General features: G+C 47.3%; 1 protein-coding gene and 1 pseudogene across 2 annotated transcripts; both read left to right on the plus strand.

Moving 5' to 3' along the window:
* Nucleotides 1-8,833: 8,833 nt before the first annotated feature.
* On the plus strand, nt 8,834-17,455 carry LOC123411785 (exonuclease V, chloroplastic). Of its 2 annotated transcripts, none has more exons than XM_045104748.1 (7): nt 8,834-9,090; nt 9,217-9,321; nt 10,146-10,267; nt 10,447-10,596; nt 11,475-11,628; nt 16,671-16,747; nt 16,899-17,455. In XM_045104748.1, exons 1-7 carry the CDS (start codon nt 8,842-8,844, stop codon nt 17,104-17,106), a joined length of 1,065 nt encoding a protein of 354 aa, XP_044960683.1. In that variant the 5' UTR covers nt 8,834-8,841; the 3' UTR covers nt 17,107-17,455. The 2 variants fall into 2 exon arrangements, with proteins under 2 accessions (XP_044960683.1, XP_044960684.1); XM_045104749.1 differs by having other exon boundaries at nt 16,671-16,756; nt 16,899-16,991.
* Nucleotides 17,456-23,058: 5,603 nt separating this feature from the next.
* On the plus strand, nt 23,059-59,712 carry LOC123408265 (annotated as a pseudogene).
* Nucleotides 59,713-72,089: the final 12,377 nt, after the last annotated feature.

The raw sequence follows: 72,089 nt of genomic DNA on the forward strand, positions 1-72,089 counted from the left end.
CCTTTCACAACTTCACGCCGTTGAACCCGATGAGCACGTCATTCATGAAGACATGCGTGATAGTGATGATGATGATGCATTTATTGATGATGATTATTAGTTTGTAAGATTCACAACTTAAATTATATATATTTTAATCTTTATTATTCATGTACATATTATTATTCATGTCAGTCATTCAATTTTTTTATGTTGTACTAATTTCTTTTAATCTTTATCATGGCAGGTGTTGAAAGATGGTGGGCGCGGGTCCAGAGCGCTCGACGGGTTCTTCCCAGGCGCCCCGCACGAGGGGTGGTACTTCCCTTCCACCCCTATCTCTCCGTAGAGCCTTGGCAGACAGTCTTTCGACACCAGCCGGGGGTTCTTCTTCGTCGGCGGCATTGCCCACTGGGAGAGGTGTTGGTCGGGTAGGGAGGAAGGGGAAGGGTACAGGGAGAGGTGGTGGCCGCGGAAGATCCAGGAGGACTGTTGAGCTGTCCTCGCCACCACCACCAGCTCATTCACCCAAGCATCGGACTAGTATGGTCGACCCGTTTGCGGAGGAGGCTACGGGGACTCCGGTCCAGGAGCCTGGTGTTCACGGGCATTCGTCCCATGAGACTCCGGTCCAGGAGCAACCTCGGGTCAAGGTGCATTCGGCCCAAGAGGAGACTACGGTTCCGGAGGCTTCACCCGACGTGGAGAGGCCCGGATGGGAGCCTTGGCCGGATCGTACCGAGTTGCCGGATTGGACCGAGGGTCCGGGTGGCTCAGGGGGCGAGGATGGCGGGGATGAGCTTACGGATAGTGAGGGCGATGTGCAGGTGGACGGGGCCACCGTGTACAAGCGTGGTAGTACACGTCTCCCCGTCGCCCCGGCTACCCGCGAGCAGAGGCCGGTGATTAAACCTGAAGGAGATAGGTAAGTACATTTACCCTTTTTTTAGCTTTTGCCTTCAAGTTTGTTCAAATATCTAATGCATTGACCTTATCATACTGCAGGGGATGGGTACACCCTCTTTGAGTCCGCAGGCCGAACTCCATCCTTGGTGTGCTTTGCCGGACAAATTTCCCGGGGTTTGTCACGTTGCCTGGTGAGGGTCAGGTTCCTACACTAGGATTTACCTGGGAGCACTACCAGGCTGCGCAGGCCCCGCCGGAGGAGATTATTGATGGTGTCTTGTGCCACACGAGGGCCGAGATGGTGATCAAGAGCTTTTGGGTAAATTATCCTTTTACAGAATCTAAAATTAACAGTATATCTAATTATTGTACTAATTGGTGTTTTCACGTTTGATTGCAGACCTTCTATAGGTGTGAGGATGGATATGAGGAGGAGGCGGCCAGGGTTCTCGAGGTTGAGTGTAGGCGGTTACTACGGAACTTGCGCCACGAGGCTCGGCCGCAGGCTATTCGAGATTACTACGCCACGCGTGGTATTAAGAAGGAGAAGAAGGATTGCCGCGGAAAGTTTCTGAAGAAGGAGCAATACATGAAGGTAATTACCTATTCTTAAGTCCTTCTACGTAGTTTTCTTGATTTCATTCATAGGCGTAGCACTGAAAATTCTTTCTAATAACTTACAGGTGCCCCCGAGATGGTGTGCGGATAAGATGGATTGTTGGGAGGCGTTGGTTGATGAGTGGTGCACAGGCAGCTCGCGAGCCAACCACGAGAATGCGAAGGATCGGCGTAGCCAAATGGTTGGTGTGCCACACCATCAAGGCAGCGCCAACTTACTTCAGTTTGGACGAAACTGGGTATGTGATTTGCTTCATGATTCATGCAATTCATTCTTGATGCTAATATTTTGTTCCTCTCTTTTAGGCGCATCACAATAAGACTGAGATGCCACACTTGTACGAACTTTATGGCATGGTCCATACTGCCTCGTACAAGAAGGCGAAGGCATTCTTTGAGTCTGACCTGGATGATCCCAGTAACTTCACCAACATATCATCCCACCAGAAGCTCATGGCATACAGGGACGCGGGGAAGGCTACGAAAGGGGATGACTTTAACCCTAGCCAGGAACCTTTGGATCCAGAGCTGGTGATGATATCTGGTGGCGGGAGGCCCCATGGCTCGATAGCCATTGGAGATGGGATAATACGTTGTCCAGTCACTCTTCCGGAGATCAAGGCGCGGCAGTCGAGCAGATGTCCTGAGATAACGCCTCGTCCACGGCCAGTCGAACTTGCCATCGAGGTTAGTTGTGCGGACTAAGAACACTTTCATCCATTTCATTATGTGTGTCACCATAGATCATTACTGTGGTAACGAGGAATGGTTTTTCAGGCTGCTCTTCAGAAAGAGAGAGCGGCAAACCAGGCTGCTCTTGATAAAGAGAGATTGGCAAGCCAGGCTGCTCTTCAGGCTGCTCTTGATGAGAGGGACCAGACCACGGCATGATTGCTTGAGGAGGAGAGGGCACGGAATGAGGCGGGTCAACGGGCCCTGTACGAGCTTTTTGTGGTATGTTTTTTTCACATTAGCCAAATCATGTGTGTAATGTCTGTTTCAATACTAACTAATACGACCCACTCTTCAGGGTCTATGCGAGAAGAGCAGTCAAGTCCCTCCGCCGATGCCCGTCTTCTCTTCGATTGGCACGGTGAGTTTCATTATAAACTAGTATTAATAATTGAGTGTCATCCTGCTAACTGAGACATTGCAAAATATCTTTTCTGCAGAATAACTCCCGAGCGACATCGCACGACCCTTCTCCAGGGCAACCGTCTCCAAACGAAGCCGACGCGAGCAACCGTGGTGTTTCTCCTCCTTGATGACCACTACGGTAAGTTTCTCCTCCAAACTTAGCTTGTTTTCCTCTAAAATGAGATAATTAGCCCATTTAGCTCCAAGAAGACATAATTAGGTAATTTAGCTCCAACAAGAGGAGAATAAATAGGAAAAATGAAAAGAAAGAAGAAGAAGAAGAGAAGAAGGAGAAGGAGAAGGAGGAGAAGGAGGAGGAGGAGGAGAAGGCCAAGGACCTTCTAGTCCTTCTCCTCCTCCTCCTTCTCCTCCTTGATTTCTTCTTCTTCTCCTCCTCCTCCTCTTTCTTCTCCTCTTTCATATTATCCTTGCTTTAATTTCCCCAACAATGGCATAATTAGTCCATTTAGCTCCAAAATACCATAATAAGCTCAAAATGGCATAAGAACCTTGGTTAGCTCATTAATATTATATACTTAGCTTGTTTTCCTCTAAAATGGGATAATTAGCCCATTTAGCTCAAAAAAGACATAATTAGGTAATTTAGCTCCAACAAGAGGAGAAGAGGAGAAGAAATATGCAAAATGAAAAGAAAGAAGAAGAAGAAGAAGAAGAAGAAGAGAAGAAGGAGAAGGAGGAGGAGGAGGAGGAGGAGGAGGAGGGGAAGGCCAAGGACCTTCTATCCTTCTCCTCCTCCTCCTTCTCCTCGTCCTCCTCCTTCTTCTTGATTTCTTCTTCTTCTCCTCCTCCTCCTCTTTCTTCTCCTCTTTCATATTATCCTAGCTTTAATTAACCCAACAATGACATAATTAGCCCATTTAGCTCTAAAATACCATAATAAGCTCAAAATGGCACAAGAACCTTGGTTAGCTCATGAATATTATATACTTAGCTTGTTTTCCTCTAAAATGACATAATTGGAACATTTAGCTCAAAAAGACATAATTAGGTAATTTAGCTCCAACAAGAGGAGAAGAGGAGAAGAAATAGGCAAAATGAAAAGATAGAAGAAGAAGAAGAGAAGAAGAAGAAGAGAAGAATGAGAAGAGAAGAATGAGAAGGAGGAGGAGGAGGAGGAGAAGGAGGAGAAGGCCAAGGACCTTCTAGTCCTTCTCCTCCTCCTCCTCCTCCTCCTTCTCCTCCTTCTTGATTTCTTCTTCTTCTCCTCCTCCTCCTCTTTCTTCTCCTCTTTCATATTATCCTTGCTTTAATTAACCCAACAATGACATAATTAGTCCATTTAGCTCCAAAATACCATAATATGCTCAAAATGGCATAAGAACCTTGGTTAGCTCATTAATATTATATAACTAGCTTGTTTTCCTCTAAAATGACATAATTAGCCCATTTAGCTCAAAAAAGACATAATTAGGTAATTTAGCTCCAACAAGAGGAGAAGAGGAGAAGAAATATGCAAAATGAAAAGAAAGAAGAAGAAGAAGAAGAAGAAGAGAAGAAGGAGAAGGAGGAGGAGGAGGAGGAGGAGGAGAAGGCCAAGGACCTTCTATCCTTCTCCTCCTCCTCCTCCTTCTTCTTGATTTCTTCTTCTCCTCCTCCTCCTCCTCTTTCTTCTCCTCTTTCATATTATCCTTGCTTTAATTAACCCAACAATGACATAATTAGCCCATTTAGCTCCAGAATACCATAATAAACTAAAAATTACACAAGAACCTTGGTTAGCTCATGAATATTATATACTTAGCTTGTTTTCCTCTAAAATGACATAATTGGAACATTTAGCTCAAAAAAGACATAATTAGGTAATTTAGCTCCAACAAGAGGAGAAGAGGAGAAGAAATAGGCAAAATGAAAAGATAGAAGAAGAAGAGAAGAAGAAGAAGAGAAGAAGGAGAAGGAGGAGGAGGAGGAGGAGGAGAAGGCCAATGACCTTCTAGTCCTTCTCCTCCTCCTCCTCCTTCTTCTTGATTTCTTCTTCTTCTCCTCCTCCTCCTCCTTCTTCTCCTCTTTCATATTATCCTTGCTTTAATTAACCCAACAATGACATAATTAGCCCATTTAGCTCCAAAATACCATAATAAGCTCAAAATGGCATAAGAACCTTGGTTAGCTCATGAATATTATATACTTAGATTGTTTTCCTCTAAAATGACATAATTAGCCCATTTAGCTCAAAAAGAATGAGAAGGAAGAAGAAGAAGAGAAGAAGAAGAAGAGAAGGAGAAGGAGAATAAGAAGAAGGAGGAGGAGAAGAATAGAAGAAGAAGGAGAAGGAGGAGAAGAAGGAGAAGGAGCCCTCCTTCTTCTCCTTCTTCTTCTCTCCTTCTTCTCCTCCTTCTTCTCCTTCTTCTTCTCTTCTTTCTTCTTCTTCTCCTCCTCCTTATCCTTCCCCTTCCCCTCCTCCTCCTCCTCCTCCTCCTCCTCCTTCTTGTTTTTCTTCTCCTTGTTCTCTTCTTGCTTCTTCTCTTTCTTCTTCAATTTAGCTTATTTGTCATATATATGTTGTTGTTGTTCTTGTTCTGACTTTCTTATTCCCATTTTGCAGATTGGATGTACTACATGCATGGAAGCTGGCGTTGGAGTGCTTTAGTTTCCGTTTTTATTTGAGTTGATGAACAATGTGGAACTATATGTATATGTATATATGGATGAACAATATATGTGCAACTATATGTATGTATATATGGATGAAACTTTGTATGTGTTGGTTCTTTTGATATATGGGATGTACGTTGATGAACAAATGGCATTGATGAGCTTTATATGTATATCATATATGTGTTGTGACCTATTTATGATATATGTGCTATGAATTATATGTATATGTGCTGTGAAATAGAAAAAATAAATAAAAATGTGACAATATAGGTTCTTTGCCGTCTGCCAGCTGATGGCAAAGGCCTTTGCCGTCAGCTGACCGACGGCAAAGGTGCCACGTGGCGCCCAGCTGTGCAACCTGGGCAGTAGTAGCTGGCCATATAGTCTCTTTGTCGTCTGCTTCCTGGGGGGGCATACGACAAAGAAGTGGGCACAGAGGAGGAGGCAGACGGCAAAGAGTGGAGAGAGGGGGGAGGGGAGGACCCGGCAGACAGCAAAGATGGACGTGGAGGCAGACGACAAAGATGGAGGGGGAGGGGAGGGGAGGAGAAAGCAGACGGCAAAGATTGACGGGGAGGCAGACGGCAAAGGCTCCGTTAACCCCTAACGGAGGCAACGCGTGTCGGCTGCCGTCTCAAGAGCTTTGCCGACAGCCCCTGAGGAAAGCTGACGGCAAAGAGCTTTGTCGTCCGCCTTCCGCGGGCAGATGGCAAAGAAGGTCATATGCCGTCGTAGGCTGACGCAGAAATTTTGCCGGCCGTGACAATCTTTGCCGTCTGTGGTATTGTCTTTGCCGTCAGGGATATTGTCTTTGCCGTCTGTGATGGCAGACGACAAAGAAGGTGATTCCTGTAGTGTATCCCTTGTTGTAGTGGTGCCCATTAATCTCGTACACTACTACAAATACTAGCATTAACGACGGTGCCCAAAAACTCTTGGTCGTTGAACACCCGAGGGGAGTCCCGCGTGGTGGAAACTAGTATGCGTAATACTTTCAACAACCATCGGTTTGACCCGTCGCTAGCTGAGCGGTCGTTACTGTTATTGATGGGTATGCACACACGTACAACTCTAATAAACTCTCCTTCTCCTTGTGTTTAAAAAGAAGAAAAATCTCCTCTGTTTATCTCTCCCTCGCAGACCTCCCAACAAATATTGGTGGGTTCTCCAAATATTGGCGTTACATCCCTCCAATCCCAACAAATCTAATCTCTTCCTAATCTGATAAGTTAGTCCTCCTGATCCTCAGTTTTGCGAGGACCAACATTGAGTAAGGCTGAATTGGTTTATCAACTTCAAGCTTCACAACAAGAGAAACAAGTACTTGAAGAAAAGGTCAATGGCATGATGCAAGAAGTATAAATTAAGCGTCTTTTGGTTGGTAGATCTCCAAGTGATAGTTCTGATCTTGAACGCAAAGATGATCAAGTAAGCTGTTTTCATACATGTCATTAAACTTCGAGACCACTTAGTTACCTAGACTGACTTTCATAAACTACTCAACATTTTGTAGGAATGATGGTTCATCGTAATATATAGAGGCATAATGTGGCATTGCAATCGCTGATGAAGGATGATATCCATTCAAAGAACGATGGTGTCCCTCGATTGAAGATTAATAAATATTATCTTTCCTAGTTGTCTTTTTTCCAGATAGATATGATCAAGTACATTGGTGATACAATGAGGAGTGCTTTCGACTCAATTTTTTTACATGATATTTTAATGTCAGAATATTGGTATTTATATTAATAAATGATGATATGGTCCTTTTGATTCAGAATCTTTTGTTTATGTATTAATGTGGATGTTAATATTGAAATGTTGGTTCTGCATAAAGTGATTGTTCAATGTAATGTTATACTAAATATAACTGGTTTGGAAGGACACCAAAGTGTGAAGAGAGTGGTTGTTAATGATACTTTGGCCAGCATGATAACATTATTAACGACAACAAAAATTGGTCGTTAATACTACAATTGTGGTCGTTGTTGCCTTGGGATCAACGACGACACACCATGTCGTTGTTATAAGGATAACGATCACAAAAGGTATGTGGTCATAATACTTTTAACGGCGGAGCCTACTACGACCAACATATTGTGGTCGTTAATGACCTTTAACGACCACAATCTGACTTTTAGCGACCACATACACCGTCAACGGTAGTGGTAGTTAACCGAAGGAGCATGACCTTCACCAAGCTTGACAAAGATATTCGAGCACTGCAGTACGTTAATGTCATTGGGAGTTCCTGGCATACCAAAGAAGGAGTGCCAAATCCAGAGGTCATGTGTGGCCACTGCCTCAAGTACCACACTATAACCTCCTTTGGCGCCTTTGTACATCTTTGCCAAGCAAATGGACAGTTTTTTCATTTCCAATACATGTAGTCGACACTTTAAGCATCCTAGGAAATCCTCTTTCTGCATTCTGTGCTAGGATCTGAGCAGTGTCTTCAGCATTGGGTGATCACAAATATTGAGGTCCAAAAACTACCACCGCTACCCTCCGAAACTTGTAGAAACACTCAATGGTGGTGGACTCGGCCATGCGTCCACAATCTTCCACAATATCACCGGGAGCTTCATACGCAAACATCCTCATAGTTGTCGTGCACTTCTGGAACGAGGTGAATCCAAGTGTGTCGGTGCAATCCTTTTTGCATTTGAAATAGTTGTCGGACTTCCAGATGGAATTCACATTTCTGAGGAAGAGCTTCCGGCTCATACGATAATGGCGCCGGAATATTTTGTCGCCGTGCAGCGGAGCATCTACGAAGTAGTCGACGTAGAGCAAGCAATAGCCTTCCAATCGATGCCTCTGCTTTGCCTTCAGCCGGCCTCGCGCCAAGCCACCTCGTTGTGGCTCTGCATTGCTCGCGAATAGGCCGGCCAGAGAGACGAGGACCATGAGGTGTTCTTCATCCTAGGCGTCGACATCGGCTTCCTCCTTCAGCAGCGCCGCGAACGCCTACTCGTCGGCGGAGTCCATAGGCCAGGCAAATCACTGAACATCTGGCGGGTGTGGCGGCCGCGCGGCTGCGCACGTGCCCGAAACGCCGGGAAAACCTGCCGGGAAGCGGGGGAAGCGGGGGGAGGGGCAAATCGGCGTGGAGATACCCTTTGTAGCGGCGGTAGGCAGATGGGACGACGCCGGAATCGACACGGTGACGGAAAGTGTGGTGCGCGAGGGACGGTTCTGAAAAAAAAATGTATTTATTTTTGCTTGACACGGCCCAACGCGTTGTTTCCCTTCCGTCGACGCCCCCAACGCGCTGGGACGGTCATGATCAATTTCAGCTCGAACCGGTAAAAAACGGATTCATGAGATGCGACTAGGCCGCTTTCCTCGCTAGCGGGAAAAAAATGGCTGGGTCTCTTGGGGCGTGGCTGGAGATGCTCTTAGTGGCATGTATTCTCATGTCACGGAAGCGTTTGATCTAGCTCGGCATTCTCTACCTTTTGCTGACAGGGTGTCCCCACACGGCGTTGTAGGGACACTCTGTCAGTATGCCCAGTCGTGTGACGAGAAACCCGCGCGGGCCCCGCATCCGAGTTCCCCACTTCCATCCTTTGGGCCGCAATGCGCCCTGAGCTCGAGGTGGAGATCGTCAGCGACGAGGAGATGGCCATGATAGAGGCCGCGCTCGCCGCCGCCACCCCAGTCCGGCCCCTCCTCTCCTCCGCCGCCGTCCGCGGCGCCGCCACCCTCTCCTGCGCGGCCTTCCCGCCCGCCGGCGACATCGAGGACTCCGCGCCGCCGCCGCGGAGGTCGCTGCTGTCCCGGTTCCGGGAGCGCCGTGCCCTCGCCGTCACCGACATCACCGCCACGGTGAGCCTCCCTTTTAATCTTCGCCACCCCGGCAACAAATGTTCCATTCGTGCCTGATGCGTACGTACCCATTTGACTGATTCCCCTCCCCTCATTCATTTCGTGGGCGTTGTTCTTGTGTTACAGGAGTGGTGCGATAAGCAGATGGAGTTCGTGCTGGAGCACGGCAAGCCGGAGAGGACCGAGGCGATGAAGGCCGGCTCCGACCGCCACACCCAGCTCGAGCAAGAGGTCGGCTCTGCTGTTCTTCTCTGTCATTTTATAACAGATCCTTCCTGTCTTGGAAACTTGGAAGGAGGCCCAACGCTGAATGATAATGCCGGTTTCCATGGATAGCAATGCAGTATTTCTATGTGTTACCACTTTTCAGCATGACATTAGAATACAGTGCTAGTGCTTTACTAACAAATCACTTCAGGTTAAGAATGCAGGTATCTTATTAACAAATCACTCCATGTTATAAAATAAGACTGGTTTGATCTTGTCATTGGGCATTCAGTTCCGCTCGACTTGTCCTAAGAATCGTATTTTCCACATCTTTAGAATAGTCTTTTCTTCATAATAGATAACGAGGCTCATGGATGCTGAATCAAGTTGTTTCTTAGCTTCTTACAAACTTCATATGCTATCGCATAGGTCATTGCCAGTGCCGACTGCTAATCATGTCCTAATTGTATGCATATCCTAATCAAAGCTTGCATAAATGTTAGTAGTTACTAATTTCTCAAGGGGAGGTTGGGGAATGAAATCGATTTAAATCTTGAAAAAGGGCAGCCCGGTGCACATAGCTCCCGCTTGCGCATTGTCCAGGGAAGGGTCCAACCACTTTAGGTCTATAGTACGCAGTCTTTCCCTACATTTCTGCAAGAACCCGTGACCTGGAAACAGCCTCTTGCAGAAATGTAGGGAAAGGCTGCGTACTATAGACCTAAAGTGGTCGGACCCTTCCCCGGACCCTACGCAAGCGGGAGCTACGTGCACCGGGCTGCCCTTTTCCAAGATTTAAATCTTGAAAAGACGGAATAAAAAGACTCATTTATTTTATTTCGGAACAGGTTATTGAGAGAGTCGATATTGCTGTTAGATCTGCAGAAGAATCGTGGGCAGTCAAATTCATGAACTTTATCGTGGGATCAAACCAATTATTGTTCAACGGCATGACACGTGAACTCCCAGTGTATGTGATAATATGCTTTAAACTTGCAGCTGTAGAACATATTTTTTGTACCAACGAAAATGCTTTGGTGTAATATTGGTTTCTGGGAGGCAGTCTGGAATAGATAGAATGAAGCTTTTTTAGCTACAGGAGCAATATTTGTTAATTTTGTTGTGAATTATGCCACATTGTCCCTGTAGGATTGGGATTGTTGAAGGTTCATGGATGGTAGGAATTATTGATGAACTCCGAATGCCTATGGATGGAACTTCTTTTCATCCAGTTCTGGTGGATACAAAGACACGTTTCAAAGCAACAATTCCCTCGGAAGCACAGAAAAGAAATGGAAGGTTCGCCCTTTATCATTGCTTAACTAACCATTAAAAATGTGGAGGCTGGCAAATAATGGCATGTTGTGGCATTGGCAAGTAAGGCAAGTTTAGATTATGCCCCCTAGACTAGTGATTCGCTCCAAGTGAACTTCTGCCTTGGTCTGAATTGTGTGATGTTGGGTTACTACTCCATTAGTCTGTTGAGAGTGCCCATTGGTCAATCGTAAACTTCTTTGGATAGGAAAACGATGATTTTCTGCAAGACAGTACTTAAGAATATTCAAACTAAATTTATCTAGTACCAAGATATGTGGAGCTACTTAAGTATCAAGTTATGGTATCTCCTTCTAAGGAAACTACTCCAGGATTTATCTTTCAGTTATATAGTGGACTGATACTTAAAGGGTTAATTTGATAAATGACACTCGAATTCTAGTGATTCCGAGAAATGCCACTGCAATTTCCAAACTTTGAGAAATGCCATTTCCAGTGGTATTTTTCAAAGTCTGCAGTGGCGTTTTTCAAAGTTTGCAAAATTTGCAGTGGCATTTTTCAAAGTTTGCAAATTACAGTGGCGTTTCTCGGAATCGCCAGAATTCGAGTAGCATTTATCCAATTAACCCATACTTAAATATCATCTAGTTGTATTAAGATATTGCAATCATTAGGATAATTTGTCCCACACGTATTGCCTGTGTATTGCCTCGTTTAAAAGATGTATCTTATACTACTAATATGAAGCTATGGCTGAAATTGGTGAGCACTACTATTTGTAAACATTCCAGATTTTTTATTATCTGGAGCTTTCTACAACTTGTTTTATTTTTTCATGCACTATGATGATAGCAAGCTAACAGCTGCGAAAGTTGTATGATATATCGTAATATTTGTCACAGGCTTCAGCTGATGTGTTATAAGTACCTGTGGGACAGTTCTATTTCTGAGAAATTCCCAACAGATAATTTCTTCAGCTATTTTGACTTGAACCCCAACTTCTTGTTATCAGATGATGTCAAGCGGTACATAAGCTCAATTGGTTTCGATGCACAGGTTCTGTATCTCAACTTTGAACTTTCATTTCTGTTGCTGGTCAAACATTTTATAGAGATTTGAATAACCAGTTGTTTTTAGGAAGTGATTTCATCTCATTTTCTTAGTATACTGATGTTATGACCGGTACAACGTACCAACGGAGGAGGCCCAATGGGCAGGGTTAATTACGGGCTTAGCCCAAGTTATCTTACCTATCTTAGAAGTCCAAGTTATATTAGAGTCCAAGTTAGAGTCCAAGTTATCTAGGGTTTAGTGGAGGCTGTCCTCCTTTATAAACACATGTACCCCTTCGATATTAAGCAGACAATAAACAGTATATTCTGTTGTCGTCTCCCTCAGGAGACGAGAGCCCCAAACCCTAGCCGCCTCTCTCTCTCTCTCTCACGCCGCGCCGGCGCCCAACCGCCGGCGCCGGCGTCCCCAACCTCGCAGCCCGCACTTCCACCCCTACAACCTACGTCCGAGACCTGGTAGAACCCTAGCCTCTACCAATTTGGTATCAGGTAGCTTGGGTTCGATGAGTTTGTCGGACCTTCCCACCACCACCGCCGCCGCCACCGCCACCACCGCCTTCCCCGCCACCTCACAGCAGCAGCCGCCGCCGCACCACTCACCGCCGCCGGCCACCTCAGGCCCGGCCGCCTCCGGTCCCGCGGCCCTGGCGGCCGAACCCGCTCCCGTCCTCTCCCCGGCGGAGATGTCCTCGGCGATCCGCGACCTCAACCTGGCGGTCTCGAACCTCAGGACTCTCCTCCAGGCTCCGTACGCCACCCCGCCACCACCGCCTCCGCCGGCGGCGCCCTTCGCGCCACCGCCCCCGGCGATTGTCGTGCCCCAGGGCCTGCCGATCACCCAGGTCCGGTGGCCGCCGTCGCCGTCCCCGCTACCGACGTGGATGGACACGCCGACCTACACGACGGCGCCACTACAGCCGACGGTGTTGCAGCCACCCGCCCCCACCTTCGGGGGGTTTGGCGGGTACACTGATCCGTACGCCGGGAGCTCTGTGGTGCCGCAACACTCTCCTTCCGCCGCGCTGGGCCGTCACGCGGGCACCTACGCGGCCTCGCCACACGTGCAGCAGCCACCCCGCTTCACCAAGCTGGAGTTCGCCACCTACGACGGCACCGTCGACCCCCTGAACTGGCTCAATCAGTGCGACCAGTTTTTCAGGGGGCAGCGGACCATGGCGTCCGACCGCACGTGGATCGCCTCCTACCACCTCCGTGGCGCCGCCCAGACTTGGTACTACGCCCTCGAGCAGGACGAGGGCGGGATGCCTTCATGGGAGCGCTTTCGCGACCTGTGTCTCCTCCGGTTCGCCCCCCCCATACGTGGGAGCCGCTTGGCCGAGCTCGGTCGCCTTCCCTTCACCACCTCGGTGCAGGACTTCGCCGACCGCTTCCAGACGTTGGCCTGCCATGCGCCTGACGTCACGGCTCGCCAACGCGCCGAGCTCTTCGTCAGCGGCCTTCCCGACCACATCCGCATCGACGTCGAGATGCGCGACCCCCAGGACCTGCAGACGGCCATGTATTACGCACGCGCGTACGAGCAGCGCGCCAACGCCCTGCAGCAGGCGTTCCCGGGCCGCGGCACGCGTTCCCCGACCCGCCCCACCCCAGCGGCCGCCACCCCGACACGCCCCGCCCTGCCGGCCGCTACGGCGGCTGCCCCCGCGCCGACACGCACCTTCCGGCGCTTGACGTCGGCCGAGCAGCTCGAGCGGCGCCGCAAGGGCCTGTGCTTCAACTGCGACGAGCCGTATGCGCCGGGTCATACGTGCGCCCGCCTGTTCTACTTGGAGACCGTCGACGACGCGGAGGTGGAGGCCCTCACCGCGAAGCTCGACGCCACCACACTCTCCGAGGCCGGCGTCACGACCTACGGGCCGGTCGACGCGACCGCCTTCGTCGTCTCCCTTCATGCCATGGCTGGCATCAAGACGGCAAAGACGATGCTGCTTCCGGTGACGATCAACGGGGAGCATCTAACCGCGCTCGTGGACACGGGTTCGACGCACAACTTCCTGTCCGGGGACGCCATGCGCCGCCTCGCACTCCAACTGGCGGGCTCGGAGAAGTTCAGCGTCACCGTCGCCAACGGGGACCGCCTTGCTTGCCAGGGGGTGGCGCGGCAGGTTCCCGTCCTCATCGGCGACGAGCCGTTCTCCATCGACTGCGTCGGCATCGACCTGGGCTGCTACGACTTCATCCTCGGCATCGACTTCCTGTCCACTCTCGGCCCCATCCTTTGGGACCTCGATGTGCTGTCCCTCATCTTCTGGCGCAAGGGCGGCCGTCGCGTTTAGTGGACAGGCATCGGCGGCTCCGGCGCCGTGACTCCACAGCTCCAGTTGATGGCGTCCGCACTGGACGAGGCGCATCCCCTCCTGGCCGACCTCCTGCAGCAGCACAGCGACATCTTCGACGAGCCACAGGGCCTCCCTCCCGTGCGGCCCTGTGACCACCGCATCCACCTGCTGCCGGACACGGCACCTGTAGCCGTGCGTCCGTACCGGTACCCTCAGCTGCAGAAAGACGAGCTCGAGCGTCAGGTGGCGGTCATGCTCGCGCAGGGCATCATCCGGATTTCGACATCGCCGTTCTCCGCCCTGGTGCTCCTTGTGCGCAAGTCCGACGGCACATGGCGCTTCTGCATCGACTACCGCGCCCTCAACGCCCTGACGTCCAAGGACAAGTTCCCCATCCCCGTTGTGGATGAGCTCTTGGACGAGCTACACGGAGCGCGCTTCTTCACCAAGCTCGACCTTCGCTCGGGCTACCATCAGGTGCGCATGCACCCTGACGACATCGAGAAGACGGCGTTCCGCACTCACCATGGCCACTTCGAGTTCCTGGTGATGCCGTTCGGCCTCTCCAACGCGCGGGCGACCTTCCAGGCCCTGATGAACGACGTGCTCAGCCCATACTTGCGCCGCTTTGTGCTTGTTTTCTTTGATGACATTCTCATCTACAGTGCATCTTGGGCGGAGCATCTACATGTGGCCATCATCTTCACCGAGCTTCGAGCGCATCGTCTTCACCTCAAGCGCTCGAAGTGCTCGTTCGGCACGACCTCCGTCGCGTACCTGGGGCACGTCATCTCGGCGGACGGGGTAGCGATGGACGCGGACAAGGTCGCCGCCGTCGCCGCGTGGCCGATCCCGCGGTCACCGCGGGCGCTCCGCGGCTTCTTGGGCCTCGCCGGCTACTACCGGAAGTACATCCGGGACTTCGGCCTCATCGCCGCGCCACTGACGCGTCTCCTTCGACGCGACGCCTTCTCCTGGGACGAGGAGGCGACTACGGCATTCGAGGCTCTCCAGCAGGCGCTCACGACGGGACCCGTCCTCCAGATGCCGGACTTTGATATGCCGTTCATCGTGGACTGCGACGCCTCTGGCATCGGCTTCGGCGCCGTCCTTCACCAGGGCGAGGGACCGCTCGCCTTCTTCAGCCGCCCCTTCGCCGCTCGCCATCACAAGCTCGCGGCCTACGAGCGCGAGCTTATTGGGCTGGTTCAGGCGGTGCGCCACTGGCGGCCTTATCTTTGGGGCCGGTCATTCCGTGTGCGCACGGACCACTACAGCCTCAAGTTCTTGCTGGACCAGCGCCTCTCCACAGTTCCGCAACACCAGTGGATCAGCAAGCTCTTTGGCTTCGACTTCACTGTTGAGTACCGCCCCGGCCGTCTCAACACGGTCGCCGACGCCTTGTCCCGCCGCGACACTGAGGATGTCGCGGACGACGTCGCCATGGCTGGCACTATCATGTGCATTCGCTCCGGGCCATCTTTCGCCTTCATCAACGACATTCGCCGGGCAACTTCGACGGCCGTGGACGCCCAGGGCCTGCGCCAGCGCCTTGACGCCGGCGAGCTGGACGCGCCCTGGCGCTTGGACGAGGGGCTACTCCTACATGGCCGCCGCATCTTCGTGCCCGACCATGGCGACCTGCGCCACCAGGTCCTGACCTTGGCGCACTCTGCAGGGCACGAGGGCGTGCAGAAGACTCTCCATCGTCTCCGTGCTGATTTTTACATCCCCGATGATGGCGCGATGGTCCGCGACTGGGTGCGGTCGTGCGTGACGTGCCAGCGGAACAAGACGGAGACACTACGACCCGCGGGTCTACTGCAGCCGCTGGACGTACCCTCCCAGGTGTGGGCGGATATTTCCATGGACTTCATCGAGGGCCTTCCCAAGGTGGGCGGCAAATCCGTCATCCTCACGGTGGTTGACCGCTTCTCCAAGTACGCGCACTTCATCGCCCTGGGTCATCCATATACAGCCGCCTCCGTGGCGCGGGCCTTCTTCGACGGCATCGTCGGCCCTTCCTCCTACTTCGGATGGCCGCCTCCTTCCAACTTCCGCACAGGTGGCGAAGGTGCTATAGGCGCAGCAGCGTCGCGGCGTCTGGCATGTCTTGGTACAATGGACCGGCCTGCCAGAGGAGGAAGCGACTTGGGAGAAGCTCGACGATTTCCGCCAGCAGTTTCCAGATGTTCAGCTCGAGGACGAGCTGTTTGAGAAGGCGGGGAGAGATGTTATGACCGGTACAACGTACCAACGGAGGAGGCCCAATGGGCAGGGTTAATTACGGGCTTAGCCCAAGTTATCTTACCTATCTTAGAAGTCCAAGTTATATTAGAGTCCAAGTTAGAGTCCAAGTTATCTAGGGTTTAGTGGAGGCTGTCCTCCTTTATAAACACATGTATCCCTTCGATATTAAGCAGACAATAATCAGTATATTCTGTTGTCATCTCCCTCAGGAGACGAGAGCCCCAAACCCTAGCCGCCTCTCTCTCTCTCTCTCATGCCGCGACGGCGCCCAACCGCCGGCGCCGGCGTCCCCAACCTCGCAGCCCGCACTTCCACCCCTACAACCTACGACCGAGACCTGGTAGAACCCTAGCCTCTACCAACTGAATCCAACAAGTGGTTGCTAGAGTCGCTGTTTCTGTCTGCCATTGTGGTTATTCATGCCGAACTTATGTTCTAGTGTCTTCCTGAGTTGTGACAAGGTTCCTGTCTGCAGACTTTCGGGGATGTATTGAAATACTACAAGATTACTTGTCATACGCTGTCACGATCTCAAGAACAGCTGATCTTGAGGTAAATAAGGTGCAGCCTGAACATTACTGACCTGTAGTGATTACTGAACACCTAATATCTGAAAAGGGATTCCCTGTTCATACTGTCAGTTTGTTTGGATGTTAGGCAAATGAAAAACGTATAACCTACTTCCGTTTCTTATATATTGCAGATATGAACTGCAAGAAGATCATTCCCTGTTAGAAGAGTACCAGTTCTCTTATGATGCTCAGTGGTTCAAGGATCAAATCCAAGAAACCCTCAGCTTCTGGCTGGGGGCACGAGAACCTAAATATGTGACTGAAGAGGAGGGGTGGAAATGCAAATTCTGCAAATTCGCGCCAATTTGCCCGAAGCTGGCTTCCACCTCAAGGTGTTGACGTTCAAGGTTGCAAATGGACAGCTCCCTTTTGGGTCAGAGCTTAGGGATTTTTTTCTGACATTAGGCTGAAGAACCAACCAATTTGATCAACCATAACACTGGAAGTGGCTTCATCTGTTCTTTTCTTCTTTCCATGGCTAAAATTTAACTCAGAGTAAAATTTACCAAATGTAGCATTGTAACGTGGATGTTGGTGAATTTCATTCATGTTGTTTGTATGCCAATGAAGAAAATCACCTCCTGGAGCCCTTTTTATGTAGTGAATTGCTTGGCACCAACCATCTCTAATTGTTGGCTATAGCGCTGAATAATTCTCTAATAATATGTGTGAACTCTATTGTCTTTTTCATGTCTTATTTCTCACCCAGAGAGGTGCGAACTTTCTTTAGGTACTGACAATTTATTTATTTGCTGAATTTCATGTGTAGTACTCCTTCCGTTCCTAAATATAAGTTGCTTTTAGAGGTTTCATTAGCGGACTACATACGGATGTATATAGACATACTTTAGAGTGTGATTCGCTCATTTTGCTCTGTATGTACCCATTAGTGAAACCTCTAAAAAAACTTACATTTAGGAAAGGAGGGAGTAATTGGAATGTCTTTATAATACAATAATACCACATTGTTAGTCTGTTGCTTAATACGCGTGGGATTACTATAGTGACAAGTATTCTTGGTTGTATCAGATTTCCACATCATTGGATATTTCATGCTGCCTCCAATCCAAAACAAGTGTCATGCTTTTAGTTAAAATTTAAACTAAAACCACGTTGCTTATTATGGATCAGAGGGAGTATTTCAAATCTTCCAATAGCTGGAGTAAGATATATTAAACAAAAGACAAAACGATGTAAAAATACACAATAAATTTGGTGTTTGAGTCCTTGTGTTAGGATGCGAATTATGTGATGTAAAGTTATATACTAACAACCTTTGATAAAAGAAGCTACGGCTACGTTATGACTGAAACTTCTGCACTGCAATACTATAGTAGTTTTGACTTCCTTTTTTAGATAAAAGGTGTTTGCCAAATTTATTCAAAGCTGAAAGTTCAGTGCAAGGTAGCCAAACTTTCAGGGGGGATACCTGGTTACAGTAGTAGCTTAACTATAACTGCATTTTGGTTTCAGAAGTAAAAAAATCAAAACGTGCATGTAAAATAGCTTATGCTGCAGCAAAACTGAGCTTGCATTAGTACACACACTACTTATTACCAGTAGCTATTTGATCTCCCTCTGTCAACTAATATAACAGCGTTTAGATTAGTGATCTAAACGCTATAATACAAGAGCGTTTAGATCATCACTGATCTAAACGCTATAATACAAGAGCGTCTAGGTCAGTAGTGATCTAAACGCTCTTGTATTATAGCGTTTAGATCACTATTTAGTGATCTAAGCGCTCTTATATTAGTTGACAGAGGGAGTATAACACAACAGGAAACATTCTGGCAAGCAAAGGAAGTTGCACGAACCAGTCTCAGGTTAAGCAAAATTACTGAAGGAACAGGACTACAAAAGCTTGACAATTTCGTGACCATATCTTGCCCTGATTACTGAAAATTGAGCGCGATAAGCCCACACAAACGCTGGGTAACCAACTTACAACTGACGCTTCAAAGGGCACCACAGCTTAATTAGGCTCCCATATCAAACATAGGACAAGACTCAAAATGAAAACCAACACCAAAATATTGTTGAGCTGAACTTCCATGCTTCACCGGTTTGGGCAATATTCAGAGTTTCAGACCGCCACATCACCACGTCCTGCTTCACTTGCTGATGGTTCCGGCCACCGCCACAGCACCTGCAACCGCTGAATAAAGCAAACAGTTTTCAATAACGAGTTAGAAGGAGAAGAGTTCATTTGTTGAACTTCACAATTTCCCTTAGGGGAACTTAACATATGCTGGTGAATCAAACACCTGATGATACATACATATAACATATATACATACCTGGTGGGCTGTTGAAGCTCGTGTAGAGAAAGAGGTTCCAAAACACATCTTTCGGGAAAGCGAAATTATACGGCTTACTCGACAACTTCCTCAACCTCGAAGACTTGAGATCAATTGTGAATGTACCGAGATCCGTGACCACAATGATGATCTCGGTGCCCTCCACACAGCCAACCAACTTTAGCGGAAATAGGCCCATGGGATCACGAATGGGGACAAGCATCTTGAGGTCCATTTCTCTGAGTTGGATCCACGACGCTACTCCGTCAACACTCACCTCCACTAACCACATGAAGCATAGTTTGTCCATGCCTATGTGGAGAAGCCCCAGCTTACTGCCCTCCGTCGATATGAGGAGGGAGTCCCGACCGCACACACCCATCCCTCGCAGATCAATGACTGATAGGCGATTTGCACCCAAGTCATACTTGAGAATACAAACTCCGTCATCGTGAAAGAGGAAGTGGAGCGCTTGTCCGACAAGGACACGCGGCCTTCCGACCATGGAGGCTGAGCCACCGACGTGAATAGAGTCCGGTGGTGAGGTCCATTCCCGGGTCTCTGGTGAGTATAAAGACGCCCACACGAGCCTCTCATCATCATCATCATCATCATCATCATCATCATCATCATCATACGGCTCGTCAATGTCAAGGCCGATTAAAACCACGAAAAATGGGCCCAAGTTGCAGGCGGCGTGGTTGCAGCCATCTGCAGCACATAGCACCGAGCCCCAACAAAAAGTTGTGCCGTTGATGTCAGGGTCGAACATGTGAGCGTGCAACTTCGTTCGGCTTCCAGACACGGGGTCCCAGACGACCAGCTTCAAGCCCCCCTCGTCTTCATCTTCTTCCTCCTGCTCCGCATCACTGTCTTCCTTCTTCATACCATCTTCTTCCTCCTCCTCCTTGTCAGCTTACTCCCCCTCATCTTCCTTCTCCACCTCCGCCTCATCCCACTCAGACTCAAGAAGAACGCGGCCATGGCGGCAGTCGTGCACCAAAAAGTCCCGCCGACTGGGATTGCGGGGGCGGAAGTTTGTGGTGGGGACGAAGCACTCGACGTTGTCTTCCCAGCTTTGTAAGAAGCCTAGGATGGGAGGAGTTTTGTGCAAGGCGCAGTAGCGGCTGCGGAACGCCTTGCCGGAGAGGAGGCGGCACCAAGGCTTGCAGGCGAGGGAGGCGCGGACGAGGACCGCGGGCTCCTCCGGCGGAATGCGGATGAGGATCTCCTCCACGAGCTCTTCCATCTCCCACAGCTCCCGCGCCGCCATCACTGTCGCAAAGTTTTCCGATGGAGAAACCATCAAACCACAGCGTCGGATCGAATTACTAGCAGGATCTGTCCATTTCCAAAGCCTTGCGGCATCTTATATGGTCCGATACGATTTTACAGAATAAATTCTGCCTCGGGCCGTGAAGGAGCACGCGCGCGTACGTGATCAGTTCCCAAACAGTTTTCGTCAACGCATGCATGCTGATCGAACCGTCACCTAGGAACTCTCCGTCTCGCTAATAAATACAGCCAGCATGCTTTCCCATGGATGCAAAACTGTTCAAATTTTGTTCGGTTTTCTTTTCCCACTGGTTATGCCAATATTATTCCTCCTCTTTTTCGAAGGATTCACACAAAGCACTTTGTATGAAGTATGAACCCAATTCTAGCAATCTGATCTTTATTCAATGGTTGGATTTCTTCTAGTTTTCTCAGTTCTCTCAGCTCATCAGGCAAATCAGATTTGTTCCTTCAGTACTTGTCTCTTAACACCCCCCCCCCCCCCCCCCCCCCGCCCCGCCCACCCACCCACACACGCACACACAAAAAATTGGATACTACATAATTTCGAAAACAAGGATATGAGAATGGGGATTAGAGCAACTACAATAGAGTTGGATCAGTTGGCTATAATAAATAAGCTAGTATATTTTTTCTTAGTTGTAGGAAAGAGAAAATGAGAGAGAAGATAAGTGGGCTCTTAGTTAAGAACTAGCTCTAGTACGTGCTCCTTGATATTATGTGAGAATGAAAGATGGATCATATGATAAAAAATACAAGATCACTACTACCTCCGTCACAATTTAGAACGCACGCACATGTACCTAGGTCGTCAATTTAACTTATATAAAATCTATTGTTTAATATACAAATTATATCATTAGAAAATAGAACATCTAAAGTTTTTAATGATATATTTTTTTTAATATATGCTTATGATTAAGTTGGTCAAACTGACGACCTAGATACACGTGCCGGACTTATAAACTAAGATGGAGGGAGTATCAAAATTACAATTTGCATATATACAAGGCCACTAACACTATCGATGCAATATTAATGGTGTTTACCTCGTAGTACTAGCAAAGGAGGACATTAATTATCCTTGCATGCATGGAAAAGTGAGATCATTGGCTTGATATGCATGAGAGAGAGAAATACACATTTATTTACACGATAAACAAGGAGACAAGTTATCTTATAACATTGACTTAGAAGGCATTACTTCTTACTTTGATACCTGTAATGTGGGATTATGACCTTGTATATAAAAATGAAAGAAGTAGTACGCTTTTTTAATAAACTATTGTACATGTTGACTACAAAAACAAAATGGTCTATAGTTGACACAATAATGATTTATAACCAGCAGCTTACTATACTACTCCCTCCTTTCCGGTTTATAAGGCTCATCACAAAAAAAATTAGATTTTTATTATATTAGGCTCATTTTGAGTCTAATTGAGTTAAAGTGCTTCGAGTCTCACGTCATATTTAATACATAGAGTTTAGAGAAAGGAGATGAGTGGTTATGCATACATCGTTTTCTACATCCACTATCCAAGTCCAATGAGAAGGAAGATACTACATTTATTGCCTTGGAAATTGAATATGTGAGAAATATTTAATTGGATAGTTAAAACTAGTATCATCCATTCACAATTCACCTTAGTTGATGAGATTTTAGATTTGAGTTCTATAAACCGGAAAGAAGGAAGTATTAATCATGCTTTTAATACCTTTGCTGACAGCGCGGCGTACATAATTGACCGCCGCCCGCTGACCGTCATGTCTTATTGTGTAGCGAGTTAGTACAGGTTAATTCCCAATATTTTCCATCTTCCCTGCCAAACAAAAAATTAGGCCTCTTCTCCCTCACCATCCAGCTCTGACATATGGAGGTCAGCAACAGAGTGATCGCCAGTGACACGAGTGATAAAAGATCTCCTGATAAACATGGTCTGAATTTTACGGGAATTTTACAGCTCGAACAGAGATACTCCGATAGATTGTGTGCTTGATTTGCAGGCCAACTTCTCTCGCGGGATGTTTTCGGCAATTCTCTCTGTACACGAGAGACATTGGTCAGAATGGTTTTACCTCCAACCTAGCAACCGAGGACATCGAGACTATCAACCAAAATTCTTTAGTTGTCAGCCAGATCTCACGGACAACACATGTAATTCTCGGTTGTACGTATCTCTATTATTAAAGGGAATCTGTCGTCGTGATGGTTCGACCACGACAGATCCCCTCGCCAACACTGTCACCGTTAACAGTTTCATCGATTTTTTTTATCCCTCCATAAACCAAGCGATTAAATACAGAAAACATCCGGTTCATTAAAATTCCCTCCGCAAGTTCCATCGCAGCCTTCCCTCGCACGATTAAGAAAACACACGACCCACTCCTGGCCCACGTCCCGCGTCCCTCTCCCAGTCTCCCCCACCTTTGGCGCTGATCCGTCCACCCTCTCGATCTCGCGAGAAAGATCTCCGCCGCCGCCACCACACGCGGATGAACTGCCCACGCCCAAGGTGCCCCCGCCGAGGCTGACGCCGAAGAGGCGTGGGAACACGGCGGCCAGCGGGCAGGTGGCCGCCAGGGCCAGAACCATCAGGAAGGAGAGCGACCGCAACCGGCGGTGCCGACCATCCTCCTCGGCGATCTTGCCTCATCCGCCGATCGGTACACCAACGATCTCGTCAGGAAACCCATGTCCTTGCAGGCCACCAAGTCCGCGCTCGTCACGACCTACTACCTCGTCTTCAGCACGGACCACGCGGCCGCCCGCTTCACCGAGCTAGGGATGGAGCGAGCAGGCACGCCGATGATGTTACGCACCATCTAATTTTCTTCACGATGTTACCACCACAGGTAATTCCCACCGGGTCATAGGGAAGCAGTTTCGTCGCCCACTGCTCATCCCTTTTCTTCCCCCTTCTCTCAATATATCCTCTCGTGCCTCCTACATCCGATCCGTGGTTTTCTCCCCGATTAATTATTCAAGATTCCAATCCTCGTTTTTGGTCTGAATGGATTGATGCTAGACTCTGATGACGATTTGATGTGTTTTGATTTGATCCATCTCCGAGCGATGGATCTGACTTTTTGTTTCTGCCGTGCAACCTTAGGTGGTGGTGGTGGTGTCCCCGCCATGGGCAAGCAGAAGGCGGCCATGGCCGGCAAGCCCGACCCCAAGAACACCCGCCGCGCCCTGGGCGACATCGCCAACGTTGAGGCCAACAACCGGCGCCCCCCCCCCTCCCGGGCGACATCGCCAACGTCGTCAGCATCCGCGCGACCCAAGGGTAAGGAGGAGAAACCCACTACCCGAGAGGGTGTTCGATGGAATGCCGGCCATGGACGCTGTCACCTGGAACTCCATGGTCGACGGCTACGTGTCCAACGGCCTCGGGGCGCTCGCGCTCGTCTGCTTTAGGCAGATGCACGAGGCGCTGGAGATGCAGCATGACGGTGTCGGGATCATCGCCGCGCTTGCAGCTTGCCGCTTGGAGTCGGCTCTAATGCAAGGGCGGGAGATCCACGCCTATGTGATCAGACACGGGATGGAGCATGACGTCAAGGTTGGCACTTCTATCCTTGACATGTAGTGCAAGTGTGGCGACATTGCTTCTGCCGAGGGCGTGTTTGCGACGATGCCGTCGAGGACCGTGGTGACATGGAATTGCATGATAGGTGGGTATGCACTCAATGAACGGCCTAAGGAGGCATTTGACTGCTTCGTGCAAATGAAGGCAGAGGGCCACCAGGTGGAAGTGGTCACTGCTATCAATTTGCTGGCTGCCTGTGCTCAAACTGAGAGCTCACTGTATGGAAGGAGTGTACATGGTTACATAACTAGAAAACAGTTTCTTCCCCACGTGGTGCTTGAGACTGCTCTTCTCGAGATGTACATCAAAGTTGGCAAAGTGAAATCATCGGAGAAGGTATTTGGATAGATGACGACCAAAACTCTGGTATCATGGAACAATATGTTCGCTGCCTACATGTACAAGGAGATGTATATGGAAGCGATCACATTATTCCTCGACTTACTGAATCAGCCGCTTTACCCTGATTATTTCACCATGTCGCCAGTAGTACGGACGTTTGTTTTGCTGGGGTTGCTGAGACAATGCAGGCAAATGCACAGCTACATTATCAAGCTAGGTTACAGGGAGAGCACTCTCATCATGAACGCAGTTATGCATATGTATGCTAGGTGTGGTCAGGTTCTGTCTTCAAGGGAGATATTTGACAAAATGGCACCTAAGGATGTGATCTCTTGGAACACAATGATAATGGGTTATGCGATTCATGGTCAGGGGAGAAGTGCACTGGAGATGTTCTTCGAGATGAAACGTAATGGTCTGCAACCAAATGAGAGTACCTTTGTCTCCTTGTTGACTGCTTGTAGTGTCTCAGGCTTGACAGATGAAGGCTGGACACAGTTCAATTCAATGCAACGTGACTATGTTATGATCCCACAGATTGAGCATTACGGATGCATGACAGATCTTCTCGGTCGGGCAGGTGATCTTAAAGAGGTTATGCAATTTATTGAAAAAATGCCAATAGATCCAACATTCAGGGTTTGGGGCTCCCTACTGACCGCAAGCAGGAACAGCAATGATATAGACATAGCGGAATACGCAGCAGAGAGGATATTCCAACTAGAACACGACCAATTGGAACATGACAACACAGGTTGCTATTTATCCAAGATTGTTTGCAAAGTGAGATCTGAAGGCGGAAAGTGCAACAAAGTAAAAAGTGTAAGGCTGAAAATATGGTGTGGAGTAGACCCTGGGGGCCATAGTGTTCACTAGAGGCTTCTCTCAAAATAGCAAGCATTACGGTGGGTGAACAAATTACTGTCGAGCAATTGATAGAACCGTGCAAAGTCATGACGATATCTAAGGCAATGATCTAGCATATAGGCATCACGTCCGAGACAAGTAGACCAATACTTTCTGCATCTACTACTATTACTCCACAGATCCACCGCTATCCAGCATGCATCTAGTGTATTGAGTTCATGACGAACAGAGTAACGCTTTAAGCAAGATGACATGATGTAGAGGGATAATCTCAAACCAATGATGAAAACCCCATCTTTTTACCCTTGATGGCAACAACACGAGACGGGCCTCGTTAACCCTTCTGTCACTGGGTGAGGTCACCACACGGTATGAACCCAAAACCAAGCACTTCTCCCATGATAAGAATCATAGATCTACTTGGCCAAACAAAACCCACAACTCGAAGAGAATTACAAGGATGTGAAATCATGCATAAGAGAGATCAGAAGAAACTCAAATAAGATTCATAGATAATCTGATCATAAATCCACAATTCATCGGATCTCGACAAACACACCACAAAAGAAGATTACATCGGATAGATCTCCATGAAGATCATGGAGAACTTTGTATTGAAGATCCAAGAGAGAGAAGAAGCCATCTAGTTACTAGCTATGGACCCGTAGGTCTATGGTGAACTACTCACGCATCATCGGAGAGGTCATGGTGTTGATGAAGAAGCCCTCCGTGTCTAAATCCCCCCTCCGGCAGGGCACCAGGACGTTCCCCAGATGGGATCTTGCCGAGACAAAAGCTTGCGGCGGCGGGAAAGTGATTACGATGCTCTCCTGATTTTTTGGGGAATATTTGTGAATTTATAGGCGCAAGATCTAGGTCAGGGGACCTCGTGGGGGCCCACAGGCCTGCATGGTGCGCCCCCCCCTTGACCGCGGGGTGGGGGCTTGTGGGGCCCCAGGGGCTCTTCTGGCTCGGCCCCCAAGCTCTCCGATCTTCTTCCGTTCCAAAAAAAATCTTTTCAGGGATTTTCTTCCGTTTGGACTCCGTTTCAAAATCTCCTCTGAAAGGGGTCAAAAACATGGAAAAAGCAGGAACTGGCACTTGGCACTGGATCAATAAGTTAGTCCCAAAAAATAAATAAAAGGCATGCAAAACATCCAAAGTTTGACCAGATAATAGCATGAAACCAACAAAAATTATAGATACGTTGGAGACGTATCAAGCATCCCCAAGCTTAACTCCTGCTCGTCCTCGAGTAGGGAAGTGATAAAGAATGAATTTTTGATGTGGAATGCTACCTAGCATAGTTGTCCTTTGCAACTTTCTTTCACGTGGCATGAATGTTTAGATCCATACGATTCAAAACAATAGTTTGCTATTGACATGAAAACAGTAATACTTCAAGCAAACTAGCAAAGTAATCATGAACTTTCAAAATAACAAGGCCAAAGAAAGTTATCCCTGCAAAATCATATAGTCTAGCTATGCTCCATCATCCTCACACAACTAATGTAAATCATGCACAACCCCGGAATTGGCCAAGTAATTGTTTTCGCACTCTTACTTTCTCAAACTTTTTATAACTATCACGCAATACATGAGCGTGAGCCATGGATATAGCACTATAGGTGGAATAGAGTGTGTTGGTGGTTGTGAGAAAAAAAAGGAGGAGATGGTCACATTGACTCGGCGTATCAATAGGCTATGGAGATGCCCATTAATAGATATCAATGTGAATGAGTAGGGATTGCCATACAAGAGATGCACTAGAGCTAAAAGTATGTGAAAGCTCAAAAGGAAAACTAGTGGGTGTGCATCCAACTTGCTTGCTCACGAAGACCTAGGGAAATTTTGAGGAAGCCCATCATTGGAATATACAAGCCAAGTTATATAAAAGATTCCCACTAGCATATGATAGTGACAAAGCAAGAAGCTCTCAATCATGAAGAACATGGTGCTATCATGAAGCACAAGTGTGGAAAAAGATAGTAGCATTGTCCCTTCTCTCTTTTTCTCTCATCATTTTTTTATTTGGGCTCTTAGGCCTCTTTTTTCTTTTCTCTTTTTTTTTGTTTTTTGGGCTCTTTGGGCTCTTTTTTTTATTTCCTCACATGGGACAATGCTCTAATAATGATGATCATCACACTTATAGTTACTCAAAGCTCAAATATCACAATGATGATGACTCCATAGGAAATGCCTCCGGCAGTGTACCGGGATGTGCAACGATCTAGTATGATCATGCAATGGCAATATGAGAGTGACGGCACAAGTCATGAGACGGAACGGTGGTAGTTGCATGGCAATATATCTCGGAATGGCTATGAAAATGCCATAGTAGGTAGGTATGGTGGCTGTTTTGAGGAAGGAATTTGGTGGGTTTGTGCACCGGCGAGAATTGTGCGGCACTAGAGAGGCTAGCAATGATGGAAGGTGAAAGTGCATCTATACAATGGACTCAACATTAGTCATAAAGAACTCACATACTTGTTGCGAAAGTTTTTATTAGTAATCGAAACAAAGTGCTAAACGCATACTCCGAGGGGAAGGGTTGGTAGGTGTAAACCATCGCGCGATCCCGACCTCAACACAAAGGATGACAATCAATAGATCAATTATGCTCTGACTTCCTAACATAGCGGTTCACCATACGTGCATGCTACGGGAATTACTAACTTCAACACAAGTATTTTTAGATTCACAACACCCTACTAACATAGCTTTTAATATTCCCGAATCCATGTCTCAAAACTAATTGAGAGGAATCGAAACTTTTCTTTCTACTCAATGCACATGAAGATGGAGGTTTTTGCATCCTCTTTGGGTACCTAGCACATGGGACTACTTCCATAGCATAAGCCAACTACCAAATCACACACTGTCGTGCTCTAAAGATATAAGTGAAGCACAAGAGCAAAAGTATCTAGCTCAAAAGATATAAGTGAAGCACTAGAGCAAAAGTATCTAGCTCAAAAGATATAAGTGAAGCACATGAGCAAAAGTATCTAGCTCAAAAGATATAAGTGAAGCACAATGAGCATTCTAGCAAAATCACGACGAGTGCATGTCTCTCTATCTCAAAAAGGTGTGCAGCAAGGATGATTGTGACACAACAAAAATAAAAGACTCCTAAGATACAAGACGCTCCAAGCAAAACACATATCATGTGGTGAATAAAAATATAGCCCCAAGTAATGTTACCGATGAATTGAAGACGAAAGAGGGGATGCCTTCCCGGGGCATCCCCAAGCTTAGGCTTTTTGGTGTCCTTGAATTTGGCTTGGGGTGCCTTGGGCATCCCCAAGCTTGAGCTCTTTCCACTCCTCGTCTCTTTGTGCATGAGAACGTCACCCAAAACTTGAAAACTTCATAACACAAAACTTAAACAGAAACTTGTGATAACATTAGTACAAGAAAACAAACTACCACTTCTTTTAGTACTGTAGCAAACTTGAATTCCATATATATTGATGGTGGGCTACTGTATTCTCACTTTCCCATGGTAGTACCCCCCGATACTAACCATAGTTTCCTCAAAACAAGCAACCAACCCAACAAAAACAGAATCTGTCAAAAACAGACCAGTCTGTAGCAATCTGTATACTTCGTATACTTCTGGTACCTCAAAAAATCTGAACAATTACGACAGATTGTGGAAAAAGCATATCAATCAGCAGCAAAAAGAATCAACTCAAAATATCTTTCTGAATAAAAATGAAAAATCATCTCGTGAGCAGAAAGTTTCTGTCTTTTTCCAGCAGGATCAAACAACCATTACCAAGACTGATCATAAAGGCTTTGCTTGGCTAAAACACAAAAAGAAACACAAAAAAACACAATCACAACAGAATTATCAAAGTGTGTATGCAACAAAACAGAAAGAAAAAGATAAGTTCATTGGGTTGCCTCCCAACAAGCGCTATTGTTTAACGCCCTTAGCTAGGCATAAAAGCGATAGAATCACGTATCGTCGACTTTGGTGCTCAAACCATAAGTGGCGTGATCACTTATCATCTTGAGGTTTTCTTCTTTCTTGCTAGGTTATTCACCACTACTTTTAGGAACAAAGACGGGCTTGGTGATTTTATTGTGGGCAAAAGTCAGAGTATTCTGCACAGCGGCAAAAGCGGAACCCAAGTTGGTTATAACATCCTCTAGTTTGCCAATCCTAGCGGAATCATGACCTAGCTTTTCTCTAACGGTGGGTTCCTTCTCCTTTAAATTTTTCAAAACCATCCCCATCTTGGATCCGTACTGAGTGATTTGATTGTGGATCTTTTTATCCAAATTCTCAATGAGTTCAATCGTAACGACTTTATTTTCAATAGCTCCAGTCTACGCATCACATGTTCCAGAGTTAAGGTAGTTCCATTAACCATGAGTGGGAGTGAGCCTATCAAATTTATCACAGCTCCATAATAATCAACGGTATGGCTACCCAAGAAATTTCCACCTACGATGGTGTCAAGAATATACCTATTCCAAGAAGAAATGCCCACATAAAAACTGCGAAGCAAGACGGTAGTGGATTTCTTATGAGTAGATCTACTCTCAGCATTGCAAATCCTATACCAAGCGTCCTTTAAGTTTTCTCCCTCAATTTGTTTGAAATTGAGAACTTCGCTCTCGGGAGTATCGTTTGAAGTGGTGGATCTAGCCATGAGGATAGACTATCCCACACAAACGAGCAGAAAGCAAGCGAGAGAAAGGGCAAACGAAAAGGGCGAACGAAAAGGCGAACGAAAAAGGCAATTGGTGAAGTGGGGAGAGAAAAACGAGAGGCAGCAAATTAAATGCAAGAGATGAGTTTGCGACACTTACTTGGATGAGTTCTTGACTTGATCCTCCCCGGCAACGGCGCCAAAAATCCTTCTGCTACTTCTCAAATAACAGCTCGAGAAATTGACACATTGACGGAGATTGGGCTTGCGTTGGTTTTTCCCTTGAAGAGGAAAGGGTGGTGCAACACAGGAGCAGTAAGTATTTCCCTCAGTTTGAGAACCAAGGTATCGATCCATAAGGAGGGTCTCGTCAAGTCCAGAGTACCTGCGCAAACACAAACAAGCTTGCACCCAACGTTTCAAAGGGGTTGTCAATCCCTTCAAGATTGTTTGCAAAGTGAGATCTGAAGGCGGAAAGTGCAATGAAGTAAAAAGTGTAAGGCTGAAAATATGGTGTGGAGTAGACCCTGGGGGCCATAGTGTTCACTAGAGGCTTCTCTCAAAATAGCAAGTATTACGGTGGGTGAACAAATTACTGTCGAGCAATTCATAGAACCGTGCAAAGTCATGACGATATCTAAGGCAATGATCTAGCATATAGGCATCACGTCTGAGACAAGTAGACCGATACTTTCTGCATCTACTACTATTACTCCACACATCGACCGCTATCCAGCATGCATCTAGTCTATTGAGTTCATGACGAATAGAGTAACGCTTTAAGCAAGATGACATGATGTAGAGGGATAATCTCAAACCAATGATGAAAACCCCATATTTTTACTCTTGATGGCGACAACACGATACGTGCCTCTCTACCCCTTCTGTCACTGGGTGAGGTCACCGCACGGTATGAACCCAAAACTAAGCACTTCTCCCATGGCAAGAATCATAGATCTAGTTGGCCAAACAAAACCCACAACTCGAAGAGAATTACAAGGATATGAAATCATGCATAAGAGAGATCAGAAGAAACTCAAATAAGATTCATAGATAATCTGATCATAAATCCACAATTCATCGGATCTCGACAAACACACCGCAAAAGAAGATTACATCGGATAGATCTCCATGAAGATCATGGAGAACTTTGTATTGAAGATCCAAGAGAGAGAAGAAGCCATCTAGTTACTAGCTATGGACCTGTAGGTCTATGGTGAACTACTCACGCATCATCGGAGAGGTCATGGTGTTGATGAAGAAGCCCTCCGTGTCCGAATCCCCCCTCCGGCAGGGCACCAGGACATGCCCGAGATGGTATCTTGCGGAGACAGAAGCTTGCACCGGCAGAAAAGTGATTACGATGCTCTCTTGATTTTTTTTGGGAATATTTGGGAATTTATAGGCGCAAGATCTAGGTCAGGGGACCTCCAGAGGGCTCACAAGCCTGCATGGCGCCCCCCTGGCCGCGGGGTGGGGGCTTGTGGGCCCCTTGGGGCTCTTCTGGCTTGGCCCCCAAGCTCTGCGATCTTCTTCCGTTCCAGAAAAAATCTTTTCGGGGATTTTCTTCCGTTTGGACTCCATTTCAAAATGTCCTCTGAAAGGGGTCAAAAACATGGAAAATACAGGAACTGGCACTTGGCACTGGATTAATAAGTTAGTCCCAAAAAATAAATAAAAGGCATGCAAAACATCCAAGGTTTGACAAGATAATAGCATGAAACCATAAAAAATTATAGATACGTTGGAGACGTATCACCTCCCAACTGCTTACCTCAAGGGTAATGTCAACAATAATAATTCATGAATACTTACCTCCAAGTTGAAATATGAATATAGATCTTTCCCAAGCATATGACGTTAGCCAAGATAAAGGCGAAATAGGGAATTGGTGAAGATCACCATGACTCTTTCAAGGGCAAAAAGTAAAGGTACAAGATAGGCCCTTCGCAGAGGGAAGCAGAGGTTGTCATGCGCTTTTGAGGTTTGGATGTGTGTCCTCTTAGTGCGGAGGAACGTCACTTTATATTGCCTCCTGTGATAAAGAACTTTATTATGCAGTCTGTCGCTTTTACGTCTTCCTCTTTTGATCATGGCAAGAGGAAAAGCCCTTCAACTAAGACACTCTTTATTATATGGCTCGCGAGCAAGAATACATCGGGGGTGACACAAAGCAAAACTCAAGACTAAAGCACTAAGACTTTTAAACTACTAGAGAAAAAGAAAACTGAAAAGGAAAACTAGAACAAAGGTAAAGGCAAAAGATGTGATGGTGATACGATACCGGGGCAACTCCCCCAAGCTTTGCACAAGCCAAGTGGATTGCCCATACCAATGCTCAGTTATCTTCCTTTGGTGGTGAAGGTGGAGGAGTTGTTGAAGAGGTCTTGAGCTTGTTTAATTTCCACTTGAACATAAAATTCCGCTCCCTCACATCATCATTTTCCTCTTCAAGCTTCAACACCCTTTGGCATAATTCCTGCTTACTCTCCTGCAAGAACCGAGAAGGGATAAACAAGGTCTTAGGCTTCTTCCTTGAGTCAGGGAGGCTCGACTTCTTGAACTCCACATGCGTGTGTCCAGGTTGAGGTAGAGGAGCCTCCTCTTCATCGGAACTTGTTTGTTCCTTCCCCTTCGGATCATAATCTTCTTCCTCATCAGTTGTCCAACCATAAGGATCCAAGTCCCCATAGACCTTGGGGTTAGCAAGGTAATCAACCACATAGCTCTCCCCCTCTGAATCCTGAGAAGACATCTTGACCTAGATCTGCGGCAGAAAACAGGCTCGAAACGAAAAACAGAGAAAAACTGCATGATGCAGGTGTCAGACCAAACGGAAGTATATATAATCATTTTTTCCAGACCAGAAGGAGTACCGTGCACGAAAACGGAGTCCGGGAGGCGCACGAGGTGGCCACAAGCCTTCACGGCGCGGCCAGGGGGTGGGCCCGCACCATGCAGGCTTGTCGCCTCCTCGCGCACTTTCTGGACTAATTCCAATTTTTGTATTTTTTTCAAATATTCCAAAACGGAGAAAATTTCCTACTGAAAAAGTTTTGGACTCTGTTTTCTTACCGAATCACATACCTCTTCGTTTTCGGAGTCTGAAACAGGCTGATAAATATCCCTTAGGTATTCTTCCGGAGTTATGGTATTGATGATATTGCTTTCAACATTTATGGGAGTACCTGAGATATAATGCTTGATTCTCTGCCCATTTACCACTCTCGGACAATCACCTTCTGTGTTTTTATCTTGATAGCACCGGAACAATATACTTGCTCAACAACATAGAGACCTTCCCATTTAGAGAGAAGCTTGCCTGCAAAGAATCTTAAACGAGAGTTATATAGCAAGACATAATCACCTACATTGAACTCACGCTTTTGTATCCTCTCATCATGCCACCTATTAACCTTCTCTTTGAACAACTTGGCATTCTCATATGCCTGAGTTCTCCACTCATCAAGCGAGCTAATGTTGAATAACCTCTTCTCACCGGCAAGTTTGAAATCAAAGTTGAGCTCTTTGATTGCCCAATAAGCTTTATGCTCTAGCTCAAGAGGTAAGTGACATGCTTTCCCATACACCATTTTCTACGGAGACATGCCCATGGGATTCTTATAGGCAGTTCTATAAGCCTACAGTGCATCATCGAGCTTCTTAGACCAATTCTTTCTAGACCTGTTGACAGTCTTTTGCAGAATCAGTTTAATCTCTCTATTAATTAGCTCTACTTGACCACTGGACTGAGGGGGATAGGGAGACGCAATTCTATGGTTGACATCGTACTGAGCAAGCGTTTTACGGAAAGCACCATGAATGAAGTGTGAACCACCGTCGGTCATTAGATATCTAGGGACTCCAAATCTAGGGAAGATAACTTCTTTCAGCATCTTGATAGAAGTGTTGTGATCAGCACTACTAGTGGGGATAGCTTCTACCCACTTAGTGACGTAATTAACAGCAACTAAGATGTGAGTATACCCATTAGATTTTGGAAAAGGTCCCATATAATCAAAGCCCCAGACATCAAATAGCTCAATGACAAGTGAATAGTTCATAGGCGTTTCCTGACGTTTGTTAATATTACCTATTCTTTGACATTCATCACAAGACAAGACAAACTTACGGGCATCCTTGAACAGAGTGGGCCAATAGAAACCTGATTGCAATACCTTGTGTGCAGTTCTATCTCCCGCATGGTGTCCTCCGTAGACCTCGGAGTGACACTTTTGTAGGATCTGTCCCTGTTCATGTTCAGGTACACAACGTCTAATAACACCATCTACTCCTTCCTTATAAAGGTGAGGATCATCCCAAAAGTAGTGTCTCAAGTCAAAGAAGAATTTCTTCTTTTGCTGGTACGTGAAACTAGGTGGTATATATTTGGCAACGATATAGTTTGCATAATCAGCATACCACGGTGCACTACGTGAAGCATTGATGACATTCAATTGCTCATCAGGAAAGCTATCATCAATAGGTTGTGGGTCATCAAGAACGTTCTCCAACCTAGACAAGTTATCCGCTACTGGGTTATCAGCACCCTTTCTGTCGACAACGTGCAAATCAAATTCTTGTAGCAAGAGAACCCATCTGATAATTCTAGGTTTAGCGTCCTTCTTCTCCATGAGGTACTTAATAGCAGCATGATTAGTGTGAATAGTGACTTTGGAATCAACTATGTAAGACCTGAACTTTTCACATGCAAACACGACTGCTAAAAACTCCTTCTCCGTAGTAGCATAGTTTCTCTGGGCACTGTCTAGAGTTTTACTAGCGAAGTGAATAACATTCAACTTCTTCTCGACTCTTTGCCCTAGAACAGCACCAACAGCGTAATCACTAGCGTCACACATGATCTCAAAAGGTAAGATCCAATCAGGTGGTTGAACAATAGGTGCAGTTATCAAAGCCCTCTTAAGTATTTCGAAGGCTTCCTCACAATCATCGTCAAAAACAAAAGGAATATCCTTTTGCAAGAGATTGGTAAGAGGCCTAGAAATCTTAGAGAAGTCTTTAATGAACCTTCTATAGAAACCAGCATGACCAAGGAAACTTCTTATACCTTTGATATATGTGGGGTATGGCATTTTCTCGATTGCATCAACCTTAGCCTTATCGAGTTCAATACCTCTTTCAGAAATTTTATGTCCTAAGACGATGCCTTCATTAACCATAAAGTGGCACTTCTCCCAATTCAAGACAAGATTGGTGTCTTTACATCTCTGTAAGACTCGATCAAGGTTGCTGAGGCAATAATCAAAGGAAGACCCGTAAACGGAGAAGTCATCCATGAAAACCTCGACAATCTGTTCACAAAATTCAGAGAATATAGCCATCATACATCTTTGAAAGGTGGCAGCTGCATTACATAAGCCAAAAGGCATACGTCTATAAGCAAAGGTACCAAAAGGGCAGGTGAAAGTGGTTTTCTCCTGATCAGACTATGCAATTGGTATTTGGGAGAAACCAGAATAACCGTCTAGAAAGCAGAAGTGTGTGTGTTTGGACAGCCTTTCTAGCATTTGGTCGATAAAAGGCAAAGGGTAATGATCTTTCCTAGTGGCTTTATTCAATTTCCTAAAATCGATCACCATCCTATAGCCAGTAATAATCCTCTGTGGGATCAATTCATCCTTATCATTAGGGACAACGGTAATACATCCCTTCTTAGGGACGCAATGCACCGGACTCACCCAATCGCTATGAGCAACAGGATAGATGATACCTGCTTCCAGGAGCTTTAGTATTTCTTTTCTCACTACCTCTTTCATATTAGGATTCAATCTCCTTTGATGATCAGCAACTGGTTTGAAGTCAGGATCAGTTTTAATCTTGTGTTGGCATAGGGTAGGACTAATGCCCTTAAGATCATCAAGAGTATATCCAATAGCAGCACGGTGCTTCCTCAGATTTTTAGTAACTTCTTTTCTTCCTGCTCCGAGAGGCTAGCACTAATAATAATAGGATATATCTCCTTTTCATCAAGATAGGCATACTTAAGAGGATCAGGCAACTGTTTCATCCCTTTCATCCATATGCATATCATTTTCATGCTCAAGCAAGTATTGCTCTAAGGGATCAGTAGGAGGCACGACAATAGAGCCTAAGGCAATAGTTTCATCCCTACTAGGCAACTCCTTTTCATGAGGTTGTCTACCAAACTTAGAGAAATTGAACTCATGTGACACACCTTCAAAGCCAACAGTGATAGTTTGCTTTTCACAATCAATATGAGCATTGACAGTGTTGAGAAAAGGTCTACCAAATATGATGGGACAAAAGCTATCTTGTGCGGTAGCAAGAACGAGGAAATCAGCAGGATACTTCGTTTTACCACACTAGACTTCAACATCCCTAACAATTCCCACACGGCAGATAGTATCTCTATTGGCAAGCTGAATAGTGACATCAATAGGCTCTATCTCAACAGGTGCAATCTCGTCTTTGATTTCATCGTATAAGGATTGAGGTATTGCACTGACACTAGCACCCATGTCACATAAACCATGATAACAATGATCTCCTATCTTAACATAAACCACAAGCATGCCAACAACAGGCCTATGTTTGTCTCTAACGTGTGGTTTAGCAATTCTAGCGGCATCTTCACAGAAGTGAATATTATGTCCCTCAACTTCTTCAGACAGAAGATCTTTGATAATAGCAATGCTAGGTTCAACTCTAATTTTCTCAGGGGGTGTATGTGTTCTAATATAGCCTCTATGTATCACAGTTGAAGCTTTAGAATGATCCTTTAACCTAACAGGGAAAGCTGGTTTCTCAATGTAAGCACTGGGAACAATAGGATCATTATAGGCAATGACTTTCTCTTCAACTGGAGTGGGTTTAACTACATTGACTTCTAAAGGAGGATGATATTTAAACCACTTCTCTTTGGGGAGATTAATATGAGCAGCAAAAGATTCACACAATGAAGCTACTATCTCAGAGTCAAGTCCATACTTAGCGCTAAAATCACTAAAGGTATTTGTCTCAACAAAGGATTTAACGCAATCAAACGTGAAATTCATACCTGACTCCTTACCTTCTTCAAGCTCCCAATCTTCAGAGTTGCGTTTAATTCTCTCCAATAAATTACATCTGAAGTCAATATCTCTCTTCATAAAAGAACCGATACAAGAAGTGTCAAGCATGGTGCGATCATCATGAGAAAGCCGAGCATAAAAGTTCTGAATGATAATTTCTCTCGAGAGCTCATGATTGGGCATGAATATAGCATTGATTTAAGCCTCCCCCAAGCTTGAGCGATGCTTTCTCTGTCACGAGGCCAAAAATTGTAAATATATTTTCGATCACGGTGTACTAAATGCATAGGATAAAACTTTTGATGAAATTCCAATTTCAACCGATTGTTGTCCCATGATCCAGTATCATGACATAGCGTATACCATGTCAACGCCTTATCCTTCAAAGATAAAGGAAAGATCTTCTTCTTGACCTCATCCTCGGGCACACCTGCAAGCTTAAATAAACCATAAACTTCATCTACATAGATTAGATGCAAGTCTGGATGTGATGTTCGATCTCCTGTAAAAGGATTAGCCAGCAGTTTCTCAAGCATACCCGAAGGAAATTCAAAGCAAATATTTTCAGTAGGTGCAGCAGGTTGAGGAGCAAATATTTGTGCTTCCGTTCGAGGTGAAGATACCCCAAACAAGACCCTCAAAGGATTAGTATCCATAGTGACAAGTGACAATAAATTTCAGCACACTATATGAATGTTTCCTTACGAAGTTCCACTTAACAAAGGCGCTTCACTCCCCGGCAACGGCGCCAGAAAAGACTCTTGATGACCCAAAAGTATAGGGGATAAATCGTAGTCCTTTCGATAAGTAAGAGTGTCGAACCCAACGAGGAGCGGAAGGATCTGACAAGTGGTTTTCAGCAAGGTAAAATCTGCAGGCACTGAAATTGCCGGTAACAAGTGATTGTGTGGTGAGATGATTCGTAGCGAACAACAAGTAACAAAAGTAGCAACGGTGCAGCAAAGTGGCCCAATCCCTTTTGTAGCAAGGGACAAGCCTAGACAAAGTCTTATAGGAGGAAAAACGCTCCCGAGGACACACGGGAATTTCTGTCATGCTAGTTTCATCATGTTCATATGATTCGCGTTCGTTACTTCGATAGTTTGATATGTGGGTGGACCGCCGCTTGGGTACTGCCCTTACTTGGACAAGATTCCCACTTATGATTAACCCCTCTCGCAAGCATCCGCAACTACGAAAGAAGAATTAAGATAAAGTCTAACCATAACATTAAACTAGTGGATCCAAATCAGCCCCTTACGAAGTAATGCATAAACTAGGGTTTAACCTTCTGTCACTCTAGCAACCCATCATCTACTTACTACTTCCCAATGCCTTCCTCTAGGCCCAAATAATGGTGAAGTGTTATGTAGTCGACGTTCACATAACACCACTAGAGGAAAAACAACATACAACATATCAAAATACCGAACGAATACCAAATTCACATGACTACTATTAGTGTCGTGGGTATAAGCCTGACAGTAGATGTGTAGGGTACGAATGAGATGGGCAGAGTCCTAGCTACGGTGAGGTTGTATGAGTTTAGGCCCCTCTGCGGTGGAGGTAACAGCCCTACGTCTCAGTGCTCTCGGAGCTTGTTGTCGAGTGGAATATGGAATACCATGATTTGCTAACCCCTTTACCAGTGGGGGAGGGTGGCTTATATAGAGTGCGCTGCCCTCCACAACGGTTCCGGTACAGGGGTGGAGTAGTGGGGATTGAATGCGTACGTTACAGGTAACGTATGCTCTAAATGCTAATAAATGCACCCGGAAACGTACGGCCGTTTCCCTCCAGAGAGGTTACGATGTACCGAGTGTAGCTCGTCGGTTAGCTTCGTATCCTTCGAATGCTAGTCTCCGACTGGATGATTGAGGACCTGTTACCGACTGGATGATGGGGACTCCTTAATTCGGTCGGGACTCACTAAGGGCCTTGTCCTTTGTGAGGGGTAGTCCTTGGGTAGGACCTACATGGCAGGCCTATGATCCTACCCTAGGACTATGACCCCATCATTAGTCCCCGAATGGATTGGGGTTGAAACGACGAAGCGGTGCTTGAAGTTTGGATCCGACTGGAACAGATTTGGCTTGGGCGTTGCCTGCCTCGATCCATTTTAGCTTTTCTGACCAACGATCCGAGTGGAAGTACTCGCGAAACAGACTGTCGGAAGCCGAGTCCTTCTGCGGCATCTTTTGACGCGACCGGTCAACTGACAGCGGCGGATTTTCCGGGATCTTCAAATTTCAGTTTCCGCGCGTCCAGCGGGGATGACGCCGGCGCGCTCGAGTAGCGCCTGACGCCTCGATTCTCGCGCCTTCAACTCCTCCACTGATATCGCCGCGGCCGGTCGGGCGGATAAGGTTTCGGGGCCACCCGCCAGTGACCCAGTCGGAACCCTATTTAAATCTCGGCGGCGAGGCTTCTTCGTTACGCTCGCCGAATCCTTCGCTCTCGCCTGCTCCATCTTCCTCGCCGCCTCCAGCGCTCCTACACTCCTTCATTCTCCTTCTCGAGGGTTCACCGTCGCCTCCATGACCAAGGGTCAGACCAGCAAGATGGAGGCCAGGAAGAAGAAAGGCAAAGCGGCGGCGCCTGCTCAGCGGCGGCAGCGGCCGCTGCCGGCGGGGTGGATTCAGGGCGACTTCCTCCCCTCCACGGTGACGGAGGGGGACCTGCTGCAGCTGGTGGAGCACGGAATGATCGTGCATAAGTCCTGGAGGCTGCCGGCGGAGGACGAGGTCGAGCCAGCGCCTCGGGAGGGGGAGCGCGTCCTGCTGCTCAGCCACATCCACCGAGGTTTTTCTTTGCCCCCGCATCCTTTCTTCAAGGGCATCATGAATCACTTCGGGGCCCAACTTCACCATTTTCCTCCGAATGCCATCGCCCATCTTTCCGCCTTTATAGTTTTGTGCGAGTGTTTCATCGGCTGCCCTCCCCATTGAGGTTTGTTCAAACACATCTTTTCCGTCAGATCTCAAACCATCAAACGACTTAGCCAGTCGGATGATAAGACGCATCTCCTCCAGCTCTGCGGGGGCTTAGGTTTTCAGAAAAAGAGTCAGAGTAGTTATCCTGCTCTTCAGTTAAGTGAGTCGATCAGGAACTGGCAGTCGACGTGGTTCTACTGCCAGGATATCGCCTGTCCGAATGCGTCGACTGGGTTGCCTCCTTTTAGTTTAGATCGGCCCGCTCCGCCTAAGCAGCTCGCGCTCTCGAAGGCGGAGAAGACCGACATTCAGCCCTTGGTTGAGGCACTCGTGGACGTCGTTAGGAGGGGGGGGTCACCGGCATAGACTTGCTGGAGGTCTTCCTTGGTCGGGGGGGTCCAGCCTCTGCAGGCTCGCGACCATGCCATGTGGCATTACACGGGGCCCGAAGACTCCACTCGGACCAACGTGGTGGGCGTGACTGAGGAGAGGGTGACCTCGTGGGTGCTCCAAATCACGGCCCCCTGCGAGAATCCCAAAGGATCTCGGCGAGTGAAGCCTTACAGCGCGGATCATCCTCCACCGAATCAGGTGAGTGACACTTGTCGAGTGCACTGAACTGTCTTAATTCTTGTCGTTTGTCTATATCTCTGTGTGATGTCTGATGTCGCCGACTGAATTTTGTGCAGGAGTGGACCAACTGGTTTTCTCCCGTCTCGAACGGGAACCCGGCCGAGGAGGAGGAAGGCAGCCAGGAGGGCAGCGTGGAGAGCGCTGAATATGTCTCCGACAGCGGGGAGTCGGAGGAAGAGACCAGCGAGGAAGAGGAGGAAGACGAAGAGCAGGACTCTCCGCCTCCGCAAACAGAGCATCGGACCAAGCGCCGACACGAGCCTGCCGTTCCCTCGGCCCCTCCAGCATCTTCGAGTGCTCCGCCTACTGCCCCGGTGGTCCCGAGTGCTCGGAGCACCAAAAGCACCAGGGATGCTGCCGCTGAGCCTGCGGGTCAGTCTTCCAAGGCAGCCAAACCGAGTGGGTCCAAACCTCGGAAGGCTCTGCCGCGGATGAGGGTTGATATCCCCGTCACCTCCACGTAAGTGTATCTATCCTCTAATTTCTTCTGATATCCGAGTGAATTCTTGTTCATTGATCGAATGGATTTTACTCGACAGAGTCGCTACTTCTGCCACCTCTCCGGCGCGCCAAGAAGATGACCCCATGGACACGGACAACGTCGTCTCGTCCCAGCCAGGTGTGTTGTAGTGACTCCGAGTGTTTTATTCTATCATAGGTTCTGCCTCTTTCTTTTTCTGAGACCTCGTGTCATTCGGCCTGTCAGGGGCAATTTGCTTGGACGAGGGGGACCAGAGGAGAGCCGACCCAGCTGTGGAGCCTGTTCTTGAGGCTGCTCCTCCTGCTGCCGCTCTCGCCGCCGACGTGCTGCCGACTGAGGCGCTGCCGCCGACTGAACCGGCGCTGGTGGTTGAGGTGCCGACTGGAGCGGACCTCGGGATGCCTCAGGAGCTTCCGACGATGCCAGGCTCGTCGAATGCCGAGTTCAACATCCGGCGTCTCCCGGAGGAGCAGGTGGGAGCGGCCAAGGGAGCCATGATGCAGGCGGAGCTGATGGCTGGGGAGGCCAAGAGGGCCTACGACTCCGTCGCATCCTTGTACCAGCGGAGCGTGGAGCTGCGGGATGATATCCGAGTAAGTGGGCTAGTAAGTATTTACTTGTCTCTAGTAACCCACTGGGTGTTTTTGGATAGCAGCTGTTGTTTGCAATGGGTTCACTCTGAGTGAACCCAGTGGGTGTAGTCCCCGAGACTTCTGTCGAGTGCTTGCACCGAAAGTTGTCTTTATAAATATTGTCTTTGCTTTGGTCGTGTCTGTAAATAATATGACCGACTGCTAGCAGTTGTGGCACTCGGAGTGCACTTACTGTAAGAGTCTTCGAGAGTAAGTTGTACTCAGGTTGGGTAGTATTTGCCTCGTAGGCGTAGGTGATAACATGCATCTCAATAGGGCAGGCCTGCTTGAGCTGCATGCCAGTGGGGTCACTCTCAGTGAACCCACTGGGTGTAGTCCCCGAGACCGCTGTCGACTGCTTGCGTCGGCAGGGGTCTGAAGAACATAGACCTTTATTGTTGAATTTTCTGATTGTCTCTTGGTGTTTGGTGGCAGAAAACCTGTGAAATGGGATCAACTTATGAGACTCTGAAGGCGGAGAGGAATCAACTCGCTGGTGAGCTTGATGCGGCCATGCTCGCAATGACTCGCATGAAGGATGCTCTTGAGGGACGAGAGAAGTCATTGGAGCAGGCTCGGGAAGCGAACAAGGTGTTGACTGAGGAAGTGGAAAAGATGGGTAAACAGAGGACTGCTCTGATGGGTCAGATGGACGTGCTAAACAAACGATGCAGGGCACAGGAGAAATATGTCAGCGACTGGGCTCGGCAGATGATGACGCGTCTGGCTGGTAAGTCCTGCTTTTTCCGAGTGGTTGTGTTATGCGCGTCACACTCGGCACTTATTGTCTGTTTGTCCTATTGTCACAGATTTTTGCTTTGACGCCGAAGCTGAAGCAGCTGACGTGGAGCGGTCGATTCTTGACAACGTTCCACTCGGCGACGACGCCAATCGGGATCTGCTCCGTGCGCACATCCGCGTGGGCAAAGTTGGTCCTTTCATCGGTCGACTGAGAGAAGTCGTCGGCCGAATCGACAAGGAGCTTTGGCCAGAAGATGAGTCGCGGCAGGAGATGGAGAACCTGATGACCCGACTGGAGGAGATTCCCAACCGAGTGCAATCGTGGAAGAAATCTGCAGCTCGTTGCGGTGCAGATGTTGCTCTGTCCTTGGTCTGAGTCCATTGCAAGGAGATGCGTGAGGAGAAGATGAAGACACTGAAGGTCGCCAACACGAAGAAACTTCGATTCGAAGACTTCATGGAGACGTTCCTTGAGAGTGCTACCCGCATCATCGACGGAATCGACTTGGACACCTTCGTGGAGCCCTCCAGTCCTGGCGCCGACCCAGCTGACGCATAAGAAAACTTTATCCTCGGTATGCCGAGTGTTTATCTATAAGGTACTTTGGCCACTCCTGTTGGCCGTCACATTCTAAGATCGGTGCGGGTAAGCTTGATCCGCACCGAGTGAACTATCTTTGCTAGAGCTTTGAATCGAATTTTTGCTCTTCTGTTGCAATGTTGATTCGAGTTTTTGTTTGGCGTTTCTTGGTGAAGCCAAAGGCAAACATTTGGAACATGTCAGTTGTTTTGACATCTACGTGAGCCTCATTGAGGGTCCGTGGAATTCCCTAAGTCCCCGAGTGTGTCGTTAAGAGGACACTCAGAGAAGGTTAATACTTAGGCGATTATTGATCGCAGCTAAGCTCTCGAGTGTGACGTGTAGGGCACACTCGGAGAAGGTTAATACTTAGACGATGCTGGATCGCAGCTAAGTCCCCGAGTGTGACGTTAAGTGCACACTCGGAGAAAGTTAATACTTAGGCGATGCTGGATCGCAGCTAAGCCGCCGAGTGTGACGTGTAGTGCACACTCGGAGAAGGTTAATACTTAGACGATGCTGGATCGCAGCTAAGTCCCCGAGTGTGACGTTAAGTGCACACTCGGAGAGAGTTAATACTTAGGCGATGCTGGATCGCAGCTAAGCCGCCGAGTGTGACGTGTAGTGCACACTCGGAGAAGGTTAATACTTAGGCGATGCTGGATCGCAGCTAAGTCCCCGAGTGTGATGTTAAGTGCACTCGGAGAAAGTTAATACTTAGGCGATGCTGGATCACAGCTAAGCCCCCGAGTGTGACGTGAAGTGCACACTCGGAGAAGGTTAATACTTAGGTGATGCTGGATCGTAGCTAAGCCCCCGAGTGTGACGTGAAGTGCACACTCGGAGAAGGTTAATACTTAGGCGATGTTGGATCGCAGCTAAGCCCCCGAGTGTGACGTGAAGTGCACACTCGGAGAAGGTTAATACTTAGGCGATGCTGGATCGCAGCTAAGCCCCCGAGTGTGACGTGAAGTGCACACTCGGAGAAGGTTAATACTTAGGCGATGCTGGATCGCAGCTAAGCCCCCGAGTGTGACGTGAAGTGCACACTCGGAGAAAGTTAATACTTAGGTGATGCTGGATCGCAGCTAAGCCCCCGAGTGTGACGTGAAGTGCACACTCGGAGAAAGTTAATACTTAGGCGATGCTGGATCGTAGCTAAGCCCCCGAGTGTGACGTGAAGTGCACACTTGGAGAAACTTAATACTTAGGCGATGCTGGATCGCAGCTAATCCCCCGAGTGTGACGTGAAGTGCACACTCGGAGAAAGTTAATACTTAGGCGATGCTGGATCGCAGCTAAGCCCCCGAGTGTGACGTGTAGTGCACACTCGGAGAAGGTTAATACTTAGGCGATTCTGGATCGCAGCTAAGCTTTTTTTTTAGACCGGAGTCTGTGACCGCGGAAGAACTTTGAACCTACAAAAAACTCAATCTGCTTTGTATTATTTCGCCAATACTTGTTCTTTACATTGCTTCAGTCGACGGTCACGTGTAGAAGCGCTTCAGGAGATCTCCGTTCCATGCACGCGGCTCGTCTGTCTCCCTCTCGATGTTGTAGAGTCTGTATGCTCCGTTGTTCAGCACCTTGGAGATGATGAAGGGTCCTTCCCAGGCCGGAGCCAACTTGTGAGGTCTTTGCTGATCCACTCGGAGCACCATGTCGCCTGCTTGGAACGTGCGACTTCTGACGTGGCGTGCGTGAAAACGCCGCAGATTTTGTTTATAAATGGTCGAGCGAGTTAGTGCCATCGCGCGCTCCTCCTCCAGAAGATCCACTTCGTCTTGCCTTGCTTGTTCTGCTTCGGCTTCGGAGAAGAGTTTGACTCGTGGCGCATTGTGAAGCAAGTCACTCGGAAGGACCGCTTCTGCTCCATAAACGAGGAAGAACGGTGATCGCCCTGTAGATCTGTTCGGGGTTGTGCGAAGTCCCCAAAGCACTGAAGGTAGCTCGGTAACCCAAGCGCCAGCGGCATGTCCTATCTCTCGCAGGAGTCGGGGTTTCAAACCTTGCAAAATAAGTCCGTTTGCCCGCTCTGCTTGTCCATTGGACTGAGGATGCGCTACGGAAGCGAAATCCACTCCGATGCCTTGGCTTGTACAGAAACCTTTGAATCTGTCCGAGTCAAAGTTTGTCCCATTGTCAGTGATTATGCTGTGAGGTACACCGAATCTGAAGATGATGTCCCTGATAAACTTGACGGCTGTCGAGGCGTCGAGCTTCTTGATGGGCTTCGCTTCGATCCATTTCGTGAACTTGTCGACTGCCACTAACAGATGTGTGTATCCACCTTGGCCTGTCTTGAATGGGCCAACTGTATCTAATCCCCACACTGCAAACGGCCACACAAGAGGGATCGTCTTCAACGTAGACGTCGGCTTGTGGGACTTGTTGGAGTAGAACTGGCAGCCCTCACATCGGTCGACCATATCTTTAGCCATCTCATTAGCCTGCAGCCAGAAGAAACCAGCCCTGAATGCCTTGGCGACGATTGCTCTCGAAGAAGCATGATGACCGCAGGTCCCCGAGTGAATATCCTCCAGAATCAACTGCCCCTCCTCTGGGGAGATGCATCGTTGAAGAACGCCTGAGATACTTTCTTTATACAATTGGCCATCAATGACAGTGAATGACTTCGACCTGCGGACTATCTGCCTGGCCTGGACTTCGTCTTCTGGTAGTTCCCGCCTCAGAATATATGCAACGATCGGCACAGTCCAATCGGGGATGAAGGCAAGAATCTCCATGACCAGATCAACCACAACAGGTACATCGAATTTGGTCGGATCCGTAGAACTCTTTGGTTGTACCGGCTCCTCTGTGAAAGGATCTTCTTTGACTGAGGGGAGGTGGAGGTGCTCGAGGCAGACGTCACTCGGGACTGGTCTCCGAGTGGATCCGAGTTTTGCTAACTCATCAGCTGCTTGGTTCTTCAGTCTTGGAACATGGTGAAGTTCTAGACCTTCAAACTTCTTCTCAAGCTTCCTCACTGCATTGCAGTATGTAGTCATGGTGGGGTTTCTGACGTCCCACTCTTTCATCACTTGATTGACCACCAAATCCGAATCGCCGTAGACCATCAGGCGACGGACGCCGAGTGAGATGGCCATACGCAACCCGTAGAGGAGAGCTTCATACTCTGCCTCGTTGTTGGAGGAATCGAAGTGTATCTGTAACACGTACTTGAGCTTGTCTCCCTTTGGTGATATGATCACAATGCCAGCGCCGGAGCCATTCAACATCTTGGACCCATCGAAGAACATTGTCCAATGGGCCGAGCAGATGTGGGTCGGTTGCTGTTGTTCTACCCATTCTGCTATATGAAGTCAGCCAGAGCTTGAGACTTAATAGCTTTCTTGGCCTCGAACTTGATATCGCAGTACAGCATCTCCATCGCCCACTTCGCCACTCGGCCTGACGCATCCCGATTGTGGAGAATTTCCGACAATGGAGCATCAGAAACGACAGACACCGAGTGGTCTTGGAAATAATGGGTCACCTTCTTCGCAGTCATGTAAATCCCATAGATAAGTTTTTGATAGTGGGGATACCTCTGTTTGGAAGGAGTCGGGACTTCGGAGATGTAGTACACTGGCCGCTGAACTTTGTATGCTTTGCCTTCTTCTTCTCGTTCGACTGTAAGAACAGTACTGACGACTTGATTTGTAGCCGCGATATACAGAAGAAGGGGCTCTTTACTGAGCGGAGCAGTAAGAACCGGCTGGGTGGAAAGTAGGACTTTGAGGTCGTCGAATGCGACTTGGCCTTCATCTGTCCACTCGAAAGTATCTGATTTCTTCATGAGTCGGTACAGAGGAAGTGCTTTTTCGCCGAGTCGACTGATGAACCTGCTCAAAGCCGCTAGGCAACCTGTGAGCCGTTGAACATCGTGTATTCTGACCGGCCTCTCCATTCGGACGATGGTCCCGATCTTTTCGGGGTTGACATCGATCCCTCGTTCGGAAACGAAGAAACCGAGTAACTTTCCGCTGGGAACGCCGAATGAACATTTGGCGGGGTTGAGCTTGATATCGTACCAACGAAGGTTGGCGAATGTTTCTGCCAAGTCAGTCAGCAGGTCGGAACCTTTGCGTGACTTGACTATGATATCATCCATGTACGCCTCCACATTCCGACCGATCTGATCGAGGAGACATTTTTGGATCATGCGCATAAAGGTAGCTCCTGCATTCTTCAGACCGAACGGCATAGTGATGTAGCAGAAGCACCCGAATGGGGTGATGAAGGCTATCTTTAACTCATCGGGACCATACAGACGGATCTGATGATAGCCCGAGTAGGCATCAAGAAATGACAGACGCTCGCAACCCGCAGTCGAATCGACAATTTGATCTATGCGGGGGAGTGGAAAATGGTCTTTCAGGCAGACCTTATTGAGATGCTTGAAGTCGATGCACATTCGGAGTGACTTGTCCTTCTTGGGCACCATGACAACATTGGCGAGCCACTCGGAGTGGTGAACCTCACGAATGAAGTTGGCTGCCAGCAGCTTGGCCACCTCTTCCCCGATTGCCTTCCTCTTGTGCGCGGCGGACCGGCACAGGCGCTCTCGGACAGGCCGAGCCGTGGAATCCACGTGCAGTCGGTGCTCAGCCAACTCCCTGGGTACACCTGGCATGTCAGGGGGTTTCCATGCGAAGATGTCCCAGTTCTCACGGAGGAATTGGGTGAGCTCGGCTTCCTATTTAGGATCGAGGGTGGTGGAGATGTTCGTCGGGGCAGCAGTGGCGTCCGTCGGGTGGATGCTGACCTTCTTCGTCTCTCCCGCCGACTGAAATGCAGACTCTGAAGCTGGCTTCTTCGAGCGCATCAGGTCGGCGGGGTCGACTGTTTTCTCGACTGTTTTCTTGTACTCGTCCAGCTCGAGGACGGCCATCTGCTGGTCGGCGATTCTTGATCCCTGCTGCACACACTCTTCAGCCCGCTGCCGATTGCCTGTGATGGTAATCACACCCTGGGCGGGCCATGAAGTGCGCATCTTCAGTTTCAGGTATACGTAACATGGACGGGCCATGAAGTGCGCATACGTTGGGCGACCGAGAATTGCGTGATAAGCGCTCTGGAAGTCAACCACTTCGAACGTCAGCTTTTCCTTGCGGAAGTTCTTGTCGGAGCCGAAAAAGACGTCCAACACGATCTGGCCGAGTGATTTGGCCTTCCGTCCAGGGACGACTCCGTGGAATTGCATGTTGCTCTCGCTGAGTTTGGCCATCGGGATCCCATCCCTTTGAGGGTGTCGGCGTACATGATGTTCAAGCCGCTGCCGCCATCCATGAGGACTTTGCGCAGTCGGACTCCTTCTACCACCGGGTCGACGACCAGGGCCTGTCTCCCCGGGGTGGGTACATGTGCCGGATGATCCGACTGGTCGAAGGTGATCGCAGTCTGAGACCATTTGAGGAACTTGGGGTTGGTAGGGGTGGCCATGTTCACCTCTCTGTTCACCAGCTTTAGTCGGCTCTTGCTCTCGACGTCAGCAAAGATCATCAGGGTTGCATGGACTTGGGGGAACGGATCCTCCTTATCCTCCTCACCCTGTTCATGGTCCTTCTCACTCGGTTGCCCTTCGCTGAACCCCTGGATCAGGAGACGACACTGTCGAGTGGTATGCTTTGCATATATGGGGTTGCCTTCTTCATCCATCTTCTTATGAACCGGACATGGCTGGTCCAGGATGGGGTTATTGAACTTCTTCTTCTTGGGGGTGAACTGAGCCTTCCCTTTGCCCTTGCACTTGGCATTAGTTACGGCTGCAGCTTCTGCTTGCGGAGCGGTCGGAGCTTTCTGTTTCTTCTTCCGAGTGTTGCCCCCATCGCCATCAGCGACTGTTTTGTGCTTGCCGCTTCGGATGCGGTCCTCTTCTTCACCATTCGCATAGCGTGTTGCTATCTCCATCATCTTGCTCATGGAGATGTCGCCTGTACGGCCGAACTTCAGGTACAGATCCCTGTACCGCACGCCTGCCTTGAAGGCGCAGACTGCTTGATGCTCGGTGACGTTCTCCACCGTGTGATAGAGAGTTGTCCAACGCTGGATGAAGTCACGCAGGGGCTCATTCTACTTCTGGACGCAGTGCTGGAGCTCCACAAGGCCAGCAGGGCGCTTGCACGTCCCTTCGAAGGTCCTGATGAACACTCGAGCCAGATCTGCCCAACTGTAAATGCTTGAGGGGGCCAACTCGTTCAGCCACGCTCGCGCCGAGCCGTCGAGCATCAGAGGGAGGTACTTCATGGCGACATGGTCGTCCCCTCCTCCGATCTGGGCTGCCACTCGGTAGTCATCCAGACACGTTTCTGGCTTGGACTCTCCTGTGAACTTGCTAATTCCCGTCGCCAATCGAAAGTTGGGAGGGATGTCAGCCGAACGGATGGCTCGACTGAAACACTCGGGACCAGAAACGGTGGCCCTGCTTCCACTCGGACGGTCGATATCGCGACCATCACGGTGGGCCCGACCCCTGTCGACCCTCCGCTGGGCGATATGCCCTCTTGCGTCGGGCCTTGGGTCGTAAGTGTCACCGACTGAACGCCGATCATCATGATGTCGGGACCCATAGGGCCCACCCCGCGGAGGGGTGCGTGAGCGGCGACGATCTTCATGAATCATGGAACGGCTGCCTCCCCTGTGGCGCTGGTGGGAACCAGGGCTGTGAACCGACCGATGCGTATTCGCGTGGACGGAACTATTATAGATCCGGTTGTGTGACTGGGAGACCGCCGAATTCTGCTGCTGCGCCGTGTGCAACACGGCTCGGATCTGCTCGATCCCCCTTCCTGCCTCTGAATCAGTCGGCTGGAGGGAATCGGCTATCTTGCCAGCTGCGGCTAAATTGAGGAGGGGTGTGCGGAACAGCTCCACGTTGCTCCGCCGAGTGTGTCGACTAGCAGAACGGCGAGATGGACGACGTGCGCCGGACGCTTCGCCGATCTCGTGCTCGTTCCGGCCAGCCTGACGGGGATCTTCATGGGAATTGGCCATGTGTACTTCTGCTGCAGGCCCATGACCCGCGTACTCGGAAGGAAACTCAGTCGGAACCGAGCCCGAGCGCTCGGACAACGGGGCAACCACAACTGACTCTAGAACCGCCACTTGTGAAGATGCGTTCTGGCACGCCTGGGCGTGTTGCACCCAACGCTGAAGCCGCGGACGGCGGGACCGCTTGACGCGGCGCGTGGCGGCGGTGAAGGTCGACACCGGAACCGACTGCTGGAGAAGAAGAACGCCGCGGGCGCCGGCACAGAAGTGCGCAGCCCCGCGACGGGGAAGCGCCTCGACGTCGAGGGGCGCATCTCGAAGCCATGCCGAATCGTCGACGATGAAGGAGAGAGCGCGAAGAAGATCTGGTGACCCATGCTCGAATCTCCACCGGACGACATGACGAAAGGAAGTAGCCGCAAACTCGCCGGAAGTCGCTTAGACGCCTGCCCCACGGTGGGCGCCAACTGTCGTGGGTATAAGCCTGACAGTAGATGTGTAAGGTACGAATGAGATGGGCAGAGTCCTAGCTACGGCGAGGTTGTATGAGTTCAGGCCCCTCTGTGGTGGAGGTAACAGCCCTACGTCTCAGTGCTCTCGGAGCTTGTTGTCGAGTGGAATATGGAATACCATGATTTGCTAACCCCTTTACCAGTGGGGGAGGGTGGCTTATATAGAGTGCGCTGCCCTCCACAACGGTTCCGGTACAGGGGTGGAGTAGTGGGGATTGAATGCGTATGTTACAGGTAACGTATGCTCTAAATGCTAATAAATGCACCCGGAAACGTACGGCCGTTTCCCTCCAGAGAGGTTACGATGTACCGAGTGTAGCTCGTCGGTTAGCTTGGTATCCTCCGAATGCTAGTCTCCGACTGGATGATTGAGGACCTATTACCGACTGGATGATGGGGACTCTTTAATTCAGTCGGGACTGACTAAGGGCCTTGTCCTTTGTGAGGGGTAGTCCTTGGGTAGGACCTACATGGCAGGCCTATGATCCTACCCTAGGACTATGACCCCATCAATTAGCATGACTTATCCCATGTCATCAGGAACAAAAGTAACTACTCACAAAGCATAATCATATTCATGACCAGAGAGGTAATGAGTAGCATCAAGGATCTGAACATAAACTCTTCCACCAAATAATCCAACTAGCATCAACTACAAAGAGTAATCAACACTACTAGCAACCTTACAAGTACCAATCGGAGTCGCGAGACGGAGATTGGTTACAAGTGATGAACTAGGGTTTGGAGATGAGATGGTGCTGATGAACATGTTGATGGTGAAGAGTCCCCTCCGATGAGAGGAGTGTTGGTGATGACGATGGCGACAATTTCCCCCTCCGGGAGGGAAGTTTCCCCGGCAGGATCGTCCTGACGGAGCTCTAAATTGGTTCTGCTCAAGTTCCACCTCGTGGCGGCGGCGAAACCACGAAAAAGCTCCTCCCTGATTTTTTCTGGACAAAACCCTCCATATAGCAAAAGAGGGGGGCAAGTGGGCCAGGAGGGTGCCCACAATCCCCCATGGCGCGGCCTGGGGGTGGCCGTGTTGGGGAACGTCGTATGGGAAACAAAAAATTTCTTATATGATCTCATGGTCATAGGAACAAAAAATTTCTTCGGAGATACCTGTAGAGCAGCTTTATAGTCACCCGGTTACGTTGCGACGTTTGATACACACAAAGTATTCCTCCGGTGTCAGTGAGTTATATGATCTCATGGTCATAGGAACAAATACTTGACACGCAGAAAACAGTAGCAACAAAATGACACGATCAACATGCTACGTCTATTAGTTTGGGTCTAGTCCATCACGTGATTCTCCTAATGACGTGATCCAGTTATCAAGCAACAACACCTTGTTTATAATCAGAAGACACTGACTATCTTTGATCAACTGGCTAGCCAACTAGAGGCTTGCTAGGGACAGTGTTTTGTTTATGTATCCACACATGTATATAAGTCTTCATTCAATACAATTATAGCATGGATAATAAACGATTATCTTGATACAGGAATTATAATAATAACTATATTTATTATTGCCTCTAGGGCATAATTCCAACAGTCTCCCACTTGCACTAGAGTCAATAATCTAGCCCTCACATCATCATGCGAATTACATTGTAATAAATCTAACACCCATACAGTTCTGGTGTTGATCATGCTTTGCCCGTGGAAGAGGTTTAGTCAGCGATCTGCTACATTCAGATCCGTGTGCACTTTGCATATATTTACGTCCTCCCCTTCGACGTAGTCGCGGATGAGGTTGAAGCGTCGTTTGATGTGTCTGGACTTCTTGTGAAACCGTGGTTCCTTTGCTAAGGCAATGGCACCCGTGTTGTCACAGAACAAGGTTATTGGATTCAGTGCACTTGGCACCACTCCAAGATCCGTCATGAACTGCTTCATCCAGACACCCTCCTTAGCCGCCTCCGAGGCAGCCATGTACTCCGCTTCACATGTAGAATCTGCTACGACGCTTTGCTTGGAACTGCACCAACTTACCGCACCCCCATCAAGAATAAATACGTATCCGGTCTGTGACTTAGAGTCGTCCGGATCTGTGTCAAAGCTTGCATCGACGTAACCCTTTACGGCGAGCTCTTCGTCACCTCCATACACGAGAAACATCTCCTTAGTCATTTTCAGGTACTTCAGGATATTCTTGACCGCCGTCCAGTGATCCACTCCTGGATTACTCTGGAACCTGCCTGCCATACTTATGGCCAGGCTAACATCCGGTCTAGTGCACAGCATTGCATGCATGATAGAACCTATGGCTGAAGCATAGGGGACGGTGCTCATATGCTCTCTATCCTCATCAGTTGCTGGGCACTGAGTCTTACACAATCTCGTACCTTGTAAAACTGGCAAGAACCCTTTCTTGGACTGTTCCATTTTGAACCTCTTCAAAACTTTATCAAGGTATGTGCTTTGTGAAAGTCCTATCAGGCGTTTTGATCTATCCCTGTAGATCTTAATGCCTAGAATGTAAGCAGCTTCTCCTAGGTCCTTCATAGAGAAACTTTTATTCAAGTAATCCTTTATGCTCTCCAAAACTCTACGTTGTTTCCAATCAGCAATATGTCATCCACATATAATATTAGAAACGCCACAGAGCTCCCACTCACTTTCTTGTAAATACAAGATTCTCCAACCACTTGTATAAACCCAAATGCTTTGATCACCTCATCAAAGTGTTTGTTCCAACTCCGAGATGCTTGCACCAGTACATAAATGGATCGTTGGAGCTTGCACACCTTGTTAGCATTCTTAGGATCGACAAAACCTTCGGGTTGCATCATATACAACTCTTCCTTAAGGAAACCGTTAAGGAACGCCGTTTTGACATCCATCTGCCAGATTTCATAATCGAAAAATGCAGCTATTGCTAACATGATTCTGACGGACTTAAGCATCGCTACGGGTGAGAATGTCTCATCGTAGTCAACTCCTTGAACTTGTGAAAAACCCTTTGCCACAAGTCGAGCTTTATAAACGGTCACATTGCCGTCAGCGTCGTCTTCCTCTTAAAGATCCATTTGTTCTGAATAGCCTTGCGGCCCTCAGGTAGTACTTCCAAAGTCCACACTTTGTTCTCATACATGGATCCTATCTCGGACTTCATGGCTTCTAGCCATTTGTTGGAATCTGGGCCCACCATTGCTTCTTCATAATTTGCAGGTTCATTGTTGTCTAACAACATGATTGACAAGACGGGATTACCGTACCACTCTGGAGCAGCACGTGGTCTCGTCGACCTGCGTGGTTTGACAGAAACTTGAACCGGAGTTTCATGATCATCATCATTAACTTCCTCCTCAACCGGCGTCGCAACGACAAAGGTTTCCCCTTGCCCTGCGCCACCATCCAGAGGGATGAGAGGTTCGACAACCTCATCAAGTTCTATCTTCCTCCCACTCAATTCTCTCGAGAGAAACTCCTTCTCGAGAAAAGCTCCATTTTTAGCAACAAACACTTTGCCCTCGGATTTGAGATAGAAGGTCTACCCAACTGTCTCTTTTGGGTAACCTATGAAGATGCACTTTTCCGCTTTGGGTTCCAGCTTTTCAGGCTGAAGCTTTTTGACATAAGCATCACATCCCCAAACTTTAAGAAACAACAACTTTGGCCTTTTGCCATACCACAGTTCGTATGGTGTCGTCTCAACGGATTTTGATGGTGCCCTATTTAAAGTGAATGCAGCTGTTTCTAATGCTGTGGTGTTCCAAGCGGTGTCAACTGTGAAACAATTCCACATTGTCTTAAGTGAGCACCAAACTTGAAACTCAGATATTCACCCCCACGATCAGACCGTAGGACCTTGATCTTCTTGTTACGATGATTTTCAACTTCACTCTGAAATTGCTTGAACTTTTCAAATGTTTCAGACTTGTGCTTCATTAAGTAGACATAACCATATCTACTCAAATCGTCAGTGAAGGTGAGAAAATAACGATATCCGCCGCGTGCCTCTACGCTCATCAGACCACACACATCGGTATGTATGATTTCCAACAAGTCACTTGCACGCTCCATTGTTCCGGAGAACAGAGTTTTAGTCATCTTGCCCATGAGGCATGGTTCGCACGTGTCAAGTGAATCAAAGTCAAGTGACTCCAAAAGTCCATCGGCATGGAGTTTCTTCATGCGCTTTACACCAATATGACCTAAGCGACAGTGCCACAAAAATATGGCGCTATCATTGTTAACTCTAACTCTTTTGGTCTCAATGTTATGTATGTGTGTATCACTATCAAGATTCAATATGAACAATCCTCTCACATTGGGTGCATGACCATAAAAGATGTTACTCATAGAAATAGAACAACCATTATTCTCTGACTTAAAAGAGTAACCGTCTCGCAATAAACAAGATCCAGATATAATGTTCATGCTCAATGCAGACACTAAATAACAATGATTCAAGTTCATAACTAATCCTGATGGTAACTGAAGTGAAACTGTGCCGACGGCGATTGCATCAACCTTGGAACCATTTCCTATGCGCATCGTCACTTCATCTTTCGCCAGCCTTCGTCTATTCCGCAGTTCCTGTTTCGAGTTGCAAATATGAGCAACAGAATCGGTATCAAATACCCAGGCACTACTACGAGATCCGGTTAAGTACACATCAAAAACATGTATATCAAATATACCTGATTTTTTTTGGCCGCCTTCTTATCAGCCAGATACTTGGGGCAATTGCGCTTCCAGTGACCCATACCCTTGCAATAGTAACACTCTGTTTCAGGCTTAGGTCCAGCTTTGGGTTTCTTCGTCGGATTGGCAACAGGCTTGCCGCTCTTCTTTGAATTACCCTTCTTGTCTTTGCCGTTTCCCTTGAAACTAGTGGTCTTATTCACCATCAACACTTGATGCTCTTTACAGAGTTCAGACTCTGCGACTTTCAGCATCGCAAACAACTCGCCGGGAGACTTGTTCATCCCTTGCATGTTGTAGTTCAACACAAAGCCTTTATAGCTTGGTGGCAGTGATTGAAGGATTCTGTCAGTGATAGCTTCTTGCGGGAGTTCAATCCCCAGCTCAGCTAGACGGTTTGAGTACCCAGACATTTTGAGCACATGTTCACTGACAGACGAGTTCTCCTCCATCTTGCAAGCATAGAGTTTATCGGAGGTCTCATACCTCTCGATCCGGGCGTTCTTCTGAAAGATAAACTTCAACTCGTGGAACATCTCAAATGCTCCATGACGCTCAAAGCGACGTTGAAGTCCCGGCTCTAAGCCATACAAGACTGCACATTGAACTACTGAGTAGTCCTCCTTACGTGCTAACCAAGCGTTCTTAACATCCTGATCAGCCGTAGCGGGTGGTTCATCTCCTAGCGCAGCATTAAGGACATAATCCTTCTTCCCAGCTTGTAAGATTAGCTTAAGATTACGAGCCCAGTCTACAAAGTTGCTTCCATCATCTTTCAACTTAGCTTTCTCTAGGAACGTATTAAAATTTAGGGTGACTGTCGCGTGAGCCTTGATCTACAACACAAATATGTTTAAAGTGGACTTAGACTATGTTCAAGATAATTAGAGTTTAACTTAATCAAATTACTCGCTAAACTCCCACTCAAAAAGTACATCTCTCTAGTCATTTGAGTGGTTCATGATCCACTTACACTAGCTCAAGTCTGATCATCACGTGAGTTGAGTATAGTTTCAGTGGTAAGCATCCCTATGCTAATCATATCATCTATATGATTCATGATCGACCTTTCGGTCTCATGTGTTCCGAGGCCATGTCTGCACATGCTAGGCTCGTCAAGCTTAACCCGAGTGTTCCGCGTGCGCAACTGTTTTGCACCCGTTGTATGTGAACGTTGAGTCTATCACACCCGATCATCACGTCGTGTCTCGAAACGACGAACTGTAGCAACGGTGCACAGTCGGGGAGAACACAATTTCGTCTTGAAATTTTAGTGAGAGATCACCTCATAATGCTACCATTGTTCTAAGCAAAATAAGGTGCATAAAAGGATTAACATCACATGCAATTCATAAGTGACATGATATGGCCATCATCACGTGCTCCTTGATCTCCATCACCAAAGCATCGGCACGATCTTCTTGTCACCGGCGCCACACTATGATCTCCATCAACGTGTCGCCATCGGGGTTGTCGTGCTACTCATGCTATTACTACTAAAGCTACATCCTAGCAAAATAGTAAACGCATCTGCAAGCACAAACATTAGTATAAAGACAACCCTATGGCTCCTGCCGGTTGTCGTACCATCGACGTGCAAGTCGATATTATCTATTACAACATGATCATCTCATACATCCAATATATCACATCACATCGTTGGCCATATCACATCACAAGCATACCCTGCAAAAACAAGTTAGACGTCCTCTAATTTTGTTGTTGCATGTTTTACGTGGTGACCATGGGTATCTAGTAGGATCGCATCTTACTTACGCAAACACCACAACGGAGATATATGAGTTGCTATTTAACCTCATCCAAGGACCTCCTCGGTCAAATCCGATTCAACTAAAGTTGGAGAAACTGACACCCGCCAGTCATCTTTGAGCAACGGAGTTACTCGTAGCGATGAAACCAGTCTCTCGTAAGCGTACGAGTAATGTCGGTCCGAGCCGCTTCGATCCAACAATACCGCGGAATCAAGAAAAGACTAAGCAGGGCAGAAAAACGCACATCACCACCCACAAAAACTTTTGTGTTCTACTCGAGAAGACATCTACGCATGAACCTAGCTCATGATGCCACTGTTGGGGAACGTCGTATGGGAAACAAAAATTTCCTACACGCACGAAGACCTATCATGGTGATGTCCATCTACGAGAGGGGATGTGTGATCTACGTACCCTTGTAGACCGTACAGCAGAAGCGTTAGTGAACACGGTTGATGTAGTGGAACGTCCTCACGTCCCTCGATCCGCCCCACGAACTGTCCCGCGATCAGTCCCATGATCTAGTGCCGAACGGACGGCACCTCTGCGTTCAGCACACGTACAGCTCGACGATGATCTCGGCCTTCTTGATCCAGCAAGAGAGACGGAGAGGTAGAAGAGTTCTCCGGCAGCGTGACGGCTCTCCGGAGGTTGGTGGTGATCTTATCTCAGCAGGGCTCCGCAGAAACGCGATCTAGAGAAAAAACCGTGGAGGTATGTGGTCGGGCTGCCGTGGAAAAACGTCTCAAATCAGCCCTAAAACCTCCGTATATATAGGGGGAAGAGGGAGAGCCTTGCCTTGGGGTCCAAGGACCCTCAAGGGCTTCGGCCGAGCCAAGGGGGGCAACCCTCCCCTTCCAAACCGAGTCCAACTAGGTTTGGAAGGAGGAGTCCTTCCCCCTTTTCCCACCTCCTCTTTTTTTTTCTTTTCTCTTTGATTTTCTTCCTATGGCACACAGAGCCTTCTTGGGCTGTCCCACCAGCCCACTACGGGCTGGTGCGCCACCCCCAAGGCCTATGGGCTTCCCCGGGGTGAGTTGCCCCCCCCGGTGAACTCCCGGAACCCATTCGTCATTCCCGGTACATTCCCAGTAACTCCGAAAACCTTCCGGTAATCAAATGAGGTCATCCTATATATCAATCTTTGTTTTCGGACCATTCCGGAAACCCTCGTGACGTCCGTGATCTCATCCGGGACTCCGAACAACATTCGGTAACCAACCATATAACTCAAATACGCATAAAACAACGTCGAACCTTAAGTGTGCAGACCCTGCGGGTTCGAGAACTATGTAGACATGACCCGAGAGACTCCTCGGTCAATATCCAATAGCGGGACCTGGATGCCCATATTGGATCCTACATATTCTACGAAGATCTTATCGTTTGAACCTCAGTGCCAAGGATTCATATAATCCCGTATGTCATTCCCTTTGTCCTTCGGTATGTTACTTGCCCGAGATTCGATCGTCAGTATCCGCATACCTATTTCAATCTCGTTTACCGGCAAGTCTCTTTACTCGTTCCGTAATACAAGATCCCGCAACTTACACTAAGTCACATTGCTTGCAAGGCTTGTGTGTGATGTTGTATTACCGAGTGGGCCCCGAGATACCTCTCCGTCACACGGAGTGACAAATCCCAGTCTCGATCCATACTAACTCAACGAACACCTTCGGAGATACCTGTAGAGCAGCTTTATAGTCACCCGGTTACGTTGCGACGTTTGATACACACAAAGTATTCCTCCGGTGTCAGTGAGTTATATGATCTCATGGTCATAGGAACAAATACTTGACACGCAGAAAACAGTAGCAACAAAATGACACGATCAACATGCTACGTCTATTAGTTTGGGTCTAGTCCATCACGTGATTCTCCTAATGACGTGATCCAGTTATCAAGCAACAACACCTTGTTTATAATCAGAAGACACTGACTATCTTTGATCAACTGGCTAGCCAACTAGAGGCTTGCTAGGGACAGTGTTTTGTCTATGTATCCACACATGTATATAAGTCTTCATTCAATACAATTATAGCATGGATAATAAACGATTATCTTGATACAGGAATTATAATAATAAATATATTTATTATTGCCACTAGGGCATAATTCCAACAGGCCGCGCCGTGCAGGCTTGTGGCCATCCCCTGGCGCCCCTCTAGCACTTCTGCGGCCCAGTATTTTTGATGAATCGGGAAAAAATCCTTGTTGATTTTTACGGCGTTTGGAGTTGCGCAGAATAGGTATCTCAACTTTGCTCCATTTCCAGGCCAGAATTCCAGTTGCCGGCATTCTCCCTCTTCATGTAAACCTTGCAAAATAAGAGAGAAAAGGCATACGAATTGTACCGTGAAGTGAAATAACAGCCAAAGAAGCGATAAATATCAACATGAAAACATGATGCAAAATGGACGTATCACTCCTTCTCCAGCTCCATCAGCCGAAGGCCTTCGGCGTGCTCTGCCCGCACGTGTTGCGTCCTCCAATGCTCGAGGTAGGCTTGCTCCTACTGCGTGTCGCTCCCAGCCAGATGGGCGGCGCACTGACAAACTCGCTGACGATGTCGGTCCACTGGTAGACCTCCCGCGACTCCGTAGGCTCGGGCTTCGACGGAGGTGGCGGAGTTGGCACGACGCAGTCGCCGGCGGCAGACACCGCGATGGCCTCCGCGAGCTGCTGCTGGTATGCCGCCTCCTCGTCGACCCTGCGACGCGCTTCCTCCTCGTTGTCGTGGAGAACAGCTGCCAATGCTGCCTAGTAGGCAGCCTCAGCCTCTTGGTCCTCGTTGCTGACGACGGGCGGGGGCGGGGGAGGGCCTCCTGGCTACATGTCGCGCATGCCACGACGGCGCTGCTCCTCGTGCTCCACCATGAACCATATCTCTAGTTGGGGGAGTCGACCGCGTATGCAGGGTTTCGTCGCTGCTCCGTCGTCAGCAGACATCGACGGTGGCTCACCTCCTTCGCGTGCACCCGCGTCGACCGCGACACGGCCGGCACCGGGATCCTCTCCGAATCCAGATGTCAGTCGTGCGGCAGGGTGATGTCGGGGTAAGGCAGCAGCATGCGGTGCTTACAGTGCGACCGTGCTTGGTGCACCGGGACGCTCACACGCTGGCGAGGCCGGCGGAAGATGACGGCACACTAGTGGGGACGGGGCCTTTAGCCCCGGCCCGTAAGGGGCTTTAGTCCCAGTTCACCAACCGGGACTAAAGGGGCGGGACTAAAGGAGTAACCTTTCGTCCCAGCCCTCTTACAAGCTGGGACTAAAGGTGCTCCACGTGGGCGCTACGACCAGGGGCAGGCCCTTTAGTCCCGGTTCGTTACACGAACCGGGACTAAAGATTTTCAGATTTTGCTGGTGTTTGGGTTTTTTTTTTAATGAAATTATTTTGGGGTTTTAGGGTTTCAGGTTTTAGGTGTTCGGGAGATTAACGTGATGCCTCATTTGGTGTTCGGGAATTAGTTTTCATATAATTTAAATAGAAATAATTATGCATATATATATATAAGATTAACTTATCTTACAAGCGATCATATATATATACAATTATATGGAGATCTGAATTATCGGGACTAGAGCCCGTCTATTCGATTACATGGACGAACATCAGTAATGGCCCTTAGCTACACTAAATCGTCCTTTGTCTTCTATAGCTTCCGTCCTCAGAAATCCCGCAAGCTCCTCTGCAACAGCAATCGCGCGTTGCTCTGGTAGGACCTTCGTCCTCATGGCCGTGTGCTATATAAGAAGAGGAGATGAATATGAATATCAATCATGATAACAAAGAATGACGGGTAAAAATAGAGGTGTGAATGTTCATTGCTTACGTCGAATCTGTGATCCTTGACCTCAGAGGTAAACATGCGAATGGTCTCGCAAACATAGTATCCGCATAGATGCGTTCCCCGTGGCTGCTGGTCGCACTTTACGAGAATAGAATATATATAATCAAAATAATAATCTAGCATCATAAATGTATTGAAAATTAATAGAAGTATATCATACTACTACTTACCTGAGCCGCTCTAAAGGTCAGCTTCTCAGGAAAGTTACCGGGAGTCACGCACTTGAACCGCTTCCAAACCCTGCCCGATAAGGATAATGATTTGCTAAGTTTTTCATTAATTGATATATCAGAAAATCATCGAAAGAGACCGATAGAGCGCAAGAATGATTAAAATTACCCTTGGAGCATGTCCTGCAGGCTTTGGAACTGTTCCAAGGGTCTCGATAATGGGTCGAAGGCATCAACTCTTCCCTTATCAATTTGAATGTCCAACAGAATCCAATGGAAGCTGCACATGTGTATATATATGTGTGTGTGTGTGTGTGTGTGTGTGTGTGTGTGTGTGTGTGTGTGTGTGTGTGTGTGTGTGTGTGTGTCAGTAACTTATCAATTACACTTATAAGTGAATGGACACAACAGAGTAAAGACCCTCACCTGAAGTTGTATGGAAACAGTATGTGGTCACAGAAATTTTGATCTGTTAGAAACCTTAGAAGGTTTTCCTCCGTCTCCTTGGGTTTGTCAGTTAGCGTCGCTATATGTATTTTATCTGGGTCAATAAACCCAATATTTAGGATGCTCTTACTTTTACACTCCAGAATCTTCATTCTGCATAATAGAGTACAAGTTATATATAGACAATGAATTGAAATAACTAAACAAGTTATATGTAGACAACGAATTGAAAAACTTACAGACAATAGCAACTCATAAGCGATTTGTCGAGGGCGTCGCCATTGTACATCTGGAAGAGTTCATCAAAGTCGATATGGATTTATTCGGAGTGGCCGTAGTACTCCTGTGAGACACTCAGCACGATCATCGTTCTCCCATTCTTTGATTCACTTAAGTACCATTTATGCAAGTAACGCATATTTGTTGGGAGATCATCTTTACTGACCAAAGGCTCTCCCATGACAAACTGTCGCTTAGGGGCTACCACAGCCTTGGGTATCCTGTCGTCTTGGGAAGCCAGCAAATCTTCAACCGAGATACCACATTCATCCGCCAACTCCTTTGCTCTTTCAAAAGCTTGCCCCTGCACCGGAGGGGGAACATTCTCGGTTAACACCTTGAGGGGTGGGATCGACTGTTTGGCCTGTTGTCCAAGCTGAGGAACGTCTGATTTTTTCTTGCTTGTAGTTGAACTTGATTTGCTCCCACTTGCACTTGCACGTGAGCTGCTCTTTTTCACTTCCTTCTGCAATGTGCGTGTATAGTCATCAGGCTTATAGTGTAAGTCATACTGTGATGGAAGGGTTATGAAGTCTTTTGCCCATGCTATTTGCTTCTCGGTGTATTCCGGGCGGGGCTCGGGTTCCTTCCTTTTCATCTGCGCATCATGTTGTTCCTTTGCTATCCTGGAGTTTTCCTCGGGGGTACGATCATAAGGTCTGATAGGAAGATTAGCATGAGGTACCTTTGGGAGGGGCGACAGTTTGCGCTTTGGGGAGCTCCGTCGCTTAGAAATCTTCGACGGAGCGTTCTTGCTGGCACGCTTCCGCTTAGTATCATGTGCGGGCGGCGGCGGAGACGGACGACCCAAATCCGGCGGCGGTGATCGAGATGGACACGTGTTGTGCTGGCCGACGTCATGTGGAGGGCTTGGAGGTAATGGAGGTGTAGGTGACCTGCGATGACTTGGAGGCGGTGTTGTCCTTGGGGCCGAGCCTGGAAGCTTGATGTAGTTCTTGTCCCATAGGATGACTCCACCCAGTACTTCTCCGAGTGTCCTCTCATCTTCGGGTCCAGCTATGTCGAGCTCCATATCATTAAACCCCGTCATGATTTCATCCACCCCGACTTTAGCAAAGCCAGCTGGAATCTCACGGCCATGCCAGCGTGCATCAGGGCCAGAAGGTAAAGCTTGTCCGACGGCCACCTTCATGGATATGTTCTTGAATTTCTGATGGATTTCACATGATGTTGACTCCTTGATTCCATCCACGGGGTAGCCGGGACCGCCCTCTATCATTCTTTGTTCATCGTCGGGCGGGGCCTCAGATTCAGCCACGCTGCTTTTCCGCTTAGATGGGGCGCCGGTAATATCAAGTGCAGGATCTTCCTGGCGCGGTACTCCTCTAAGCTCATCAATCTGCTTCTGTTGCTCGTTAATCCTGGCAAGCAACTGGTTGAACTTGTCATTCTCCTTATCCTGCTGCCGCTTCTTTGCTCTCTCTCGGCTTCTGTAAGTGTCTTGGTCTCTGGCAAACCCAAGCCACCACGGGTAAGAAGGACCGAAGCCTCGCGTTCGTCCTCCATGTTCGTCATTGCCGAGGACTAGTGTGAGCAAATATTTATCTCTATCTGCAGTGAACTTTCTTTGTCCCTCCTTAATTTCTTTCACTATCCTTTTCCAATTCTCCCTGGGTATCCTAAGCTCGTCATTGCAAATGAGGTCCCCTGTTGTTTCGTCGTACGACCCACCATGCACAATGAACCAATTTCTTGCTCTCAATTCCCACTCATCACGGAGTGGTTCAGGTACGATGCCTTTATCTATCAGATCTTGCTCTTTCTTATCCCACTTTGGGATGGCAGTCTCATAGCCCCCTGGCCCCAGCTTGTGGTGATATTTCTTCTTGTCGGCATTTATCTTGTTCTTTTCTGATAATGCCTGGGCATCTTCTGACTCCTTGTACTCTTGAAATGCCTTCCAGTGATTCGCCTGCTTGGCTAGATACCCCTCGAATACTGGCACTTTCTTTGTCTTCAGATAGTTTTTCCATAGCTTCTTCTTCCAACTACGGAACAGTTCGGCCATCTTCTTCAGAGTCCACTGCTTGACTTTGGCCCTCAGTTTGTCTGCGGCGTCTTCATTCTCACATTCTGGCAGGTTGAAATGTGACATGAGATCATTCCAAAGATTATCTTTGTACCTTTCGGCGACATAGTCACTATTGGCTGCCCCTTTGCGCTTGTTCCACTCCCGAACGCTGATCGGGACGTGATCCCTAACGAGAACTCTGCATTGCTTCTTGAATGTGTCAGCAGCATTCTTAGGAAGCTTGGGTTCGCCCGTAGGAAATATCACCTCAAATGTGTAATGCGTCCGTGCATCCAACTTTCTAGTCGGGCCTCGTTTCGTAGTTTTGCTCGATGTGGAGGCCTAAGAGGGAGAAACATTCGTCAAATGAATATGTATGTATACAATATAGAGCTATCTCCAATATTTTTCACATATTACAAGTGATTGTCGAACTTCATATGTATACCTCGTCGGACTTCTCCTCTTCACCGGCTTCTCCATCAGTGGAGCTATCACCTTCTCCGTCATTGGACCTATCTCCTGCCCCATCGGCTTCATCTTCGTGTCGCTCGACCTCCATTCCAACGTCCTGGTTTAGATATGACGACGGAGATTCAGTTGGTTCAACGTCGGGGCCGTCTTTGATTATATCTTCGAGAAGTTCTTCCTCTTCGAGGTTCCTGATATGTGGATCCATAGTTCTGCAAAAAACGGATTCTCTTAACCTTTGTACCAAAAAAGAATTATTCTATCAGGAACTCCGTTCCAAAACAACTTAAGTCCCGGGTCGTGGCTCCACCCGGGACTCCTAGATTTCTGCATAGTATTCAAAGTAGGAGTACTTTTCCAATCTGAGCATTCAATAAGCAAAACCAAATCGTAAAATAAAGTAGTATTCAAATTAGCATGCATTCAATATAAGCTAATACATCATCACTTTTGTCCGTACATCGTCGAATATTATCACTAATACTCCTCGAATACTATCATACATATAGCATCACTCATACATCTAGAACCGTAGCGCCCGACGGGTATCGGCGCGGGCGGTGGACACCCAAAGAGAAGGAACCATCACAGGATCATAGCTCCAGTGAGATCCCCGAAGAACCTGCCAGGTATGCTCGAACCTGCCCTCCAACGCAACCATGTAGCGACGGACGTGCTCATCCTCCTCGCTGACACGGTCATGTACCACCTCCGCGGTGTACGGAAGCCTCGGCACCCTCACTGGCCCACGCGACCGCCACCAAACAAGGATCGGGTCAACGACGGGCTGGCTCCTCACCAACCTACGCCCCCCGAAAGGTAGCACCTCCCAATACCAGCCGTGCGGAGCCCAGTCCCGGACAGGGCCCCTCTAATCAAGCAGGTGTCCTCCGCCGAGTCGACGACGAGGATGCGGGATAGGCATCGTAAAATGAACTAAAAAAATAAACTAGTTCTATTAATTTTCTTGCTAAAAATAAACTATTAACACTTAAGCATATACAATAGCAAAATTAAACTATTAACACTTAAGCATATACAATAGCAAAATTAAGCAATAATCTAAGAAACACTATTAACACTTAAGCATATACATTATACAATAGCAAAATTAAATGACAAAAAAAATATTTCTTCTTCTTGTAACCCTAAACTAATTTTTCCTCTTCTTCTATTTCTCCTCTTCTTCTACTTCTTCTTCTACTTCTACTTCTCCTCTTCTTGTAGTACTTCTCCTCTTCTCTTCTTCTACTTCTCCTCTCCTCCTCTTCTAATTTTTTCTCTTCTTCTACTTCTCCTCTTCTTCTATTTTTCCTCTTCTTCTCCTCTCCTCCTCTTCTTATTCTCCTTTTTCTTCTTTTCTTCTCCTCCTCTTCTTATTTTCATTTTTCCTAAATCTTATATTCTTATTTTTGTTCATATTTCTTCTTCTTGTAACCCTAACCTAATTCTAAATATTACTAACCCTAATAATCTAGCACAAACCTAATAACAATAGGAATTAAATGACAAAAAAAACTTTTTCTTTTTCTTCTTTTCTTCTCCTTTTTCTTCTTTTCTTCTCCTTTTTCTTCCTTTCTTCTCCTTTTTCTTCTTCTCTTCTCCTTTTTCTTCTTTTCTTCTACTGGCCGAAGTGTTGGGGAGGAGGGGCGGGGGGCTTACCGGCCGGAGGTGTCGACGGTGCGAGGCGAGGAGGACGGCGCGGAGGACGGCGCGACGGCGAGGAGGACGGCGCGGCGGCGAGGAGGACGGCCGACGGCAAGGAGGACGGCCGACAGCGAGGAGGACGGCAGGCGGCGGCGAGCAGGACGGCGGGCATCCTGACGGCGTCGTCGAGTTCGTCGCTGTGCCGCGCCGGGCAGGAGAACGAGAGGAAGAAGATGAGAAATGGACGATTTGGGTTGGAAATTTTCGAAGTCCCGCTTATATAGGTGGATCTATAGTCCCGGTGCGTAGCTCGAGCCGGGACTAAAGACCCCCTTTAGTCCCATTAGTCCCGGGTGGAACCATGCCCCGGGACTAAAGGCCTCTTTTCGGGCAGACCAAGAGGCGGGAAGCAGGGGGTCTTTAGTCCCGGTGCTTGGCTCCAGCCGGGACTAAAGGGTGTCTTTAGTCCCGGGTCGTGGCTCCACCCGGGACTAAAGCCCCTCCTCGGCTGCACGATAAGTTTAGTCCCACCTCGCCCAGCGAGGGGGACTAACACTTGTTTATAAACCCCGTCGCAGCTTGTCCATCGAGCTCCTCTCTAAACCAGGCTTATGGGCCTAAACTTACTGAAAATTGAAACTATATTCGAAATTGTGGAGAAAATTCAATCTGAATTCAAAGTGAGTTCACTTTGAATTCAGGTTGAATTTTGTCTACGATTTCTCATATAGTTTCAATTTTTTTCTATTTTCAAAATTAATTATTTTGACTATCCAAACTATTAACTTATTTTGTTATTTTTAATTAAAAACTATGTTTATTAAAAATTCTTTTTGCATATTTGAGAATTTGACAAAACTATGATAATGAAAAGTGTTTGAAATTGAATAAATAATTCAAAACTATTTTCTATTTTCATAATTAATAATTTTGACTATCCAAACTATTATCTATTTTGTTATTTTCAATTAAAAACTATGTTTATTAAAAATTCTTTTTGCATATTTGAGAATTTGACAAAACTATGATAATGAAAAGTGTTTCAAATTGAATAAATAATGCAAAACTATTTTCTATTTTCATAATTAATAATTTTGACTATCCAAACTATTATCTATTTTGTTTTTTCAATTAAAAACTATGTTTATTAAAAATTCTTTTTGCATATTTGAGAATTTGACAAAACTATGATAATGAAAAGTGTTTCAAATTGAATAAATAATGCAAAACTATTTTTTATTTTCATAATTAATAATTTTGACTATCCAAACTATTATCTATTTTGTTATCTTCAATTAAAAACTATGTTTTTTAAAAATTATTTTTGCATATTTGAGAATTTGACAAAACTATGATAATCAAAAGTGTTTCAAATTGAATAAATAATGCAAAACTATTTTTTATTTTCATAATTAATAATTTTGACTATCCAAACTATTATATATTTTGTTATTTTCAATTAAAAACTATGTTTATTAAAAATTCTTTTTGCATATTTGAGAATTTGACAAAACTATGATAATGAAAAGTGTTTCAAATTGAATAAACAATTCAAAGGCACATCACAAAATTTCAACAATTTCTGACTTCATTTGGTATATTTCGTGCATTTACTTATTTTTTTGAGCTAGTTGACCCTGAAATTGAAAAGCACTACAAATGAACTCTGAAAATGTTGAAAGTTGGCATGCTATCATCATTTCACCCACATAACATGTGTTAAAAAGTTGAGAGGGCTACGACAAAAACTGGATGCAGTTCGTGTACAAAACGGACAATCTCTCTCGAAGTAGCAGGGTTTCGAACGAGAACTCATCTCTTACAAAGGGATTTCATTTTTTTGAACTTATTTGAACTCCATACTTTTTGTGTGTTCAAAATGCACCATTCAAAGGCACATCACAAAATTTCAACAATTTCTGACTTCATTTGGTATATTTCGTGCATTTACTTTTTTTTTTGAGCTAGTTGACCCTGAAATTGAAAAGCACTACAAATGAACTCTGAAAATGTTGAAAGTTGGCATGCTATCATCATTTCATCCACATAGAATGTGTTAAAAAGTTGAGAGGGCTACGACAAAAACTGGATGCAGTTCGTGTACAAAACGGACAATCTCTCTCGAAGTAGGAGGGTTTCGAACAAGAACTCATCTCTTACAAAGGGATTTCATTTATTTGAACTTATTTGAACTCCATACTTTTTGTGTGTTCAAAATGCACCATTCAAAGGCACATCACAAAATTTCAACAATTTCTGACTTCATTTGGTATATTTCGTGCATTTACTTTTTTTTTTTGAGCTAGTTGACCCTGAAATTGAAAAGCACTACAAATGAACTCTGAAAATGTTGAAAGTTGGCATGCTATCATCATTTCACCCACATAGCATGTGTTAAAAAGTTGAGAGGGCTATGACAAAAACTGGATGCAGTTCGTGTACAAAACGGACAATCTCTCTCGAAGTAGGAGGGTTTCGAACGAGAACTCATCTCTTACAAAGGGATTTCATTTTTTTGAACTTATTTGAACTCCATACTTTTTGTGTGTTTAAAATGCACCATGCAAAGGCACATCACAAAATGTACAATCTCTCTCGAAGTAGAAGCGACCCCCACAATAAGAGACGACATTCTTCTTCTCTCATATATGATGGACACTAGCTCACCTGATTTTTCAACCGTCGATGATGGTCGCTACTCCTACTTCCCCTAGTGCATAACCAATATCTAGCACAAGGAGAAGAAGGAGAAGCGACCCCCACAACAAAAGTGGTTCCGTTGCACGCCACGTGGTTCCGCTGCACGCCACGTGGGACTAATGGTCTTTCATTTTTAAATGACTGTTTTAATCAAAAACAGATCTGTTACAAAAGGGATTTCATTTTTTGAACTTATTTGAACTGAAGACTTTTTGTATATATATGTGGTCGAAATGCATGATACCATGAAGTTAGAAAGGGCTAAACCATTCAAAAGTAGCAAATGAAGTTAGAAAGGGCTAAACCATTCAAATTTGGAAACTATAATGGCACAAACAGAAACTAGACGTATATAAATTGGTCCAAGAAGTACATGATACTAGTCCAAACAGTACATAATAATAGCTACCATAGATATATATACAAGTGTTCGACGTTCAGAACACTACTCGTCTGAATCATCTAAATCAGAATGTCCACCTTCCTCGAGGTGACGCTGGCCATAGTGGACGACTCGAATCTTGCGGTACAACTCGTATGAAACGTATGCATCTTTTGCTGCATACTCAATGTTGATATCATCAAGTGGGCCCTTCTCCCAAAGTTTGTGCTGAGACTTTAGGAAAGTGGTCTTCATATCAGCATATGAATCGTCAATCAAGGCAACTACCATATGAGCCATCGAAGTCCTATCATGTCGAAGCCTGAATATCGTTTGGAGATCAACGAGGCAACCAGCTGGTATCTCAATACCGAAGCTGTGCCTCATCTTCAGCTTGTCGTTCCTTATGTCAACGGAAGCAAAAGTGATGCCGCTGCGAAGGAAGTCCATGAGTTCTGGACAATGCTTGTCACTCTTGCAACAGAAACAAATTAAAATGGAACAAATGTTGCATACTGCTGCAATAAGGAAACATGTTTCACTACAACTAAAGAGAAAAATATCTTTAGGATTCAAATAGAACATATGCAATGGAACCTAGAGAGATCACTGTAGCTATCCAATGGAACCTAGAGAGATCACTAGCTATATGCAATTTTCATGACTATGACATATCATATTGCTATCCAATGGAACCTAGAGAGATCACTAGCTATATTCAATTTTCATAACCTTGGATCAAAGAACACCGCATAAAATTGTATCACTACAACTATGATTTCAATGGAACATATTGAACCAATCAGATTTTTCAGATTGTGGAACACTATTCCAATCAGATTGTGTTCCCTTCAACTAATCAAAATTGTTTCACTACAACTATTTGAAGCGAACCAACTATGATTCCAATGGAACATATTAAACACTAGTTGATTCTAATACAATTTTTCAGATTATGGAACACTATTCCAATCAGATTGTGTTCCCCTTCAACTAATCAAAATTGTTTCACTACAACTATTTGAAGGGAACCAACTATGATTCCAATGGAACATATTAAACACTGGTTGATTCTAATACGATTTTTCAGAGTATGGAACACTATTCCAATTAGATTGTGCTCCCCTTCAACTAATTAAAATTGTTTCACTACAACTATTTGAAGGGAACCAACTATGATTCCAATGGAACATATTAAACACTAGTTGATTCTAATACGATTTTTCAGATTATGGAACACTATTCCAATTAGATTGTGCTCCCCTTCAACTAATCAAAATTGTTTCACTACAACTATTTGAAGGGAACCAACTATGATTGAAACAAATAAACTTACAATGTCATTATCTTGGATCAAAGAAAGCCTCAAAACTTACCTCGCCCATTGGAAGATCAAGACATGGCGTGCGAAGCATAGTTGGATGACGGCAACACCGCGTTGATCGGCCGTGTACTCCAGATCAAGCCCCAAGAACTTCTCATGATCCACTGCGTTGTCAAACCATCGTTCCTTCAACTGTTGAAGAAAAAACAGCACCTCCCTGCTCAGGTTCGTGTACACGACATGGAGCTTGGTCGTGCCATGTGCGAGCACCTCATGAAAGCTAGTTGGCATGGTGGAAGAAGAGAAGGGAAGAAGAGAGGAGAAGAACAGAGAGGGAGAGCGAGAGAGAAGAAGAAACAGAGAAATGGCGACTGTACGCTTCGGTTCGTGCTTTTCATCGCCCGAAACGACGCGGGATGCAAACCGTTTGGGTCTTTAGTCCCGGGTTGAGCCACCAACCGGGACTAAAGAGGTATACCAACCGTCGCCACCACTACGGCAGGCCACGTGTTAGTCCTTTAGTCCCGGGTTGAGCCACCAACCGGGACTAAAGGGGGATACGAACGGTTGCCACCACCACTGCCCACCGCGTAGCCCTTTAGTCCCGGTTTGGGACACGAACCGGGACTAAAGGCTCCTTACGGGCCGGGACTAAAGCCTCGAGGGAGGCATTGAGAATTGGGGCGACGTGGCCGGGCCTTTAGTCCCGGCCCAGAGGCAGGCCGGGACTAAATGGTCCCGGCCAAAGGCCCGTTTTCCACTAGTGACAGGGAGATGGCACAGGGATAGAGCGGGGGCCTTGCCCTTGTTTGGAAAGCCGCTGGCCATGGTGCTAGGGTTTGGTCGCCAAGGAGGTGGCGAGATGGGGACGAGCGGATTTTGAAAGCATATGACGGAACCCACCGCACGCTCGGATTAAAAAAGACCGACCGCGAACGCTGACGCGTGGGCCTGAGGATGGCGGCCGTCATAAGTAATGTTGACCGCCGTGGTTGGGGCGGACAAGGAAAGGGCGCGTGTCCGGTTCCCGTCCGCACTGACGCATTTCAGTCCCAAATTTAGGCCGGAAATGGATAGATACGGACGCGAAACGGACATAATTTGAAAATGAATCAACACTTTGGGTCATCTTTTTTATCCACGCCGACCCAAACGAACGGGGACGGACGAATTGAAGTTGCTCGCATGGAGCATTGGGGCTCGCAACTTCATGGTGCCCAACACGGCTCCACTCGCATGCTAGCCAGCGTTCCTGGTGAGCGTCCGCCTAACAGCAATGATCTGGTTGAGTATGGCATGGTTGTCTACAACAATTACAATAGACTGCTGAACTACAGCTTGGCCCAGGACAAAAGGTGACTGCAGGACGCGTCGATCATGCATGTCAACAAACATCCTGTTATGCTTGAACTACAGTGTACTGTGGTACCAGCAAGACTGTGAACGGCAACCTTGGAAGTGCGACAGCCTATGGCGAGTACCAGAACAATGGCATCGCATCTGCAGTGATGAGTGGCTCCTACTCAACGCGTTTCAACCTCTTTCCGAACTTTACTAGCCGTAGCACATAGGCTGATTACAACAAGTTTAGTCAGGCACGGCGTTGATCAGACAAATTATCAACCCTGTGGATGAATCAGCATAAGAAACAAGCACAAGAATGTGGAATTAGAATACGACCTTGAAATGAGTTCAGGTCGAATTTTGTTTGGTTTTGCTTGTAATGGATACCCTGATCTCTGTTTTTGTCCAATCTCGATTGAATGGTTCTGCAAAAATCGCACACCAAAATGTACAAAAAATGAATGCAATCTCCACGGCAAATGTCTGACGCAGAAGAACAATCTGAAAGCAACAAGCATGGACATCAAAAAATCCAGCCCAAAGATCAGTCCCAGGCCGAGATCATTCACCGAATGTAAACATCCAATCAAAGGAAAACACTATGTGCAAATAAACATAA

Source organism: Hordeum vulgare, chromosome 7H (genome assembly GCF_904849725.1).
Source record: "Hordeum vulgare subsp. vulgare chromosome 7H, MorexV3_pseudomolecules_assembly, whole genome shotgun sequence".
Taxonomy (NCBI): Eukaryota; Viridiplantae; Streptophyta; class Magnoliopsida; order Poales; family Poaceae; genus Hordeum; species Hordeum vulgare.

Excerpts from the sequence above, each read along its gene's own strand:
- LOC123411785 (XM_045104748.1), top strand. The coding sequence starts at position 8,842 with ATGCGCCCTGAGCTCGAGGTGGAGATCGTCAGCGACGAGGAGATGGCC. Across the intron at positions 10,597-11,474 it reads GCACAGAAAAGAAATGGAAG|GCTTCAGCTGATGTGTTATA; the intron begins GTTCGCCCTTTA and ends TATTTGTCACAG. Across the intron at positions 16,748-16,898 it reads CAAGAACAGCTGATCTTGAG|ATATGAACTGCAAGAAGATC; the intron begins GTAAATAAGGTG and ends TATATATTGCAG.